Here is a 71,862-nt window from a genome sequence, read left to right as displayed (position 1 = left end):
AACTTACAGGTGGCCACCAGGATCTGGGGAAACGTTTGTTCACCAGAGTGCCCCAAGGGATGACAAGGTCAAATGGTAATAAACTACTGCGAGACCGTTTCAGGCTGGACGTAAAGAAGAATTTCTATACTGTCCGAGCCGCCAAAGTCTGGAACAGCCTGCCATCGGACGTGGTTCAAGCACCTACATTGAACATCTTCAGGAGCAAATTGGATGCTTATCTTGCTGGGATCCTATGAGCCCAGCTGACTTCCTGCCCTTTGGGTGGGGGGCTGGACTCGATCTTCTGAGGTCCCTTCCAGCCCTAATGTCTGTGAAGTCTATGAAATGCAGCCCAGTGTGCCATTAGTCTTTGCAACAAGAGTGCACTCATGATTCATAGATTGTAAGCCTGGAAGGGACCTTGGAAAATCATCAAGTTCAGCTCTCTGCACCATGCAGGAAAGATATTTGGGAGTCAGGTGACCTCAGCAAGGTGACTATCTCATCTCTTCTTGAAGAACTCCATGGTAGATGATTGCATCACCTCTGGAGGAAGCTTATTCCACAGTCTGGACACCCTGACTGTGAAGAAGTTTTTCCTAATGTTGAGTTTGAATCAGTCTTTCAGGAGTTTGTGGCCATTACTCCTGGTTTTCCCCTCAGGTGCCCTGGTGAACAATTGCTCATTGAGCTCTTGATGTACCCCCCTAGTGTAGCAGTAAGCTGCTCCTAGGTCCCCTCTCAGCCTTCTTTTCTTCAGGCTGAAGATTCTCAGATCCCTCAGCCTTTCCTCATATGGCTTGCCTTTTAAGACTGATCAGACGGGTGGATCTTCTTTCGACTCTCTCTCAGCTTGTCCACGTGCTTGTTAAAGTGTCATGCCCAGAACTGGATGCAGTACTCCAGCTGCAGTCTCACCAGTGGTTTTGCTGGAGATGCATTGATTGATGCATGCTAGGGTATTATTTGCCGTACTGGCTACAGCATCACACTGCCCACTCATATTCATACTGTGGCCTATTATTATCCCCAAGTCTCACTGTTGGGTCATGTTCAGTTTATTGACTGCTATAACCCCCTGCTCCTTTTCTGCATAGCTAATATTTAGCCAGAAAGTCTCCAGCCTGTACCAATGCATGGGAATGTTATTTCCTAAGTGCAGGACTTTTCACTTATCCTTCTAGTTTCATAGTTTCTAGGGTTGGAAGGGACCTAAGCAGATCGAGTCCGACCCCCTGACTGGGCAGGAAAGAGTACTGGGGTCAAACGACCCCAGCAAGGTGTACATCTAGCCTCCTCTTAAAGATCCCCAGGGTAGGAGTCAGCACCACTTCTCTTGGAATTTGTTTCCGGTTCTTAGACGCCCTAACTGTGAAGTAGCACCTCCTGATATCTAGTCTAAATCTACCCTCTGCCAGCTTGTGACTGTTATTCCTGGTCACTCCTGGTATTGCTCGGGGGAACGGACTCCCCCAATGCCTGCTGGTCCCCTCTGACTAGTTCGTAACAGTCCACTAGATCCCCCCCTCAGCCTTCTCTTGTGGAGGCTGAACAGGTTCAGGTCCCATAGCCTCTCCTCATAGGGCCTGCCCTGCTACCCACTGATCATGCAAGTGGCCCTTCTCTGGACCTTCTCCATGTTGTCCGCATCCCTCTTGAAGTGCAGCGCCCAGAACTGGATGCAGTACTCCAGCTGTGGCCTGACCAGTGCCACATACAGGGGAAGTATCACCTCCTTGGACCTGCCCGAGATTCATCTGTGGATGCATGACAAGGTGTGGTTGGCCTTCCTGACTGCATCCCCACACTGCGAGCTCATGTTTATCTTGGCATCAGTGTTGACTCCAAGATCCTTTTCTGCCTCTGCACTGATGAGAAGAGAGTTCCCCAGCCTGTAGGTATGGTGCTGATTGTTCCTCCCCAGGTGCATCACCTTGCACCTGTCAGTGTTGAATGCCATCCTATTCTCATCCACCCACCCCTGTAACCTGTCTAGGTCCGATTGCAGCCTATTCCTCCCGTCTAGCATTCCCACATCCCCCCACATCTTAGTGTCATCAGCAAATTTGAACAGGGTGCTTTTTAACCCCTCATCTAAGTCACTGATGAAGATGTTGAACAGTGCAGGCCTGAGGACCGAGCCCTGCGGAACCCCACTGCCCACGTCCCTCCAAGTCGAAAATGACCCGTCCACCACTCCCTGGGTGCAGCCCTCCAGCCAGTTGGCGACCCATTTGACTTTGTGGGTGTCGACACCACAGTCCCCCAATTTCTTAATGAGAATGGGGTTAGAGACAGTGTCAGAGGCCTTCCGAAAGTCCAGGAAGACTATGTCCACTGCTACCCCTGCATCTAAGGTGATCTGGTCGTAGAAGGCCACCAGGTTCGTCTGGCAGGACCTGCCACTGATGAACCCGTGTTGGTTGCCCCTAAGCATAATCTCCTCTGCTGGCCCCTCGTGGACATGTGCCAGAATAATTCTTTCAAAAAGCTTGCCCAGTATTGAGGTAAGACTAACAGGCCTATAGTTTCCTGGATCCTCCTTCCTCCCCTTTTTGAAGATGCGAACCACATTGGCCCTCTTCCAGTCTTCTGGCACCACTCCAGAGCACCACGAGAGCTCGTACAGCCATGCCAGGGGTCCTGCAATGACCTCAGCTAATTCCTTCAGTACTCTCGGGTGGAGATTGTCCGGACCAGCTGATTTAAATACATCCAGTCCCTCCAGAAATTCCCTAATTCCCAAGGATCCTCCTTGACCCTTGGCCTAGGTGCGCCTCCCTGGGGTATAAAGGGGACCCAGAGGGGGGGTGGTTGTTCCAGTCCCTGCTCAGGAAAATGGAAGCAAAGAAATCATTGTGATATGTTAGCTTCGTCGTCTGGTGTGATGACCAAATTTCCTAGCTTGTCCTGCAGGGGCCCCACATTACCCAGAACCTTCTTTTTACCCCCTATGTATTTAAAAAAGGACTACTTGTCCTTCCTTCTTGTTATCCTTATTGAACTTCACTAGATTTCTTTTGATCCAATCCTTCAATTTGTCTAGGTCTCTTTGAATCCTAGCTCTACCCCTCAATGTATCTGCTATTCTGCCCAGCTTGGTGTCATCTGCAAACTTGCTGAGGGTGCACTCCATCCCATCTTCCAGGTCTTGATGAAGATATTGAACAAAACCAGGCCCAGGACCAACCCCTGGGGCACGCTATTTGATACCAGCTGCCAAGTAGACGAGCCATTGATCGCTGCTCTCTGAGCCTGACAATCCAGCCAGTTTTCTTATCAACCTTACAGTCTATTCATCCAAACCATACTTCCTTAGCTTGCTTGCAAGAATGTTGGTGGAGATGGTACCAAAAGCTTTGTTAAAGTCAAGGTGTATCATCATGTCCTCACATTCATGTCTTCTATTCCAGGTTTGGAAGAGGAAGATGTCTTACTGGTCACAGACCATCTTGTTCTTTGTGTGCATGTACATGAGGCACCCTGACATTTTCAGTTTTTATCCCCCTCTTAATCTTTACCCCATCTTTTATCACTGTTCCCTCCCCAAGCCTTCTTATCAGAATCCTCATATTAGGTCACTCTTTGGACTCTGTCCCACTGTTTGCTACACCAGTCCCAGTTTTCATACACAAACCCCTTGGCTCCCTGTCTTCCCCAAGCTTGGATTTCTCAGTTCACCCCAATCTCCTCACCTCAATTTTCTGAATGTCGTTATTGTTTAATGAATGTGAATAGGTTTTCAAAACTTTCTCCATAACCTTTACCATCCGGTGTACTTGTATTGTTTTAAGTCTGTTTTAAAGCATCAATTATATTGATCTCTTTATGGAATGTTTTTTGTACAGGAAGTTTCTCTTGCTACTTCTACTTCTTCCGATGGTTGGGGGAAGAAAGTAAGTGGATTGAACTGAGTGGTCGCAGCTTCAGTGGTTTTATTTCCAATTCCTCCTGCACAAGGGATCACCCTCCAGAGCTGTGTGCAGCATCTACACTACAGCTCCTCTGTATGCTTATTACTACTTCTAGTAAGAAGCATACCTGCTAGTCCACTGCTACCATAGCCCAGTATTAGGAGCTGAAATTACACTACCTGTTCTAATTCTTTGTCTTCTGATACAAAGAGGTTATTTACAAGATGATGTCTTAGTTCAGGGGTTGTCAACCATGGGTACTTGGGAAGGCCTTAAGAGGTATGCATGGGTGGGTAGGCGGGGATGGAGTGCCACTGTCCTGCGCTGCTGCCTCCCAAGAGCAGAGCTGGGGGAGGGCAAGGACAACGGTGCACCTCTGTGTGCTGCACAGGCACCGCTTGGCCTGCTGGACAGACATGGGATAGAGGAGGAAAGCTTGCACATGGTGGTGCAAGTCTGCAGGTGCCACCACCATGTGCTGCCACTCTGCGTCCAGCCATGAGCCACCGCCCAGCTCTGCATTCAGCTGCACAGCACCTCCCCCACTCCACTCCACATCCAGCCACTGGGATTACACTTATTAAAAAAGGATGAAAACCCCTGTCTTAGTTTATAGTATACTTATGTTATGTATCTTATCTTTAATCTGCTCCCTAAGAAAACCTAGTTTGTTTGCCTTATGTACTCCTTAAAGACAAGGAAATGCATGCAGGGTGGGAACATAAACTGAGAATGGTGCCATCCAATCCCAGATTGATAAGCTTTGACATGATTAAATTTGTTGTTGTGTTGTGTCCTCCTGTGTCCTTTTCCCAAGCAATTCTGAGTAATAGCTGTGGAGAGGAGGAGGAAGAATTTCCTTTCAAACCAGTCATTTTTCTGTCTATAGGGTTATTTTGTATCTAGAAAGAGAACTGTAATAAAAGGAGGTGTAATCTGGACAAAGGATGATGTACCAAGGAGGAAAATAATCTGGAGAATTTGGCTATAATCACCTTAATTTCAAACAGCACAATTTCTCAAGTGACCTGTTTTTTTGTCCAGAATTTGATGCCTTTTGTTATACAACAAAAAGACAGATGAATTGGTGTGACATTCCAGAAGTCCAAAGTAATCCTGTGCAGGTAACTGTGGGTGAATCCAGGATTTTGTAAAGGGGATTGTGGGAGCAATGGCCAATGCTTCAGGGGAGGCTGCAACCCTATTCCCAGCCTCCTTCCCACCCCTCATCCTCAATGGGGGTGGACAGACTTCATTGCAGAAACAGCAACCAAAGCCTTTTTTTTTTTTTTTTTTTTTAAAGACCCTCCATCAGGTAAGAATTTTACCTCTCCCCACTCACCCTTCTGTGCTCAGCAGCACATCACCTCCTCAACCCTTTCACTCCCCTGCTCCACTGCCACTGTCCCTACTGATTCGATGGGGAAGGGGAAGGCTCCAGAGCTGCCCCAGCTGTACTCCAGATGGGCTTCGCATGAAGTCAGAGATGGCAGTAGGTGTGCTTCCCTTCCCCTACAGCTGCTCCCCTGCTGGCAGGGAATGTCCAGGGGACTGGAGAGAGGAAAAGAATGTATCCCTTCTGTTGCTGTCCCCAGCTGAGTGTAGGTCCCTGCAGAGCCTGGCTGGAGTAGGCAGAAATGAGATCTAGAGGAAGATGATCACTGTGCCAGCATTTCCAAATGGGGTTTTCCACATCAGGTCTTTATACAGTAGTAAAAGTCAAGGTAAGTGATTTTGGATTTCTATGAATTACCTGTGCCTTCTGAAATGAAGTGTTTTTCCATTTCTCTCTGGCTGATGTCAACAGTTTCCATTGTATATGAATTGTAAAAAGATATGTTGAGAAGTAAAATAGTTGAGTTTTCTGTTTATATGAGCTATGAATCTCATGCTGAACAAGATTTGTCTGACTGTTTCTAGTGCAACCTTAAAACTTATACCAATACTTTAGATAATGCAAGTGAAACGTAAGTCTTTCCTCTTCATACAAGATGTGTGTTTTCTTTGATTCATAATAAGTTAAAAAGAATTTAGTACTAAGTCCAATTTTTCAGACGTGTTAGTACAGTATAGGCTAATTGCATTGCCCAGAATTGGGCCTTTTCTTATTTATTACCGTTGTGGATGGTGTGTTCCTGAGGTAAGGTAGTTTCTTGGTTTTCTTTCTTTTTTTTTTAATAACTTGTGATAATACCACTGTGTTTCCCTTAAATTGCTGGGGGTGGAGGGTTGGCAGGGGGCAGATTTTGTCCCAACAAAGTAATACATTTCATGAGAGGAGCTTTACTGATTCAGAAAAAATTTACAACCTGTTACTTTATAGTAACAGGTTATGAATCACTGACATTTATTTTGCTTGAACTGACAGCCTGAACAATTAAGTCTTAATTAAGCATTGACTTTTTATGGAGGGGGTGCCATTGTTTCTGTTGCTAATATTGCATCACCTCAAGCAGTAGCTTGGTGCCAACTGAACTGTGGGACCACTGATAAGCAGTGGATGCTGCCCTAAACAGAGAATTCTTACAAATCTGACTTGATATCTGTGTCTAAGCAGGAACAAAACTGGGTTGCAAATATGGCCTCAAAGGCTACATCCTAACGAGCAGGGCCATGTGGTTGCCACAGGGGAGGGAAAGCAGCGGCACAAATTCATGCCACTCTTTTTTGCCCTGGCACATGTTCCTCCATGTAGGGTTAATGCAGGGAAAAATGCTCCAGCTGGGGTAGTGGAGGCTGGGTCAGCACTTGGGCTGGCCCCAGCAACCACACCTGGAGTCCTGAGAACCAGGCTCTGGTTTCAGGCAGCACACACTGCTGCCCTGTGCACCACCCCACTTTTTTCCACATGCTCTTTTTTATATGGGATTTCCCAGTGTCTAAATTTGGCTCCACACTGCACATATGCACCACAGAAAACCAAATCACATGTGCGGGGTGCAGTTTGCAGTACCTCAAAATGCACATGTGTACTTGTGTGGATGCAGCCAAATTGTGGGTTCTTTGTGCCTTTAAAGTCTAGCCATATATTGTTTGCTCCTTTGTGATGGCTTTGACTATCATAACAAAGTGACAAATATGTTTGTCACTGAGATTCCTGATCACATTTCTTCATTAATGATGGTATTTAAATTTTAACACATTAAGTGACTTATTTTAATTTAAAAGAAAACTCTTAACTTCGCTATTTTCAAGAAAGCATTTTTCTGGGATCCAAACCCCAGATACCTTCCTTTTGTTTTTTGTTTTTTACTCATTCACTTTGTTTTTACTCATACCGAGAGTCTTCTAAAAACACCAGCCTCAAGAAAATTTATTGACTAGAAACAAGTTATCTTTCATCAGCTCAGCAATTCAGTTCTTAGGCGTTTTCCTCATGTATATCCAGGCGCAGTGCTGGGGAGGACTTGGGGGTGGCTATAGCCACCCCAAAATTTGCCCAAGCCCTCCACTCTCCCACCCAGGCTGCCGCCACCCACCCCATGCAGCTGAGCCCATCCTGCTCCCACCCCCCAACCTGCAGAGGCACAGTGCTCCTGGCCCAGCTGAATAAGCATGTTTGGCCAGAAGAGATGCGGCAACTCCCCACCCCACCCCCCAGTTTTCTGTCTAGCACACCTCAGCCCCACTGGGAAGAGGCTGATGCCACCCCTGTGTATAGCCTGGTTCTGGAAAAGTTCAATAAAAGGCACTCTGACTGTCGCAAGTTTTTGGCTGTACAACAAAACTTCTTTCCATAGAAGTAGGCAGGTTGTGGTCTTGTGTTTTCAGGCTCTCTCTCATCCCTCCAGAATGGTCTTGTTTTCTGTGTCCTTTAAGAATAAAAGTAACTTCTCTGCATGGTCACTCTAAACAGGTATCTAATGAAACTGCTTTGTTCTTTATAGTACCTTGCATCCAAAGAACTCAAACCACTTTGCAAATACTAAGTCTCACTGCACTTCTCCCTGGAGTCATCTCTGGTAAGAAACTCCTGCATCATCACTACCTGAAAAGTAATGTGAGGAGTCAACAACTTGATTGCACAAGAGCTCCTTTACACAGTGTTCTAATGTAACTACTGTAATTAGTTTGCATGAATAGAGCTATGACTTAGAATCCCTCGCATTGATACTATTATGCTGATATGAAAATGTTTACTGAATAAGTTGTAATGATAATCTTAATGAAATGCTACAGTGCTGCATACTGATCTAGCTGCATTCACAAGAGAGCTTACTATATCTGATGCATTTAACTATATCAGTTTAGAAACAAAAATCATGTGGGGATTAGCCCTAAATTATCTATATGTCCACCATTGCCTTAGTACGGGAGTGCCTCACACACAGTGTTTAACATGAACATAGTTAAACTGGCAGTCCCCAGAAACTTGGGGCTAGAACCACAAAAGAACTTGGGCACTGAACCAACCTCAGTGTTGCGGGGCCAGACTTTCAGGTGTCCTGCTGCCTAACAGTTCAAAGCCCTGCATAAATCTTTGGACACACTGTATAGTTCCCATGCGTAGTTGGATGCTTCAATGTGATCCAGAAAAGCCAGCAATCTGAGCTGGAAGCTGCCTAAGCTAGCAAGTAGGAATGCTGGAAAGAGAAGTGAGTTTTATGTCCCACCCCTTTTAAGAGTTAGACACTTAATCCCAGGCTGGGGGAAGGTATTTCTCTCTTTTAGGATTATCATTTGTGAACCCTGTTCTGGAGTTGAGTATCACATTTTATTCTATTTTGGAGAGCATTCTTTCAAATTTAAGCAAATAATTATTTAGTCAGGGCTTAGAAAAGGGGTCTTGTTTTCTTCAACAGACTTTGAGAAGAGCTCTTCCACTCACTGTTACTTGTTCCTTTCAGTACCAAAAAGGGAAATATAACGTTTATAATCCCATTTGGCCAAGTGAAATATCCAGTAGGCACCCCAAGACTGGACAAATGCACAGTTCCTTTAAATCTTCAGTAATTTACCTCTAAGAGGATAATCAGAAGAGTGGCTTCATACAAAGCTATTAAATCTGTACCAGTGCAATTGTTGTAGCTGAGAACAAGTTTACCTTTTGTAATGGAAACCTTTAGCATTAGAAGGTTGGATTGTTTGGCACTTGAGATGTACACAGACTTTAGGAGCAAGAAGTGTTCAGTTACTATACAAAGATGTGTTATTGCAAGCCCTGACCCCTGATTTTTGTCTGAATGTAGCACCATGAAGATTAGCAGGGGACTATGCATGGTTGAGCAGTTCTTTTGTCTCTTAGTGATTCTAACATGTTCTTTTAAATGTTGATTTTGTCACTGGCAATCAATTTGAGGATATTTGTGTTCTCTGCTTGTGAACCATGTACAGCTCAGAAGTAACATGTTAAGTCTTGTTCATGGAAAACAAAACCTATACTGAGCACTAGAAACAGTCTCAAATGTAAGTTGGGGGAAGTCTATATGCTTTTGTACTGCAAACATAAGGTTTTTTGGACAATTTGTAGGATTTTACGATTTAGTCTGATTATTCTTATTTAGACTTATGTCAACTTGTGTTGAGTTGGGAACATATGTGGTAGCAATTGCTGTCTGTTACTGCTTGGTATTGTGCATCTGCAGCACTGAGCATTTACTAGATGTTCAGACATATAAATAGGAAATCCAAATTCATAGGCAGGAATCTGGGAAGAGACATTAGGGAAAAAGGAGAGGAAAAATGACTAATTTTTAATACTAGACATGCAGACTGTTCAAGTTTAAGTCCTACTGTAGATAAAGTCCTGCTTGCCTTTATCATGCTTCTAGCAACACAGTAGGATTACCTGGTTGAGCAAGATAAATACAGATTCATCCTATACACTTAAAATGACTTAGCTGTATACTTCTGGTATCACTAAGTACTTTAACAATCCTTTTGGGGGACAAGTATCAAATCTCAAAAAATATGTATATATTTACTTTATTTTTGGCATCATCCTCTACTTGTGTAAGGGTATTAAAACACTTGGTCACCAAAAAGACAGAGGTTAATAGATTGTCTGTTAGGCGTTTCATTTTTTTTAAATGTTAGATTGTTCAGTCAGCTCGGTGCTTTGAGGGATGATGTTTTGATGGCCCATTCTAAAAGCTTCACAAGAGAATATTTCAACTTAGTTTCTTCATTTAATTTCTTTCTATGGCAACTGTACTAGGAAAATACATTAAGTATATTCTTCTGAAATCAAGTGTGTTCTGTAATACATTCCACCAAGAGTAACTACTGTGTTCCCTTTTTTCCAGATTTTTTTTCTTTTGATGAAGAATCTAAAAGGTGAATCTAAAAGGTGTCACTCATTAGTGCTATTGCTGTGCTGTGAAGTTAGGAACTGGCCAAGCTTGAGCTAGTGATATGGGGTATTTAACAGGTAACCCAGCTTGGCTTTCTATTATTTCAGTCTGCATCATCCATCTGTTATGTTTCCATATGCTGTTTGAAGTTTCTCTTTATGTACTGTGGCAAACACTCACAGGCGGAGCAAGGATTTTAAAAAGAAGTATGACTGCCTGAGTCTTGAACTGGCCCCACATGCTGCATGCAACACATACCAGTACCAATCCCCCATACAGCAAGCAAATTGGTCTGGCATACATGCCAAGTGTAGTACATGGAGCTACTTTGGGCTGTGTGCCGTGTGTCTATGGGCCTAATTTGGTCCGTACCAGATTCGACCTGATGAGTTTGATACCCCTGGTTTAAGAGAAGGAATAATCACTACTTCATAAACAGCTGTTAGAAGGAAGGCTGAAAATAGCAGTTCAAAGTGAGACCAATCTAGAGGTGACCAAATGTTTACAGTCTACGTTTTCCTAATTACCCATGTGGAATTATTTGATGATCTTGGACCACTTTCTAGAAGGAAAATATCCACTCACAATTGGCACCCTTCTTTGTAGTCCTACCAGAAGACTTAACAGGCCTTGGAGAGGGAACAACTGCCTTTCCCTCAGAAGTTCCCTGAGGGCACTGGAAGGGGAGTTGGGAGCACAGCTTGAGTTATCACTGGCTGCTCTGTGGCAGTTTGGGGCGAGAGAACCTCACTTTCTGTTGTTAAAATGGCACTATTTGTTGGTTTTAATTTACAAAGGGGTACTTGAGAGGTCTATTTAAATAGATTTACTAGATTATTTTTAATTTGTATGTATATAAAATATGAATAGCTACGTTTTCTGTAACATTTGGTTTACATATAACATTCAGTGCTTTCCAAAAATACCCAATCCAAACCTTATGCTATTCTAAACAAGAGAACTATTTTAAACACCCCATGGGACTGTCTTAGATGTTGATTGTAATGGAGTTGGAGAAAGGATGAATGTGGTCTCATTTGTTTAGGTTAGAGTTTAACAGCCTCACTTATAACAAAAACTGAAAAAAAATGACATTCTGTGGGTCATAATTGTGGGTTTGGTGTTGTGGCTCAATATGTCATTAGCAAACACAAGTGACTGGTACATGGGGGACACCCCCCTCCCCCCCAAGGTTGGCCCCTGAAAGTGGGGGAGTTTTTTTGCCATGCAGGGTGGCAGCATGTTGGGGGGGGGGAACTGGACACTAAGCTGTGGCACAGAAGTATAGGAGTGGATATGGGACTTTTGGCCTGCCCCTGGGCCCACCCACAAATTGTACCCCCCCCAGACTCAGGAGGCACCAACCATCCCTGTTAATGAATATAGTTAAATGTGTATTAGAGAGACTCTGAATACCTCCAATAGATGTTAAGGAGAGAAGGTGATAACTGACTAACCCAACTTTTCTCCAACTGCTCATTCCCACAGGAAACCCCAAATGATCTCTACTTCTGCTCCTTGGGGGAAAAAGGGTCCCTTCCCCAAACAAATAAGTCACAGCTTGACTGCTGTTCAATGTTGTCCTCTTCCTCCACAACTTGTATTATGGGAGTACGGTCACAGTATTGTTTGTAGGTGCACTGGTCCAGGAAATGTAGAAAGGCAAGTCTGCTTTGTTATACCTTTTACTGGACCAACTATAGTTAGGAGAACTGCTAAACAAGCGTTCCTGCATTGGCTGCCCTTCCTTGGGTCTAAAAGAGAAGGAGACACAGGCTGAGCTAAATGTCAAAGAACAGGTTCTGTGCAAATGCAAACAGTGTTTGGAGGGACGGAGGAGGGCTGTAAACTAGGAATGAAGAGGCATAAACAGCAGCTGTCACAAAACAAAAGGAGAGAAGTTAAAATAGGTAATCAAGTTAGTAACTGAGTAAGGCCATTCGGAAAGAAGGTTGTTATTACTTGTCAAGTGCAGGGAAATGATTGGTAATGTTTGTAATATTGTAACAAGCCATAAAGTCACTGTCCATGTTACAGCCAGATTTTTTTACTGTCCACTAGAGTTAAGATTTCTGTTCCCAGGCCTGTCTTCTGAAGGTGTTTTATAAATTCCCTTTAAGCAGAAGGATTGCTTATTATTCTGTTATGGTAGCACGTAGGAACCTCAGCAACCTCATGGTGACTTGTACCCTAAGGTAACATCGAGTCAGGAAGTCCTTCAAAGGCAGCGGTTGGCAAAATATAGTCCACAGGTCACATCTGGCCCACCAGGCTATTTCAACTATCCCACGGGCACCTGACAATTAACCCACCCAGTCCCCATGCTTTGCCCCCACCCTCCAGTGCAGAAGGGCCTCAGCCCCAGGCAGTGCACACAGCTTCTGAGTGGGGCTGCTGCTGCCACAGCTGCAGGTGCCAGGGGACCTGCTCAGCTTCCCTGGCTTCCAGTGGCTCCTCATGGCCCTGCTGCAGCAATGGGAGTGTGGGCAGGGTGTGGGTGGGTATAAGGGAAAGTGGGAAGTGTGGGGACCCCTCCCTCACATGTCTGCCCCAAGTAGCTGCACCTATGTAAGCCATGAGTACCCCAAGAGCCTGCTGCTGCTGGCAGCAGCAGGGACTGTGCACCATGGGGAGGTGGGGGGAGTCCCACCCCACTCCACAAACCCTACACACACCCACACCCCCAATGTACCATATACCCCCTACAGATCCACACTCCCTCATTCACCCACATACACACCCTGCACCCCACCATATGATTTAATATATGGATTTTTTTCCCCAGCTTAAAGATGGCACCCTTCCCCCACCTCAGAAGGAGTACTTCTGGGTGAAAGGGAGGGACTTCTGGTGGGAGGGCAGGACTTCCAGTTCCAAGATGGCAACCAGGGGGCAGGTTACCTCCCAAGGGGCAGGACTACCCTTATGGCCCCTGACAGCTCACCAAAGCTCATTAAGTGGCCCTCCAGGCTAAATAACTGCCCACCCCTGTTCTAAGGGCATAGCTGGTTAATCAAAAATGGTAAAATAAGAGAAAGAAGCAACAGTGCAGTTACTGTTTCCTCTTTCTCTCATGCCACTATCTTCTACTGAGTGCACAACTACAAGTCTCTTGATGAGTGGCTGTGAGCAGGTGAAACTAGAATTATAAAGGGGGAAAACAGGTAAGTGTTGGATCAGAAGGAAATGTTGTGGACCTGATGCCAACCTTTCCATTTCTCCAGTTCATAGAGAGGCCTCCAGTATGCTCTGTACACTCTTTTCAAGGATCTTTGATAGTGCCAGATTCCACACGGCCTTTCTTAGCTCAGTTCCTCAGTATTCCTAAATCTTGCCTTAATCTCCTTCCCGCTAAGCAGGTTTTTAACAACAGAAGAGTGAATTTAGACAAAAGTGTTTGTTCCCAGATTTAAATACTGCCTTCAGTATACAAAACTGATTCACATCAAGACTGCTTGGCTGGTTACATTCATATCTATTCATTAAGATGGCCTGGTGCCCAGTGGCATGGTTGGAGGCTATTTTCTCTAAATTACAACTGCCAACAAAATGCAGATTTAGAGAAATAATCTGCATGGTACTGCAAACTCTAGCTCTTCCACAGGAAGTTGCTTTTCTGTGCCTTATTAATGCTTCACCTCTATTTAGCCCTGCTCACAGTCACTGTCTTGACAAGCCCTGCATGACAAGGCACCATCCTGAATTAATTTAGGAGGGACAAAAGTATATAAATGACAGAAAAACACACTGAGATTGAAGTTTCTGAGATTAAGCAATAGAAAAAAAATGGTGGTTAAAGGAACAGACATTGTTACCAAAACTGATTTGTCATGACTCCTTAAAGCAAAATTACTTTCAGATACTTTAGATGGAGCTACAACATGACCCCAGACCACAAGAGTTTTAAATACTGATTAAGAGAAACAACAGTTCCTCATAGTTTTCCACAGTGGAAAGCTAATTAAGGGGAAAAGTGCTTAGGTGGCCACAGAAAAGCAATCAAATCTTCATTTTGACTTTTTAAAAAAAGCTAAATTGCATAATTTAGCTAGATACAGACCTTACAGCAGAACTTCCAACTATCACCTGTAATACAGATATCCCCTGGGCTTGAGCAGAATAGGATTCACATCTATTTCAGATTTAACAAATCCACTCTCCTTGGCACATGTTCATTTAGTCTGACTGCAGATCAAGGAAATTAAGAAAACTGCACCATACAGTACAGATGCCACTCTAATTTATATCTTAAGCTAAAAACAAATGGAAAAAAACCAAAATGAAAACTCATCTCTGTACAGCCTACATAGAACCTTGTCTCTGCTAAGGAGAGCTACTAAGCAAGTCCTAACAATACAGCTGCTTTTCACTCTCCCATGACTAGTGCCAAAGACATTTTCAGCCATATTAACTTGACTGGCTGCTTGTCTTTTTCTCTAACTGTATGAGTCCCCAGTGGGCAGCAATACTGCTCTAGGGTAGTAACCCTTTCAGCTAGGATAAGAAGGCAGGGTCCAAAACAGAATGCCATTTGCCAGTAGCCTACTTCTTACTGGAGTACTGTTATTATGCAGTTAGTTACCTAAAAGTAAACTATTCCCCCCAAAATCTGTTCTAAACAACAAAAACTTGGGGGCATATATATATTTTAACACCAGCACCTTGTTTTATAAATGAACTACAGCTGCATCATGCAAATTATCGTATATGACAGAGAGAGGCTCTATTAAAATAATAACCATAAGCTAGGAAATACGTATTTAGCTACAAAGTTATATGTTTATTAACAGGCTTTTGTGGAAGTCTTATAATAAAGTATTTGCATGTGCAGTGTCCATATACATCCTTCTCTGTTCCTGGAGCATTTCAGTTGACTTGCATTATGCAATTTATTCATAGTTAGCGCTGTAGGTTTTTTCTTGGATACGTAAAACCATTCTGCGAGCATAAAAATCTCTATATTCTTCAGGTAGTTCCTCCAGTGTTTTCAAAGCTCTGTCTAAGATCTGTACTGCCCTGGTGGCTGCTGTAGGATCTTTATTTCCATAGGTGTCTGTTTTATCGTAGCACTGGGTAGGGAGGTGCTTCCAGAAGATATTCACTCCCACACCAAACTCCTCAGAAATGACATTATGGAACCACAAAGCTGCAGGAAGGAAGAGAGAGTCTAAAAAGAAACTGCCATCTAAAAATTTCATTTGCAACAAAAGGTTTGAATCACCTCAAACTTAGTGCAGCTGAGAAAAGAAAGAATTACAACATACACCTTATTTGTAGGTACTTATCAGCTCATATACTATCATACTAAATCATGAAAGCACCTGCTTGAAGTCTTTTATACACTGGTCTTCAGGAGTACTATGCCTATTTAAACAAGTGGTCTAGGGGTTTCAAGACTCAGGTCTAGAGACTGACATTTTTTTGTCCCTTCTTTGTTATCTGTCCCATTACCCTGAGTACAGCGTCTCCCATGCATATGTGATCAGGGACTTAACTTTCAGTTTAGAGGACCAATTCCAAACTGTGTCAACTGAATGCAGGTGTTTGTCATCCATAGTAAGTATTTTGATAGTCAAGAGGTTGTAGAGTTTGTCATTTGAACGAAACAAGCAAGAAAAATTTTTTTTTTTTACCTGATGTGGATCATAACTGTGACCTGCCTATGCATCTTAACATGAAAGAGAGAACTCTACTTTTGTTGTTCAGTTTGGGATTATTTTCATTACGTGTTTTATATGTAGTGCTACCCACAAAAAAGCAAAAGACACCTTGTTCATCTGGGGGTTTTTTGCTTTTTCTGCTACACCTTGTTTTTTGTGACATATAAATCAGCAGTAATTCCAATGTCAGCTCATTTTGGACCCATTTTGGAATTCAAAACCCTTTGAATTTCAAGCAATATGGTACACCACCTTTTAAAGTCTTGTTTTTCCTGTGGCACTTTACCTTGTATGTTTCCAATTTTCACCCTCATTTACATTGTCTGCCTAACTAATGCGGAGCCAAATATTTTTCAGTGCTCCATAATACAGTTGAAGGTCCTGATAAAAATGTATGTACAGTAAAAGTCCTGTTATTCAGCATTTGACTAACTGATATATCTATTAACTGGAATTTCTGGCTAGATGGCCGGACGTGGGGGAGAATTTGTGCGCAGTGGTGGCTGCCACTACCCTGCACTGGTGCCACTCCGCATGCGACCGCCGTCACCCCTCTAGCCCCCTGCTCCATGTGCAACGTCCATCTGGAAACATCTGTGCTCAGGTAACTAGCATTTTTATATTACCAGCACCCCACATTCCTCACTGATGCTGGAAAACTGGACTTTTTACTGATCAAGTTTCAGGATCAAAAAGTCTTTAACGTGCTGGTTCAAAGCTAAAGACAATGCTGACAAAATCAGATGGATGGGAACATCTATGTTCCTAAAACAGCAACAACAGCAACTTGTGCACAAACATTTGCAGAGTTTGTAACAGTATAGCCAGTGCAGGCAGTCTGTCTCTCCTCTTCTCTGCAAGGTATTCTACCATCTCACTTTAATTCTGTTAAAACGGAGATTAAAAAGTTATTCTAAAAAGTATTTTTCCATCACTGAGTGACATTCCTTTCCTTCTCATGGCCTTGTAACAAGGTATTTTAGCAGAATTCACAGATTTGCTGAAATCTGACAGGGTCATGACATGAGCACTTCTGTTGTGTCCTCAAATTTGCAATCTCTAGGCTGTCAACTATGTGCCTTAGTGACACTGAGTGGGGCTGGGGTGGTACAAGTGCTAAGTATGGAGTACGGGGTCATTTCCCAGGCGCACAGGGCCAGGAGAGGTCTCCTGGCCCCATACACATGGGGTGAGGTCTTGATACGCAAGGGGCTGAGAGACGGCTGCTGCTGCAGAGCTCTCCTGGCCCTGTGCACATGGTAACAAGCCCCATGCCCAGCAGGACTTCCCCACAGTCTAGGGGAGGCTGAGAGCTGTCCTGTTTCTGGGGCAGCAGACATCCCTGCCCAGCCCTGAGCTGGCTGGGAGTTGCCCAAGAAGGGAGACAGTTCCCAGCCAGCCCTAGGCCGCTCAGGGAAATCCCTGCCCAGCCCCGAGCTGGCTAGGACCTGTCTCAGAAGGGGGCAATTCCCACCTAGCCCCAGGCTGCTTGGGGAAATCCCCGCCAGCCCTGGCCTGCTCAGGGAAGCAGGGTGCTCCCAAGTTCTGGTGCTGTTCAGCTCTTGGAGCTGAGAGTTGAGCAGGGGGGCAGAGAGCTACCCCCTCTGGGCACTGTTCAGGTCCCTGCTTCTGGAGGGAGCCAGGAGCTGAGCAGTGCCAGAACCAGGGCAGTTCCCTGTCCCCTGTGGCCCCCAGTGTAGGGGCCACAGGGGACAAGCCTTCTCCTGGCCAGCATCTACACATATGCTATTGCCCAGTTAGTTTACTACCTGTATGTACAGGTAGTAGCAAACTGCACAGTAGACTAATTTACTGTGCAGTAAATGATGCACATGTGTTGATACTAATCTGCCGTGCAGTAAAGCAAAGTGCCTTGTATACGCACCAACTGAACAGTAAGAATCAAAGTGCTGAATTAGCAGATTATGTATACTCAATACACCAGTAAGAACTAAGGAGGCATATGAAATGCATTCCATTGACCAGCTAGCCCCTATAGAAAGACTTTTGTTTCAAACTGCCCAGCAATGAAAACACCAGTGGTCAAATGAATACTGAATGCCAAGTTTCTTTCATGGGGCGGGGGGGAAGTGTGGCATCAAGTCCCCTTGGACCACCATCGTTGTTTTCTTTAATACCACAGTCTTACTACTATACTTTGTTTTCCCATCAAGAATGCTAAAGTGAACGTGATTTAGCTATCTACATGATCTCAGATTTACGGCTTATAAAAATAAAGTAGATTTAATGTTTTCTTAATATTTTATCCTTTTTTGTAATTCAGTATTATGGGATTAATCACAAATGCCATTAATAGTAGCCTGTTTTATGAATATTAAGATTGTACAGACCAATTTCAGATATTCCTTCTATTCCTTATTTTACTGCAAATATCAGTATCAAAGCATCAGTCATCCTAAACAGTTTGTTACAACTAAAGATTCGGAAGCATTAACAAAATTATGAAAGGTACTTCCTTGTTATGGAGTCTTTGCTAACCATCTCAAAACTGCTTTCAGTAATACTTGAGGTATGCCAAGAACTATGATTGTTCCTTACCTGGAATGAATAACACATCTCCTGCTTCAAGATAGCATTCATAGCGCCTGGCTTTCAAAAAAAGGGGATATTTTTCCAGGTCTGGGTTGTCCACATCCAGCACTTCTGATTTAGTGCCTAATGGTGTTACAAGAAGTTAATAATTATTCTTTGTTTCTTACATTTCCCCATAAAATTAACATATTTTTCTAAGCTGTAACAATTATTGGGCCCAACTTCAGCCTCGGTTCATTGCCTTCAACTGAGCAAAATCATGAATAAATCTGCACTCTGGGTATACATGTCTATGTGGCACAGTGTCCACATTTTAAGTATAATTTCTACTGGTACCACACAGTGTGGTCAGCGAAAGTCCTAACTATTAGAACATATTAGAGTCTAGTTACAGCCCTACATGTGAGTACCGCTCTGTGCACTGACAGTGTTAGGCACCAGATCACTCAATCTATAGAGCAGGTTGAGCCTGGATAGCAAAAATGCAAGTTCACTGATGCTGCTTCCCCCTCACCCCCGAACATTATTCAACCCTGAGTTGGAGTAACCACCACTAGGAATTAGGGGATAATTTAGTTAATGTGGTCTGTCAGGAAAGTTATCATTATCAGTTATTTTGATGGCTTTTTGAGTAGAACTATATATCTACTGGGAACTGGACTAAAATAACTAAACCCTCAACTAAATAGGCATGTTACATGCATACCTGCTAAATACAAATACGGTGCATCTCGAGGACTGTACAACACAACTCGTTTCTTTCCCGTTACCTGGATTAAGAAGTTATCCATTACCTGAAAATTACAATGTACTATAAGCATGCATAGCTACACAGAATGCAGGAAGATATAAGCCCATAAAAATTCCCAACTCAAAAAAAACACAGGTTGGAAAGGACCCTGAGAGGTTATCTCTTCCACACTTCTGCTATGCACAGACCACTCCTGAAATAAATGTCCAGGCTGCTTACATAGCCTTCCAATGATGGAAATTTCACAGTGAACCTGAGTAATCAATTCCAGCATTTATCTTTACACTTGGAAAGTTTTTCCTAATATCTAACCTTGATCTCCTTTGCTGTTATTTAAGCCTATTATTTCTTGTCTTTTTGTCCTCCATGTCTTCTAGACACAGAATAATTTACTACCTTTGTCTGCAGTAGCCTCTTATTTACTTGAAGACTGTTACCAGGTCTCTCTCTCCTCAGTCTTTTCTAGACTAAACAAACCTAGTTCTCTCAAGCTTTCTTCAACAATACTGCTTCTAGACTTCTGATCCTTTTCGTTTATCTTTTCAGAATTCCCTTTTGTTGGTACACATCTTTCTTGAAGTGTGGTGCCCAAATCTGACCCAACTGAGCAGAGCAGAGCAGAGCAGAAAAGAAATGAATCAAAAGGACTCCTTCACATACAACACTCCTGCTTGTGTCACACCTGAGGGTTGCAGCAGTAGGATATTGTTTTAGGGGTGCACCGATAGAGATTTTGGAGGCTGATACTGATAGCCGATATTTAAGGAGGCATATTGGCTGATACCAGTCTGATTTCCGATACAGCTGTGTGCTGTAAGTCTATTGTGGTGGAAGGGGGGAGGGACGGGAGTGGAATGGGTACAGATCAATGCCTCCCACGGTGAGGGAGGGGGCAGGGACAGGCACTGTCCACCTGGGGTGGGGTGGGCACAGGACACAGCCACGGCTTATCGGGGAGGGGGCTCCCACCATTGAGCACACCCTGGGAAGGAATGGGGGTGGGGGTGGTGATGTGCCCTGGGATCAGTGCTGTGCGGGGCAGGCGGGCTGCAGCTGGGCTCGGGGCAGGCAGTGGTGGTACTTGGGAGGGGGCTACAGCTACCCCAAATTTTGTCATAACCCCCCCAGTAGCACCACCGCCCACCTGGCACCGCCCCAGTTTAACCCGCCACAGTTTAACCCATGTGCCAAGAAGAGCTGGAGCTGTGGCAGGCAGGTGGCAGCAGCACTGGAAGCAGGGCTACGGCAAAATCTGGGGTGGCTGCAGCCCCCTCCATGGCCCCTGAGCCCAGCCTCCACCAAAAAGAGTGGCGCAGGCAGCCCTGGCTCCAGCCTGCCCTCTTTGCCCCAAACAGATCTGGGGGCACCCCCCATGACCTCCCGGGGTGCACACAGTGGCAGGAGCCATCCCCCCCACCCCCCAGATAAGCCACAGCTCTGTCCCATGCCCACTCTACCCTGGCTGGGCAGTGCCTGTCCCTGCTTCCCCGCCCTCACCCCGCGGGGGGGGGGGACATTTGATCTGCCCCGCCAAGCCCCTTTCCTCCCCCTCCCCTTCTACCACAACAGGCTTACTAGCTGCACTCTGCTGGGCTCTGTTCCTCACTGCCTACATGCTGCGCTGCAGCTGCACACACGCACAAGGAATTATCAGCCAAATTACTGGCCACTTCAGGCCAATTTCCAATACCACCAATTTTCTTTATATCAGTATCAATCCAGTATTGGACTGACATATTGGTGCACCTCTATATTGTTTACTCGTATTCAATTTGTGATCCACTATAACCTTTCAGATGCCTTTTCTGGAGAACCAGCCAGTCATTCTCCATCCTGTAGTCATGTGGTTGACTATTCTTGTTTAAGTGTGATACTTCAAACTTGTTTTTAATGAACTGCATCCTACATATTTTATACCATTTCTCCAATTTGTACTTTGAATTTTAATTCTATCTTTTAAAGTACTTGCAAGCCCTCTCAGCTTGGCCGCTGCAAATTTAAGGATGAGAGAACAGAGAAAGCACAAGTCATTAATGGAAATGTTAAATAATGCTGGATCCCTGCAGAACTTTACTTGCTAAATCCTTCCCAATTCACAGTGAAACCACTAACAATTACTCATTGCATATCAGTTTTCCAACCAGTGGTGCACCCACTTTCCACGAGTTTCCAATCTTTCTACCTTCAGGCTCATGACCCCACATCTAATCTGAGCCTAAATGCTGTAACTACATTTCTGTAGGGCTCCTGGCCTCCCTGCCTTGTTAAGTGATATGGCCCTATTACGGAGTTGGTGATCTATATTTCCCCCAAGCTTGCTTATGAGAATATCATGTAAGATTCATCTCATCTCTACTACACCCCATCCCTTCTCTACAATGCCTGTACCCTTGCCACAAACAGAAATTAGATTAGTTTGATATCATTTGTTCTTAACATATCTATGTTGACCCTTGTTTTTACCCCGTGGTTATCTTCTAGGTTATGCTTGTCCTTTCCCAGGCTTCTGAAATCTCATCCGTCCTCCACAATTTCTCAGAGATAATCATTAATGGCTCTAACCACTGCTTCATCTATTCTCCTTAATACTTGTGAATTACATCAGGTCCAGCTGATTTAAAAATATGTAGCTTTTCAGTCTCTGTAACATGCAACATCTTGAATACAAAAGAGAATATTATCTCTGTGTTAAAATTTCAGAAAACCTATTAAGTGAAATTGCTGCCACTTATAAAATTATCTTGCAAATCTCAGTCATGCGACACTTATTTTTGTCCCTTATGTCTTTTGCACGTTACTAGTCATAGGGGGAAGAAAAAGCTTTATTTTCTTTTCAACAATACTTACTGTTTTTTCTTCCCTTATACTAGGATTTGAGCTTTACCATCAAAAATTCAAAGAATGTTATGCTTTCCTTCTAGGGAAATCAAGCAAAATGAAGAAACATGATAAAAGGAGTTCTAAATATATTCAGCATCATTACAATCTGACATACCACTGATTAAAAAAATTGTTTTTGCGCTGGCTCTACTATTCCTATATCTAAAATCTGCCCTGTTTATTTAGAATCCAGTGCAGCAGAAAGGTGTCAAAATCACCACAGAAAAAATGATTGCCTAGAGTAGCAAAATAAGGCAATTCTGCAGGTCCCGAGCACATTTATCCCAACTGAAGACAGTAATGTTGACAGATGTTAGTGTTTAAGTTCTTGACTGTTAAGCAAACCAATCAGTAAAACCTAAAAGTCCAATCATGCAACTCTTCACTCACATCAGGGGGTTCAGGATCAGGAAACAATTAATAATAATATTGAATTATGTTTAAAATGGCAGATGTATTAGACAGACTGTACCTGAAGTCATTTATGATTTACCTAGTACCCAAAAATATGTAAGGTTCTTCACTAACAGAAGCAGACCTCTACCCCTAAAGGTTGGCAACCTGATGCACCACTTCCCATCCAAGATCTGTACAACCTTATAATAACAAAGGCACAAGGACATACATTACCTACATCATAGTGTGTCCACAGCTGCAGTCCTGCTGAGCTGATGCGGAAGACACTGGAGAAGAACTGTTCCTTTGCAAAATATTCTGGGATCTGAATATCTTCTGCCAATAAAGGAAACTGCTTTCTAATATCTGCAATATCCTGAATCAAAAAGGGGCATAGTTCAATACTTCATATATCAGACATAAATTCAAGTGAAAGCATGGGATTATTACCATGTTAAACAGGCATATAGGATTAGATCCTCAGCTGTGACCACAGAGCACGGGGCATTGTTTGGTAGCTGTGAACAATGGTGTCTTTGACTGCAGTCTTTGGCATTTGGACATTGATTCAGTCTCCAGTATAAATAACAACAGACCAAAAGATGCACTGATTTAAGCCAGGAACATCAAACATATGGCCTGAAGTCAGGTCCAGCCTGCAGAGCTTGCCATCTGGCCCTTAGTGCTACCTCTGGGTCTGATCAGACTGACATAGGGCATGGTGCCAGTTCACAAGCCAAACTGGGCCTGTGGATCTCTTCCTCTTTCCCCTCTCCTTCCCCCAGTACAATTGATCTGGTGGATGCTCTAGCCCAGGGACTGGCAATTATTTTGGGCAGAGAGCTGCTTACCCAGTTTTAGCAGGCTGTCAAGGGCTGCATGGGTAGCCCTGCCCCTTGACAGGTGCCCCGCCTCCTGGTCACCATCTTGGGACCAATGTCCCAGGGTCAGCAGCAGTGGGGCCCAAAGCAGGGCACAGGCTGACAGGGATCTGTGGAGCAAGGCTGGTCTGCACCAGCAGGGAGAAGCAGGAGCTGACCTGGTTCCAGAGCCCCTGCCGGCTGGGACCCTACACTCCTGCCACCCTGCTCTGCTGGCACTGGCCCCAGGACACTGGTGTGGGCCCTGTGCTCCTGCTGGCTCCCGTACCTGCTCACTCCCAGTGTCCCCCAGCCCCACAGTACGGGAAGGGGGCAGCACATAGCCCCAACACCCTGATCCCTGGCAGGGAAGGAGCTGATGCTGAGTGCAGGGAAAAGCGGCCCCTCACCCGCTGCTCCCTGCTGCAAGTGCTCACAGCCTATGCCAGGCTATCTGGAGCAGGCACAGGTAGCCCCACGTGGGCTGCGAGCAGCTGCGGCACAGGGCACCAGCCACAGGGCAAGCAAGGGGCTGATTTTCCGCATGCTAAGCACCAGATTGTAACATGCAGTGGCAGCCCTAGCCAGTGTGGGACACAAAACCCACTCTGGGACATGTGCCACAGGGCAACTACACTCCAACCAATCTGCTGCATACAGCCCAGGTCCCAGACTGCCTGGAGTGGCTGCTGGATAAGGTATACTCAGAGGGAGGGGCAAGAGAAAGGGGTCTATGGGCCTGACCTGAATCCAGATGAGCTTGACACCCCTGATTTACATTGTCTGCAGCATGTCAGAAGGACACTACAATGGCCAGGGAATATCAGGATCGTGCTGTTTTTCCAGATCAATTTCTCTTTATCAACACCTGAAAACAGAATCTCAGTGCCCGACTCTCATTTTGGTGCTGGTCTTAGGCATCTAGATTTAAAAAATTGGGCCTAAATCAATTGATTGGGCAAATGATCATAAGTTGTGTGGTTATAGAAGTCAAAAGATCAGAGCAGGGCTCTGACAGAAATTAAACTTAATCTAAAATATACAAAAAGCAATCTCAAATTACCCACCTTTCTTGGATCTTCACCCAGTGATCGCAAATAATATTTTTCATCCTTAAAACACCAACACAAAAGAAATGTGTCAATAGAACTAAAGAACAAAAATTATATATCAAACAAAGGGCTTCAACTAATGAGGCCTCATTAAAATGTGATGCAACTAAATGACACCTATAAATTCATCTACTATGTTCACCTGCCTTTTCTTCTATTGCTTTCTTGTGACTATCCAAGGAAATGGAAACAAAAGAAGATTTACTAATTAAATGAAACAGGTAAACCCAAAGGTGTACGGGTGCAATTCAATAATTAAAGAAAAGAAAGATAAAACACCTTGCATCACATGGAAGTCACATTTTCAACTGCTTCAACAGTGTTTTGACTCTGTAGTACATGAAAAAATTGTTCATAACACTGATACAGCAAATCACAACAGTGTATTTCAGAACATGCTATAGCTTACAAATAAATGGTAGAAGGCACATTTGAGAAATGATTTGGAATTATCCATCCACCACTGTCCAGTAGACGTTCAGGGACTACATTTTCTGGGGAGGGGCAAATTCCTATACATCCATCCAAAAAAATCAGTATTGTCTGGACATAGTTGCATAACCAATCATTTGTTGCTCATTAAGTATGCTATAATATTTACGTAGTTTATACTCATATGTTTGACTGGAGCTACAGCTGTACTAGGAGTATTTTTCACTAGCTTGTACAGCAAAATATGTAAATTAAAGTTGCTATTATAATTAAAATATAATTTTAAGTCTATTTCCTCAACTTAATTCTGGAATCCTGTTCATGCAAATCATCTTTGGCCACACAAGCAAGCCTACTTGCTTAACTAAAGTAGTTAGCTAAATTGTGGACATGAGGAAGGAGTAATTTTTTAGTAAAGGTTCATTTTCTGGGACCCCAAAACAGCCTAAGTTATAGATAACTTTCAGTTAAAGTGCTTTGTTAGACTGAGGCCAAAAACTGCAGCCTTTTTTCTCCTCAAAACATTGGCAAAAAATGTAACATCTAAGGAAATTACCTCAGATATAAAATACTCTGTGTGTGTGACTTCAGCTGCTCTCCGCACAAACGTATCAAAAGGCAATGTTCTGCAATATAAATACCAAAATCCATAACATTAATCAGTGTAACAATCCAACCTAACAAACTATCTGATTATTAGTTTTAAAACACTTAATATATCAAACATATTTCTCCTACCCATAATGGCTAAGTACAGACATTCGTGAGGTTATATATATCAGGTTCAAAATGGCTGCTGGATTTAAATTTAGCTCACTTTGGTGCCCACCTCACACTTACAGACCCAGTCTCAGTGACTGGCAATCAGTGTAAACCTGTAACTGAACAGAAGTTCCATACCCACAAACTGGTCTAAAAATTGCAAAACGTGGTTTAAGATAACCCTGGATCCATGCAGTATCAGACGCATCTGACTTAGATCAAATTGGTGCACGGAACTTCTGTCCACTCCCCGTGTAGCGCCACAGCTGAGAAAACCCAGCCACTGGCTCCAGCCCTGGAATTACTCTTTTCATTCTCCCCTTGCCTTGCTTTGATTCTTTTGTCCCCAGGCCCCTTGCTCCCCCCCTCTCAGCCATTTTCAACTCCCATGCCACAAGCCAGGTGCAGCTGCTTTCATCAGCATTTGCCACTGCTGTAGCCATGCAAGTAAGTCCCACTGGCAGAAGGAATGGGGGTATAGGATCACTGTGGGGGTACCCCATCTCACCCCACCTACAGGTCACACCTCCCCCCACCTTGGGTCATGCCTGCCCCCATCCATTGCAGGTTGCTCCCGCCACCTCTCCCACCCACAGGTCATGCCTGCCCTCACCACCCCTCATGGGCCATGCCTGCTTCCTCCCCCCACCTGTGGGTCATACCTGCCAGTCCAACCCACCTATGGGTCATGCCTGCACCTCCCTACCCCACCACATGTTGTGCCTGTCCCACCCTACCCCTTGTGGCTCGCACCTGTTCCTCCACCTCACTTGTAGCTCACGCCTACCTCCCCACTCCACCCACAGGTTGCGCCTTCCCCCCAACCTCTGGTGGACCCCCAATCCCTCCAGCCTGCTGGACCCCCCAATTCCTCAGCTAGCTCCCCCATCCTGATATACCTGATATTGGGCAGACATTTTGAATCAATTTAACTCCCCCTAACGCCCCCAAATGTCATACTTACGTAAGGACATATGATTTAGCAAACTACTTAAAAAATCATCATAATAACTACCAACTGTTCAGTAGGAAGATAAAAGAACTATGTCAATATGAAAGTCCTATATTTAAAAATCCTTCACTTCAGCCAGCTCAGCTCATCTCATCCTAGATCCAAATGCTCCAGATTTAAGTCATCTTGTAAAAGAATAATTATCCGGCAACCTGGCAAAACTGCTCAGTAACAGAAGCTCTTGTTCTGCTGAACAGGATTTGCCAGATACTAAGTACTTTAGCAAACCTGGCCATTGCATTAAGGTGTCTAAATGAGAGCTGAGCTTTTCTAGTAAATTCAATTCCAATTGTAGATGGAAAGCAGTCCTGCAAATCTGGCTCTTAGTTTGTTTTGACTCTTCTCGATCCGGGGGCACACAAAGCTAAATTTTAGCTTGTCTATATATGCTACCTTAGTTGAAACCACTGTTTAAAAATAATTCCAACCTTCCTGTACTTTAAGCTATTTTCCTAACATTGCTTCTTTTTGTGATTCTAGGGAAAAGAAAAAGGACTTGTTTCTATGAGGACAGCTGCAAATGATTTCTTTTTAAAGTCAATCGCTAGGGGCCCCACAGATGTCAATCTGAGTTCTACTGCTGACTGGTGGAACAGGATCAAGTCCTGGCTGACTGAGTCACACTTTATGGGAGCTGGGGTGTCTTTCTAAAAATATCATTTGCTCACAAACTGGGTACATACTGCAGGACATACTTTTTTTCTACAGATACTCCTTTGGTAATAGTTTGCTCCAGAGACAGCCAATACAAATCTAATACAATACAGACTTCTTAGATCTTTACTTCAGTAAGGATTTTACCCAAACAGGGACTACAAAATGTAATTTTCCTTGATGCAGCAACAAAGCAATGGCTTGTAATACCTAATGTATTACTGTATTAATGCTTACAGAAGTTTTCATAATCTGCCAGTATCAGCTAGTTTGTGGCCCCAAATAGGTTTTTTTGAATTTTGGAAAATAAATGTTAAGTATAAAAAGCAGCAATAAAAACAGATGTATAGACACAAATCCTTTAACTAGCTCTTCACAGGGAAAATATTTTCTATAGGATTCAGAGCAGACTACAAAAAACAGGATAAGTATTCATATATTTCTCACAGAATCAATTAATAAGGATATTATTAAATATCCATATATTTAATAACTATTCATACATTTCTCATAGAACAGATACAATAATAAGGATATTATTAAATATCCTTACCCTCTCAGTTACCAGGAAAGATTTTTTCCAAGATGGCAAGTTCACTCAAGTTACCACTAAGAAAGCACAGCAGCAGATGGAGCAGCAGAAGGTGGATTGCAGTGACACCTGGGGACAGTATGGGGCTAATCTGTGACACTGGCTGCCACAGGCAGTCCTCAGCTTACGACTAAGTTGCGACGAATGTCACTTGCAACGTTTATAAATTGACATTTATAAATTGACATTCTGTTCCAACGTGGGTTTTGTCTTTCCAACAGTTGATACAGCTGTGTACAGCTAATAAGCATGTTGTAGTGGAAGGGGAGGTGGAATGGAAGGGGCATGGGGGCGCAGATCAATGCCCCCCACAGTAAGGGAGGAACTAGGGCTGGGGCAAGCGCTGCCCAGCTGAGGCTGGGCGGGCACGGGGAGGAGGGGCAGCAGCTCCCACCACTGCACGCAGCTTGTCTGGTGAGCCACTTAACCAGTAGTTCTCACCACTAGTCCGAGACAGCACGGTGGGAGGGTGCCCCCAGATCTGCGCAGGGCAAGGTGGGCAGGCCCAGGGCTGCACTGGGCTGCGCTCCATGCAGGCAGGGGAGGGAGGGAGGGTGTCAAGGGGAATTTTTGGGTGGCTGCAGCCCCTGCATAGCCCCCACTCCACCACCTACCCTGCCTCAATCCAGGGGCGCACAACCCCCATGCCCTCCTACCGCTCACCCAGCAGGGACAAGGTGGGCACGGAACAAAGCTGCGGCTCTTCCGGGGGGCACGCCACTTGTCTGAAGGCAGTGCAGCAGCTCCATCCCATACCTGCCCTGCCCCGGCGGTGGGAGGGCATAATCACCGCTCCCAGTGTCACTGCTGCCTGCCTGGAGCACCGTCCAGTGCCGTCTCAGCTCTGCCCCAAGCAGATCTGGGGGCACACCGCCCCCCATGCCATCTAGAACCAGTAGCAGGAACCACTGGTTGAACCACCAGATGAGCAGTGCACAGCGGCAGGAGCCGCTGCCAGCCCCTCCTTGAGCCTGCCTGGGAGTGCTCATCCCAGCCCCCGTCCCAGCTCCAGTCCCTCCCTCACCGCGGGGGACATTGATCTGCCCCCCCACACCTCTTCCCTTCCTCCTCCCCTTCTACCACAACACACTTACCAGCTGCACACAACTGTATCAATTGTCATAAAGGAACCAAGCCCTGATTTGTAACACTGTTCCTATGGGGAAATTCGTTCCGAGTTATAACGTTTCAACTTAAGACGCAGTTTTCAGGAACCAATTGTGCTGTAAGTCTAAGGACTGCCTCTATATGCAAACCAAGATCTAGCAACTGCTTAAAGTCAGTGAATAGAATCCCACAGGCTTCAATGGAACTAGATCAGACCTTTAGATTCTAAGCAACTACATCTTCCACTTAAAGACAAAGAAATAGTTCTACTCAGCACCTGTCTTGATTAGGAGATCAGGTTCTTAGCTCATAATTATCATCCCTAAGTCTTCAAAATAAAGATCTTTCTTGTAGTTTTATTTATTTTTCCTTCAGATGTGAATATATGCCCTGAGTTGACCAGGCCAAATCTGTATTCATGTGGGTGAACCACAAATACTTAGCACCATATCTTGCAGAATCTGACTCCACCTCCATACTGTTTGTTCTGCACTGCTCAATAAAAGCAGTGATCCTGCCAATACTAATTCACCCACGCAACTTTCTGCACGTGAATACCACCGTTAAATGGAATGGGACAACCTATGTACACAGTATTACTCTGTTGCAGAACCGTTTGTAGAACTAGGGCCTTAAAAGGAAAACAGCTTAGAAAAAGAATCACAATTCCACCAATTTTATATACCTACTTGTGCTTTTATCTCCCAAAAACAGCAAGACAAAAAAAAGTATGAAGCAGATGATTTGTAGACCAAGATGAAGGTTCAAAACTAATCAGCTGTGAAGAGTATACCAGCAACAGCTAGTTTGTGCTTTTTCACAGGTGCTTTTTCTTCCTACTGACAAGAGACTTCATTCATTACAGGCTGCAGTATGTTTAGGATTTCATAACATATGTCTGCTTTCTTAAAAATAATAACCGCTTGAACTGCCTTGTTCACAATTAAGGAAAGCAAATGGCAATTAAAATAAAGACGTTTACTGTTCCTGATCAACAGCAAACTGAGCAAGATGAGATGGAATGTTTTGGCAAACTACTTGACATGGAAAAAAAATCTAATGAGAGGAGCTTGAAATGAGACTAGACATTCAGTATGACCCATCTCCAAGCTAGAGGGCTGGTAAAATGTGTGGTATTCAGTAGTTTGTGGTAGTGGGAACTGCACAGGCTCTGAACTTTCAAACTGTTTGTTTTTTAATTACTGACCTCCTTTCAGTGTAAACACACTGGAATAGCATACCTACAGCATGACAGCATTCAGAAAAGTTCAGGCACTGGCTAGTTCCAGCTGCTGACAAATATAATCATTAAATACTGAAAAGGCATCACATAATCAGAACCACATGCACTGCATCCTGTAGTTTCAAATTTCTTATTAATAAATAGAAGCATGCTTCAAATCTCAATATCTGTTCAGAATTTCTCTCAACTCCTTTTCACGTTCAGCCGCAACTTCTCTATATTCACTGAATTTACTTCAAACCCTTTTCTCTCTGCTTTCCAGGCACCTGACATCTCTCTATGATCTATCATCTTCTATGCGGTCCATTCCCTTGCTCCTTTTTTAAATAACACCAGTCTTGATTGCCCATTTTAAATTTTTTTTCCAAAACCATCTTCACTCTTTTTCATATATTAACCTGTATGCATGGGAGTAGCTCCCCATTAAAATGCACAAAGCTGCCTCATTGTCACCTCCCCATTCCTCCTTCAAACTTCTATTACAATGGTTCTCAAACTTTTTAGACTCAAGACCCCCCTTGGAAAATGCCAGCTCTTAGTTTTCACTTGATTTTTGACTAGAGAACAAAAATTGTAAAGGTGCACAGATACATTGGTCCCATATCATATCAGCATCAATAAAAGGAAAGCTGACATTAGTGGCAATTGGCTTTTTTGGCTGATGTGGCCAATAATGTTACCAATAAATTCCGCGTGCATGTATGCAGCTGCAGCGCAGTCTGACAGCATGGACAGCAGCGTGTGGCTGGTAAGTCTGTTGTAGGGGAAAGGAGTGGGGGGGGGCAGGCCAAGGCCCCCATGGTGAGGGAGGCAGTGGGGCTGGCGCTGGGGCAGGCACTGCAGAGCTGGGATGGGGTGGGGCAGGGTGGGACGGAGCCATGAGCATCTTGTCCAAGGGGTTGCAGGGGGAGGGCGGCTCCTGCTGCTGCACGCACCCCAGACAGGCATGGGGTCAGGTATCCCCCTGGATCTGTGCACGGTGTGAAAGTGGGCTGACCCCGTGGGCTGTGGCCAGGGGGTGATGCCAAGCTCTTCCTGGTAGGGGATACTGGGCCAGGGTTAAGCTCAGGATGGAAGGCAGTAGCACCGTGAAGAGGGCAACAGCCACCACAAAGTTCACCATATCCCCCCTCCCAGCACCACCACCACACTACCTGAGTGCAGCCCAGCACTGCCCCCTTGCTGGGAACAGCCCAGCACCGCCTCCAACCCCAACCTGCAGCAGCAGCCTATCCTCACCCCACACACGTTACTGGAGGGCACATGCCCCCACACCATCCCAGGGTATGTGCAGCAGCAGGAGCAACCCCACACCTCCCGGACAAACCATGGCTCCATCCTGAGCCCCACCCCACCCTGACTGTGCAGTGCCTGCCCCTACCCCAGTCCTAGTCCCAGCACCAGCCCCACTCCCTCCCTCACCGCAGGGGTCTTGATCTGCTCCCTCCATGCCCCTTCCCTTCCCCCACAACAGACTTACCGGCTAGACGCTGCTCTTCATGCTGCCAGGCCACATATTGGCAATTGGATCAGTATCAGCCAAAATGGCTCACTAAAAATCAGCCCTTGGTATCAGTGCAAAAAATCTCTACACCTCTAAAAACAGAGCAATTCTTCTGTTGCAAAAAACTCAGAAAGACTGTAATGGGTCAAAATGGTTGTGATGCTATGGATTCCTGTTTGAAACCTCTGGGTTTATCTTGTGAAACATGTCTGTATACTTAACAGTGCTAGCATTGCATGGCACCCCATGGCATCCTTGAAAGCAGCCTTGGCACCCTGGTTGAGAATCACTGCTCTACTGTGATGTCCATTTAAAAACAAATAACAGACAACTCTGCAGGCAACTGGTTTATTCTGATCACTATTTCTCCTCCTGACCATTATGTTCACATTGTTTTTTTGGGCTATCCCTCTGATTTACTCCCTCTCACCCCATTACCTAGACTTACATGTAGACTGTAAAGTCTATTCAGCAGAGAGATGGTCTCTTTGGTATACAAGTGTAAAGTGGCTAATATAACAGGCCTTTGGTCTCTCTGTACTACCAAAATACCAGTGGCTGCTGAAACTGCAAGACATATGGTTCTGCTATGAATTAGAGAGCTTGAGCTTCCAGGGCCTGTCATTCTAGCATCTTTTATGAACACCAGAATTATTTTTAAAATCATGACCTGGGACTGAAATTACAGAAAAAGTTACAACCAACACCTATGAATTGCAAGCTATAGCTGAAGGACAAAACAGAGATGAAATATTTCTTCTAACACTAAGATATATTTATCTATTCAGAAATGTAAGTAAATCCTTTCAGACAATGGCACCTAGATTCAAAGCCATCCCTCAGAAACAAAGCTCTAATAGGACTATCCATTGCAAGGAATAGTTATGTATGCAATAAATACTATTAACAATTTTACATGCAGCAAGACACTACTGCTTAGCTGAATGGCAATTCCATAAAACCCAAACAACACACACACAAGCTTTAAAAAGGTGTACAATGTTTCTAAAAGTTACCACTATCCCCCCTGAAACAGAGGAAGTTTTGGAGCCAGGTACCTATATACAAAGTTCTTACTGAGGAAGTCCATCTGCGACACTGTGGAAACGTGAATCTTTACTTCTTTAGCTCCTGCTATTTGGCTCAGATAATCCACTGTCCATTTGGCTGTGCAAGCACCCAAGTCTATTCCTTTCAGCACTACTGGCTTTCTCTGAGAAGTGAACAAAAACAAATTTATAACATATTATCACTGAAAGGGTCATGAAATCCAGCAATTTCCAGATCTAATTCTTGAAGCTGAGTCCAAGAACACGTCAGTTTAAATTTCACTGAGTCTTTCCAGTTTGGCTGCACCAGGCCAAGTGATGTGCTGCTTCTAAGCACACTGCTACATCGAGATATTTGTGCCTCACCAATACTTATCTCATCTCATCACCATGAAAACATTTCATGCAAAGATATGCAAAAATTAAGCACAAACAGATCTCAGATACATAGAACAGATATACAGGATCACTCAGGTTGAACAGAGTTTTGATATGCTTTTGAAGAATTACTAAAATTCTTCTATGTGGGTCCAATGCACACCGCTTTTATATTTGGGGTGTCAAACTCACCTGGAACCCTGGGCAGATCGGGGTGGATCCAACATGGAGCTTAAGGACTGCCACAGTGGTCACCATGATGATTGTGGGGTCTGGCAGCAATGTAGGCACCTGGTTCAGTGGAAGCGGTGCAGTGCAAGGTCTGGAAGGAGGTAGAGGTGGTGCTTGGTGGCAGGAGCACAGAATCCATCAGCAGCAAGCCAGGAAGGCTGCCGATGGCCACGCCCAATGGGACAACAAGGCCTAACTTCCATTACCCTCCAGTAGCTTGATGGACCAGATGAAGACGCTCCACAGGCCAAATCTAGTATAGCTCCTAAGACCCCAGAACACCAGGGCATCACTTGGCCTGGTACAGCAAAACTGGGGGCCTCAGGGAAACTGAAACTGACTTTTTGACATTCCTAGTCTAGATCATGCAAGCGCAGTATGCTTACTCTGCAATGTTCCAGGATAGCTCCTCCTTCCCCGCCCTGCTATTCTCATCACATCACTGTGCCTCAATGTAGAAAACAGGCAAGCTTTTCTTTTGTCCAACCAACAGCAACAGGCCAATGGTTCCATACCCAAAAGGAGGGCTCACCCAAGCAATGATGCTCAATGCAGCATAACATGCTCCTCATACAAGGTCAAAACAAGCACGTTTTTGAAGTGGCTCCCAGAAGCACCTGCACACTCAGCCGCATAAATGCCTGGGGGGCTTGTGCTGGGTTTGCAAGTTCTTTTATCTTTTTGGAGCCCAGCTGCTCCCCGCATCAGGAACCCCCAGGGGCAGCAGGTATCCAGGCTGGGGCTCTTCCAGGAGCAAATGCCTTGTGTCAAACAATGGTTCCTGAGTGGAAGAGGGGCTCATGGAGACAGGCGAGCCAGAGAGCTGCCACGAAAGGCACAAGGAGAGGGGCACAACAGAGACCCCCTGCTCTCTGGCTGCTCTTGGCTTCCCATGGCCCAGTGCCTTCCCCCTGGCATCGGTGCCACACTATGTCTCTCTGCCCCTTGCTGCCTGCCATATTTAGATGAACGGCAATGCTGCCTGCCATATTTAGATGAACAGCAATACTGTACGAATCACCTGAGTTGCCAGGTCTTTAATATGAAATTGTAGTATTGGAAGCTCAAAATTATCTTATTTGCTAAAAAACTATTGTATGCTAAAAAAAACAGGCAAATGAGTATGCAAATAAATAGTCCTCTTATGTACTTTATATTGTTTACTGTAAGTCAGCAGTAAATGAGAACTGGGTCAAAGTCAAGCCATTTCTTTATTCTGAGACAAGCTGTCACAAGAAAGTGCTGAAACAAGCCCCAAAGTCTCAGCCTCCTGTGGGCTAAGACCCGGTATAATCACTACACTAGTCTGTTGCCCATACTGAAAGGCATTATGTAGTGGAGGGTGCACCCCTGTCCAGTGCACTGTGGACAGGACACCCCATGAGTCCTGTATTTAGCTTCCCAGTGGCCAGCGTGGAAATGTGGGACTCTTCCCTAGCTTGTTCCTGGATCTGTTGGTGTTTGGGCTTAGGCCTGCATGTAGGATGCCTGCCAATGGATTTGGGAGTATTGGAAGCTCCAGACTGAGAAGTCAGGGTGGAGGATACTTGCCCGTTGTAATGTCACATATGGTGTTTGAACAATTGATTTTTTTTGCTCAATCAAGAGGATTCAGAACCAATTTGGCTGATTTAACCAGGACATTAAAGAAAAAAGCCCAGAAGTCAGTTAAGATGAAATTTCCCAGAAAAAGAAAAACATTTTTTTTTCAAATAAATGTCCAAAAATTTAAGTAAATAAATATATAAATAAATCAGCAAGCCCCCAAGTCAGTTAAGATTGACTTACTTTTGGGCTTTTTTATTTGGATTTTTTTTTCATATGCCAGGGCAAGTCAGCCAAATGTGTTCTGAATCCTCTCGATTAAACAAAACTTAATGGTTCAAAACCTCATGTCATCTTCCCTCACAGCGACTCGGGCTTTGCCTCTGCTGCAACAATGAGCTGCCTCGATTGGGGTGTGCAGTGTGGAGCATTGCTATCGCTCCTGCTGGCAGCACCTCCATCGCGCACGGCTGGGAAGGAGCTCACAAACAGGGCGTCTCTCGTACACCTGGCCACGCTGCAGGCCCCGCACGCTGCGAGCGAGCCAGGCTATCAAAGCCCTGCTTGGTAGTGAGTGATGCCCACGCGGTGCGTGTCCGAGCTGCACTGTCCACTCGACAGAATACAACCCAGTCCCACGACACGTGCGGGTAAGATTCAAACTGCAAAAGCTGTTACTGGGGTGGGCGTCTTCTCTCACCTGCGGGTAGAGGTCCGCGAGGAAGCGATCCCGCGTGACACCCGTGTGGCAGGACACGGCTTGTGCCGGCTGCGCCATGACTGTGTCCGAGCGCGGGCCCGGAAGCGGCGGGGCAGGGCGGGGCGGAGGGAGGTCCCCGGACCGCCGGCGGAACTGGAAAGCGTAGCCCGTGCGCCTAGCTCTGCCTCTCCGGGCTTCTTTGGCCGCGACACCGCCTGGACGCGGCTGAGGGCGCCGTAAGATGGCGCTACCTCGGGCGCTGTGGTGAGGCCTTTGGCCGCTCCAGGCCTTACTCCGCCCCGCGCCGGCCTGTGGCCCCACGCGCGCTCCTGCAGCAGCATTAGCAGAAGAGAGCAGGTCATGATGAAGACGTTGGCGGCTCTCTTGCGCCCGGTGCACAGGATGCGCTTTCACATGTTCAGCCCTTTCATCCGCGCCACCTTCGACCCCGAGAACTTCGTGCGCCGCTCCAAGCACGTGAGTGCGCACGCGCACGCACCGAAGAGCGCTGCGGTGGCGCTGCCCCGGGCTGCGTGAGGGGCGAGCGGCTGCTGGCGACATTGGCAGGGGGCTGTGCTCAGGCAGCCCTTTAGCTGGGCAGCTGGAGGTGCATTAGGTGGCCAGGGGGAGCCCTGCCTGACTACAGAGGAGAATCTGTGAGCTCCAAAGGACAGAACCTGTGCACGCCTCCTGGATGTGTTGGTTGTCTCATCTCATAGGCAGGTGAGGTTCTTTGGGGGAAGGGTGTTTGTACACGAAAGCTTGCAAAGAACAATTTTCCCAACTGTTTAGTTGGTGTAATAAAAGGTATCACATATCCCCAAAGGACCTTGTCTCCCTGGGGGAAGGAGAGCACCTACGCCTCAAGAAAAGGCAGGGCCATGTGTTTCCTTGACCCAGATTTCTTCTACTGCAATCTGAGAAAAGAGTAGATGTCTCCCAGCCTGATGATGTAACAAGCAAACCAAACTAGAAAATGCCCATGCAGCTTTGATCTTCCCTTTCAGGCCATGCCCAAAGCACTGCTAGATAAATGTCCCTCTGCTGTCGGAGCACTTGTCTGTGCAGTTCTGCAGAACTTGGCTCTTTCCTCGTTCTGTTTTAACATCTTTAGAAAGCTGCTGTATGATATTGTGAGGCTCTGTGGACTCAGATCCAGCAAGCCCTCAGATGACCTCCATGTTTCCGTGGTCATTGACCAATCTGTCCATGGGGCCTCGTTGAGATCAAAAAGCAGCTGGCAGAAGCTGAACGCAAGCAAGATGGAGGTAGCCTCTTAAAGATGGAACTGTCGCTGCAGCATAACTCATTTGAGCGTATAATTTATTTGAGAGAAGACTCATCTGAGTTCTCTCTCAGTATTTAAATTAATTCATAGCTTCTGTGTCCTCTGGGAATCATTGCTGCTGCTCAGTTCTTTAATGGCATCTAAAATGCCTTTTTCCATCCATATGCCATCCTGCTGGGGAATGTCCTAGGCACAGTAATCTGTGATCTTGAGAACTGATTAATGTCATTCACCCTACTTGAAGGACACATGCCCAGAATATAGGATATAGGTAGGATTTTCCCTGTTGTCTGAATGCTGCCTTGCTTTTGTATAGGCCATCAACCAAAAGCAAAAAAATACATTTTATAAAGAAGTAAAAAAACAGATGGCTAAAAGGCCCTATATAACTGCACAATTCACTTTTGTTCCCTTTGTTTGGTACAAGCCTCATCTTCCATTTTTTGTATATTTCTCTTGCTATGCACCTTTTTTCAGATGTGGGGTAGTCAGTCTCTCCTCCTGGGATGCTAATCTGCTTTGTTAGCCTTCAGATTCCTCTAAGAATAACATATTTTGGATTCTTCCATTACCTCCTACTGAGAATGCAAGATGTGTGCAAGATCTATTGTTATTTTCTTTCTGTTGTGAAGCTCCAGCTGTATTGTTGATGCTTCATAAATAAGTCACGTGAATACAGTATCACTATAAAAAGCCATATTGACAAAATATTGGGGTAGCAAAAACTATTTGGTACAATAACTGATTTTATAGACCAAGTTCTGTCTGTATTATGGGTTTGGGAATGTTGTTGGGAAGAAAGTGGGGAGAGTGTGTGTGTTCAGTTTTTTCCTGCTTTCTTCCCAACAACATTCCCACACCCTTAATACAGACAGAACTTGGTCTATAAAATCAGTTATTTGATTGGGGGGAGGCAGACATGTATATCACTTTCTTGACCTAGCAGGAAAGTGAAAAGGAGTCTTTATTAATAGATGATTTAAATTTTCACAATTTGAAGGATAATTCTTATTCTTAGATAAGAACATTCAAGTTAAGTCTCACCTCTGGTTTCTTTATAAGGGCTTTATAAAGTTAAAGAATCAAAATGAACACTTCCGTTGTTTCCTTTCCATGAGTTTGTAGTCTACAGGCATAAAAATGCCATAAGGAATTGAGCATACAAAAAAATTAGAAGCTATTTGCAGAACCCCCATTGTTACCAGTTTAGCATGTTAATGGTTTATTTGGGAGACCATAAAATAATGTGTAGAAAAAGTCTTAGTAACAGAACACTTAATGTGCACTTGTTTTATAAGCATTGCTCATTACTGAAAAACAAGTTGACTTGGAGTTAATGGAGTATTTGCTCACATAGTCCTTTGTTTTGTAGACTTTTGTTCTTTTTTCAAACCAGCTGTCTCAAACTTGATCTCTTGGCAGAACTTGCATCAGATGAGGTAAATATGTCTGACCCCTTAATCTGCCGGCAAATTCCCAGTTAATAAAAACAGATGGTTCTAACTTGATCTAAAATGAGACAAATGCTCATCTGGAGAATGATGCATGATTTGTAGACGTAAATTGAAGGAGAACATGTTGAATTGTAAGTTACTGTGTAAGGCAATCTGTTAAATTATTCTTAGCCCTAGGGAAATGAAAGAAATGCCAGAAAAAGGCCACTGAAGTACCAAAAAGGGACTATAAGGATGTAATCATTACAGGTGAAGGTTTATAACATAGGAAAGACTTGCAAGCATCTGCTTACCTGGGCAAATTGTTTGAAGTTCCTTCAGTGTGACTTAGAGTTCCACCAGTACTAGACACTGGCACCAAACTATAGAAAAAAATGCTGTCATGGGAGTGCTGTTCTGTGAATTCACCTGTCTAATTGGTATCTGTCTCCTTGGACATGTTCCTAATATTCTAAACTGAAGACTTCGGTTTGCTACCTTGAAGTAGCAAAACCAGCTAATAAATCCTTTACTAGCGCAAGTCCTACATTCCAGTGAGTTCTTAACTTCCTGGAATGTGGTCTGGATCACCTCTGGAAAGCTGAAGAGTCTTCTGGAACACAGGTAGCTTCCCATCCTTTTTCCAACCCAACTCCAGGAGTTTAGCAAGCATTTATAAAGTCCAGCCAGAACTGAAGAGCAACAACCAGCTATCAGAAAAGGAGAATATGTGAGAAGCCCTCAAAGGACAAGAGAAAAGGAAGTGGTTATCAGAAGCCTATCTGTACTCTGAGCTGATGGAGGCTGAAACTTTGATACCATGATTAGAGCTAGGGTAGGGTAGTACAGCTACTTTGATTCTGGTCTTGCTGGCTGGCTTAATGTTGCAGATTGGACCTTTTGTAGATTGGATTGTACACTGGATGGAGCATGGGTTCCCTGAACCTGCCTGATTTTTAGTAAACCCTGATTTGCTGCTATCATAATGTAAACAAATCTGCACATCAGTATGTATCAAGAAGTAAAGGTCCAGTCAGTGAAGAATAAATTAAAAAAGCATTTAACACCTGCTTCATTGGCTGCTATTGTCTAACCCAGTGGTCTCCAAACTTTTTTGATTGCACCCCCCTATCAGTAAAAAATTTTTGAGCATGCACCCCCAATATATGTGTATTTACTGGGGGCACCACTGAGGGCACCACTGTCAAGCCCTCCGCGTTGTGGAACTCCCACTCTTCCCTCAGGGTACCTCATGTACCATACGTGACATGACCATCTGACATACGGACTGAGTGAGGGCGCCAGCATCAATCCATATATTAAATACTAGTAATGCTTAATTTCTTTCTTATTTTTTTAGATAAAAAATAAATATAAGTTCTAATATTTTCTTCCCACACCCAATGGATTGTCTTGTGCACCCCACTTTGGAGACCGCTGGTCTAACCTGTGCATTAAATGAGGCAAGGAATCGCTACAGTTAGGGGAAGAAGCAACAGCAGCTCAGGCACAGCTTACAGCTCCCTGGTCCCAGGGTACCTCCTTGCTACTCAGCCTTGGTACAGGCACAGACAAAGCCCCATGGTTCCACAGGCTGGATCCAGTGGTTCTGTGGGCCAGATGTTGGTGACCCCTAATATAAGTTGTGTTTCTTTTTGGAGGAAGAGTCTTCATTTTAATAGTATTCCTTGTTTACATATCACTATTAGGGCTATAAAAGATTTAAAAATGTGATCGCGATTAGTTGTGCTATTTAAAAAAAAAACCCAAAACTATAAACACTCAAAATTATACACAGAAAAGCTCAGTTATACAAAATTATACAGGTACTTTTTATGGTTGGGGTGGGGGGAAGGCACGTGGGGGAGGGGGCAATCGAGGTCCCCATGGTGAGGGAAGGAGTAGGGCACAGGGGCACAGGTGAATGAGACCTAGGCTCTGTCCCCGGACCGGCCCCAGGGCCCTATTCACCCTGCCTCTGCCCCATTCCCTCACCATGGGAGCCTCAATCTGCCCTCCACACCTCTTTCCTCCTCCACTCCCCTTCCTCTTCACAGACTTGCCTGTTGGGCACTGCTGCTGGGCTGTGTTCCTGGCTGCCTGCAGGCTGCATCTGCATGTCTGTGTGCTTCCTCACTGCCCTGCCCCCCCCCCCGGCTGCATCCTCCCGAAGCCTGTGCCTGGGTTGCCCTATGGTCCTTTCTGCCGCCACTGTTGCCCCTGCAGGGCAGCCTGGAGGCAGCAGTGATGGTGACAGTGTGTAGCTTGGGTGCAGACTCCAGAACCATTTGCGTGATTAATGCATAAAAAAATAATTACACAAACAATGATTAACACATTAAGCGTGTGTGTTAACTGCAATTAATTAACAGCCCTAATCCCTATTTTTTTGTAATGCTGAACTGATATGCAGTGTTGGCTTCAAGTTTGGAATGAAGTGTAGGGTTAAGAAAAGTACCATTCTTCTCAATTTTAGATATCTGAAGTGTGGAAGGAGAGCCTTGCTTTACTGTCTGATGACGACAAGAATGCCTTGGCTGTTGATATGGATAAAATAATGTTTGCAGGAGCAGAACATACTGGCTTTTACCTTGACAGTGGTAGGTATAGAATTCTAAAATATTTCTTGTTATAGAAACGTTCCCGGATTCTGTTTCTCTTCTTCAAGTTTCATTTTGATGTATTCACTTGGTTTAATTGTAACCTAGATTTTAGTAAACTAATAAGCCATTCACTGGCTGGACCTTTACTTCTGCTGAATTTTGCACCTCTTTTTAAATGACATGTTTTTATCTTTTTACTGTTGCTAAACTTTATGAAGATGATTTTAGATACCCTTGTCTCTTCCTTATCATTCTTTTAGCCATTTTTCTGGCTCTTAGTTAAATGTATGGTAGAGTGTAAGTAAAAGATTTGGAATAAGATTTTTGTTTTCTTTCTAGCAGGAAGACTTTGCTGTAATCTGGATCGGCTTTTGGTATAATTGCAGTACTGTGATCTCTGAAGTTGATATTTTCGGGTTTCGACTTGAAAAACGTAAAAATATTTTAACAGCACAGTGTGAGTAAGTTCCAGTCTTTCCTAAGGCATGTCTACATCACAATTTGTAGTTTAATTTAGAAATACCTGAACCAGCCAAAGTACTAAAAACAGTGTAGCTGGGGTAGCACAGAGCCTAGCTCAGGCTGATTTATCTTGCTGCTCGTCTAGACCAGGGATGGCCAGCCTGCGGCTCCGGTGTCTGAACTTGTGAGTCCAAACTAAGTAATATGTTTGCTGCAAGCAGTCACATCACGTGACGTAATGGCTATGGAAGCCAGTCGCTGTGCGAAGCTTCAAGAAGATGCATATTAACTTCTGAAGAGGCGCATGTGGCTCCAGATCTGTGGGTTGGCCACCCCTGGTCTAGACTTTTTCTAGTACCTAAACTAGATGATTGAAAATGGACTTGAGTTCCAAACTCTGATACAGTCTGCTGTGTGGATAGACACTTTGTGACTGTATTGTATCTCACCCTTGTGCATTAAAGTTCCCTTAGTATTTGACCCAGCTTCTCTTCTGGAGTTCAGCTGGGTTATTTTTCTTTCTTTCCTCAAATATCCCCTTAAGATTATTGTATTTCAACCTTATAGCTTTGCATTATTCTGAAACAAGCTCTCTAAATCTGTTAGAAAACAGATTCATGTAACAAACTATTTCTAATCCCTTCCTGTACCTCAGCTGCACCCCTTAGGAAAGGGGCCTGTAGTGCAATAAGAAACAGTCCTCAGTCTGTTTCTTCCTCATCGCTCTTCTCAAATATAGCCTTCCTGCAAAAGCATGCAGTTGGCTCAAGAAGACAGCCTCTGAGAGAAGAAAGATTGAACTGAGTGTTTTCTGAAGGAAAGTCAAACAAAGCAAACGTCATCTGGTGTTTGAATAGTTCACATCACTGTTCACACACTGGTTGAGAAGATGTATTTTCATAGGAATTAATATACAATATCTGTTATAAAATATGCCAGTGTCAGAGCTATGCAAACTATTTGCATTGTTGACATGGTAATAAAATAATATTCTCCTAAGTTATAAAGAGTAAGAGGCATGTGGCATTTTAGTGCCAAGCTTACGATATGGTGGCTGTCCCTCTAAAAAATTATATTCCAAGAGATGCTATGTAGGGTCCAAACCTTGAGGAAATATCCCCCTTTGCTTTCTGTCTAAGCCCACCTCTCCTGTATTTGAAACCTATCTCAAGGTTTTTTTAAGACTCTTCCTCTTGAGGGACGTAGTGAGTCGTGTCAGTTCCTGGTTCATGAGTGCATCTAAATTGTGCGTTCTGCCACTTTCAGTGGAAAACAAGGGTCAAATGGATAGCGAAACTCAACTTTTGAAAAGTGTCCATCACTACAGTGTTAAGTGGTCCTGCTTACGGAAGAATTGGCACCGACTGGGCAGCATAGTTATACTGCTACTGCTCATGGTCACCCTGGCCAAAGAACATAATTCCCATTTTTGCCAAGACAGTCTCATTTTAAACATCTATCCAGTGAATCCTGTTGGATATGCTTTTATCCTGCTTTCAGCAGGATTCCTGGGACAGGTGTCCTAGTGAAAACAAGCAAGTTCATCCTCCTGCTCTCCAGTGCTCTGTGCCCCACTGCCCTGATTTGAGACTCAGAAAATATGGTTTCCCTGTCCATGGGTGACTCGGGGAACACTGGTTTCTAATGCAATTAAACTTAAGGTCACTAAAAGAGTAAATTTTAAAAAATCCTTGAAAACTCAGAAAACAGAAGCTGAAAAATTCCACCAGTAAGGCACAAGCTAAAGTCCACAATGCTTATCTATTAACATTTTATCAAACAATAAAAATGTATAGAAGGATTCGGTGTTACTGTTAACTCCATTTTTACTAATCTAGCGTACTATCTAAAGGATTAACTTAATTTTACTCAGTTTTTTTCATGCCCCTCCCCCCAAATCATTCAGTATAGATTATCTAGTTAGTAGTTCCGAATTAAAAAATATCTGTCTGCTCACATGAAATTGAAAAACTATTTAGAAACTAGTTTTGCTGTAGACCACCTTCTGGGAATTCTAAAGGTGATGTTTTAAAAATCGGGTAGACAATTAATGCCAGGGTTTCCTTTGTTCTTATTGAGGTCTAAGCCAAAACTAACCAAAAAGACTCCTGTTGACTTAAGTAAGCTTTAGGTCAGCCTAGATGGATTTTAAATTTTAATTTAATCAATTTCAATGAACTCTTCCATTTTATTTCAGTAGTTTTTCTTACTGGTTTATTTAATCATTAAAATATTTACATTTTAAACTTAGGTAGAGTCTTCACACTAGGTAGGGCTGTTACATTTTTGCTGCCTAAGATGGCACACTAGCTCTGTACACTTATCTAAGTAATTATATAGCTTTTTAGAAAATGGTGAATTATGTATTGCTTATTTACTAGAAAATTTTGCTTATTTGTATCAAGCAGCTTCATTAGAATGGCAACTAGAATGTAATTAAACACACATTTAAAAACACCATCTAATTTTTTAGAAGTAAATATGCTTAAGTGTTTTGGATACATAAATTTCTATGTTGATTTGGAAACTGAGTCAGATGCAGCATGGGTAGGGAGAATCTATAAACTAGGAGTATGAAATCACCCACTTTGACTTCAGTGGATGATTCTGTTGAGATGAGTGGTGGTATCTTTTTGGGTCAGGATAGTCCTCAGTGTCTGTGGTTTTGGGGGTTTTTTGTTTGTTTGTTTTTTTGCCAGTCTGTTTTGCCCAGTAGTATGATTTCTAGGCTCTCCACAGAATAAACCATTTAATACAGTATGTGACCTGTTGCGCCATATATATAATATTTGACCTCAAAAGTAAAATGTCCTGCCACTGTTTTCTTTGTGTACACAGAAAAAGCACACAGCCTCTGACTCAGAGTTCTTGATAGAAGGTCATGCATTCAGCATATTTATTGTTTATTTAAATATTTTAAGAGGCTACCATAACTTAAAGGTTTGACATAATTTGCATTAAATGCATACTTCATTTTAAATAAGCTCTTATTTTAAAAATTATTTAAATAAGGGAAAACCCTAAATTAATTTTTTTACTATTAGTTGAAAAAAAATAGATTTGCCTGCTTGTCTGCTATAGAAATACAGTAGTTTGTTTTAGTCCTAAATGCTGGGGAGGGAGTACGAAGCAGGGAGGGAAACAAGTAGCTCCCAGTGAGTTGTTCAAACATCTAGACTTTTAAAGGAACAAAGACTAAGAGAAGTGATTTGAGTAGCTTCTGTATTTTTTTCCAACATGTTAACAGCATTAGCAGCTCTCTAAAAGTTTAATTTAATTTTAATAACTCTTAACTTATTGTGCTGATTTCCCTAGGTTCCAAAGGGAAGCTACACGAGCTGTAAAGCCAGAGTGGACTGTTACACAGATTGAATATCCACAGCTAATATTATAAATTTCTTTGACAATGGCTTTTATGGATCCTTAGTGTACTGGCAAACCAGAAAGATGCCAGGATGTTTTTGTGTCCATGTTTCGCAGATTCATTTTTGTTTTTAATTTCCAGAATTAGTTTTTTCAATTTACAGTACCAGATCAGTTACTCTGAAAGCATAACAATAAAGCCTTTTTCCACAATTCTCTGCATCATCACAGTACAAATTTAATTTGCAATAGGTCTCTTCAGCAGCATTTGTGAGAGCATCTGTTCAGTTTGCATTAACTGAGTTATAAATGTACCTGTAACACTGGTCTGTATGTTGTATACTAAAAAGATATTCTTGTATTACTAGAATATAACTTGTGTAACACATGAGCTTCCATCATGGCAAGCAACTCTTCCAGGATAATACAACATAATAGACAACCAATGAAATTATTAAAACGGAGGGCAAAACTTAGAAAGTAGACATTAATGAAGTAATAGCAGATGACAAATCAAACAAGCTTGGAATGTCATCTGAAAGGTCCTTCCTGATGTGGATTGCATATTTGAGGGTGTCTGACCACAAAATGGAGTAATAGAAATCCATCCATCCATGGGGCCTGGTGTACTTGCCTATTCTTACCTTACTTATTCCAAGGTGAGTTCTGATCTGGCCCCTTCATATACTGGCATATCCAGTTTGGAGAGGAAGCAGTGGGATTTCTGAAGCAAGTTAAAAATAACAAAATTAACTGCTGGAATGTTGAAAAAAGTAATTTGAGATAAAACTAGAAGAATTCAGGATATATACATTAGCTAAACAAGAATTGGTAAAAACTGATTTTGTATAGAGAGGTCAAAGGCTATTTTAAGTAGAATGCAATCAAAAAAGGGAGCTTGTGTCTGAATAAAACTAAAACTTGTTCCAGGATTGTGGTTACGCTGCAACAGTATTTCAGATTAATTGAAGCCTCACTTCTTGAAATACTTCTTTGGAACTAGCAATAAAGAGTATATTAAATAAGCTTATCCTTCATTCTCCAAATAGGTCACATCAGGATAATTTCAGCAAGATTTTAGCCCATTCATGTTGTGTAGTGCTAGAGGGAAATCTCTACCTGTAGAAGCCCTAGGAAGATGGTATATATTAAGGTGATTTTTTTTTCAACATAGCTGATCCTATGTGTTGGGAATTCAGACCTCTGACCATTGACTCCACTGAAGCATTATGAAAAAGGAACTTCAGACAGGTATGGCAGACTTCAGGAATAGTTTCTAAACTTTTGCTTCAGTCTGACATTGGTCAGAAAGGATGTTATCTAGAGTGGTATAACAAAGTACCAAACTTTTGTAGAGAGTTACTCTAGTTTTAAGACTTTTCATGCCAATAAGAAATGTTCAAAGAATCATCAAAAAAGAGGCAAACCTTTCAGCAGAAATAGAGTTAGAAATCAGGTTTTTTTAGTTAAGTGTTTTGTTCATTAAAAAGTTGATTTAGTGTCACTGGATTCTAATTTGGTAATAATGCTGTACTTTTAGGAAAGTACAAGGACCTTCCTAATGGAAGTGGATAACACCAAGTGGGGCTTAGTGCTTTATGTACAGCCTCCTGCTTTCAGTATTAGGGCTTAGCAAGATCTAATTTTGTTGCTCTTCCCTAATCATTATAAAATGTACTGCAAATTGCTTTCTAGTTTGGCATTGAGGCAATGACCAAATAAATCTGAAAGTGCATTTAATTTACTGAGCTAGAATTAAAACTGTTTAACAAATGAGGAGCATCTGTGCAATTAAGTTGGAAAGAGGGGTTTATGTTCTAGAATCAGCTGAGGAAACAAGCACCGCTGAAGGAAAGTCAAGTCATTTGAAAATATAGTGTTTGTCTGTTTGTCTCCCTCCACACTTCCCTCCCCTTCCATGAGTCTGTTTTTATAGAGTTAGTAACATATCCATGCTGATTTGTGAAATGTCTATGCCAAGGAAAGACCAAAAAAGCTTGAAGAATTTGGACAAGTGTTCTTTTTATCTCTTTTAAAGGGAGAGAGGGAATCACTGATTGGGAGCACATATCAGCTGTTGTGATCTAACTGTTACATCTACGTGATTCTGGAGCTAAAATTGCCTTAATTTTGACCCTGAATTAAACAGGGTTAAAGTCAAAGCAGTTTTGCTCCTTTTGGGTAGGGACAGAAGTTACACGTAAGTGACTGGAAACTGGTTCAAATCTTTAACACAAAAGGGCTAAATACAGATATTCAAAAATCCTGAGACTGAATCAATTCAATCATCACAAGTTAGTCTAAACTGTGAAGATTGAACCAATAAGCAACTGAACAGACATTCTCTCTTGATTCTGGAAATGCAGCCACATATCTGTAGTGGCTCAGGCCAGAAGCTGGGGGGTGCCCCATGCCTTCCTGGTTGGCTGGAGCATACCGCTTGGGCCAAGACTACTCTGCCCACCCTGCAAGGTGGGAGTTGGGAGGGGGCGTGGTCTGTGGGGAGGTGCAAAGCATCCTGGGATGTTAGGGAACTGTGAGTTAACTTCAGTCTGGAGGGGATCTGGGACAGAATTCAATAAGCCAATTTAACCTAAACAGTTGGGTCTGATACTAGATCCATCCAGGTTTCTCTTAAACCGGTTTTGGCCATTTTGAAAGCAGTTTATGTGCGCTGAATTTCTGTTGTGTTACAGATTTGAACAGGTTTCCAATTGCTCATACCGGTTTATGTGTAACTTCTGTCTCTAGCCAAGAAGTTCAGTGCACATAAGCTGGTTTTGGCCGTTTTGGAAGTGGCTTACGATAAACAACCTCTCACTACTCCTGCAGAGAAAATAAATCGAGGGAGGTTAGGTATTCCCTTTTCCCTTCCCCTACCTTCTCCCCCCTTCCGTTCTTTTTCCTCCACTCCTTACTGTTAAACCTGCTCTCCCTGAGCACGTGGAAGTGAGGCAAATTTAAAAAAACTTGATATTAAAATAAATGCAGTTTACCATATAGGCAAATTATTACATGTACCCATGGACTTAGTGAATCCAGAATTGATGCATTTTACTTTTTTTTTAAACTGTTGCAAGTTTTAGCACAGGTAATTCATGAACACACTTTTAAGAACTTTTGTACTGACTTTTATATAGTACAGTCTACACCTGATATTAGTCCAAAAGGCTCATGATTCACCACACAGTTCCTCAGGCTAGGTCCCAGCAGAATCAACAGCATTTCAAGCTGTAGTGATCCCACAGCTCAGCATTTTGTGTGTGTGTGTGTGCTGCAGAGGACACCCACCCACCTGCATGCATACACGCACGCACACATGCACACACACGCCATGTGCTAATTAGCCCCTCTCTTATGACTGGAACTGGGTGCTCTTGTCTTGAGTCCTGGGATCCTCTGAAAAATTATGTGCAGATGAGGTGCAGGGCAACCTAATCATGCAACAGGCTGAGGGGGTGACAGAAGGATTTTGGGTGAACTGTTTGTGGCCCCATTCTATGTTTGCCAGACATTTAAGGCTGGTGAAGAAACAGGAATCATTGGAAACGGGAAAGAAAGATGCAACTCAGCTGTGGGAATGAATATGAATTTGAAATGTATTCAGTGAAATGCTTCACTATGATTTGAAGAAGAGTTGGTGCTGAGGGGACTGTATGCAATGGGCAGTAACATGCATCTTATTCAGACTGCAAATGTAGCAATTTTGGCACCAAGGGGAGGGTATCGGGGCTGGCTCTGGCTCTCCTAGTGCTGGCCTGGCATTGCAGTACCTCCAGGCCCAGTGCCAGTTCCCTGCGGAGGGAACACTCACCCATTTGAGGTTTTTTTAAGGGCAAAAAATACAACCCCCTAAAAGGTTCCCATCAGTACGTTTGCCCCATATGGTCCATGTGTTTTATAGTCATGCTCTGAATGGCTGCACTTAATCAACTTCAGCGTTGGTTTCCATTACTGAGCACGTGCTGCTTTTGGCAGAAGTTTAATGATAGACAATGTAATGAAGTTTCCTTGTATGTGATTATAAGACAAGGGTCAAGCTTGACACAGCTCTGCTGCCTAGCTGGGCAGGACTTGGCTTTGGGGTCCCAGCAGGAAGCAAGACAGGGCTGTGGGTGGCTTGTCTGGGGGAGGGCTGCTGCACTCTGAGCAGGCAAGGAGACGCCTGTGTGGATCTCTGATCCCTGTCACGCCAGGTTGCAGGGCAGGGAAGCAGTGCAGAGCGGTGAGCAAGCCTGCTGGTCCCTGCCGCGCGACTCGGTTCCACAGGGAGCAGAGATCTTTGCCGAGATCTCCTTGCCACCACCTGCCCTGGATTTCTGCTCCCGGTGGAGCCAGGTCATGCAGCAGGGACAAGTGCTGCCCTGCTGCGCAGCCTGGCTCCACAGGGAGCAGAGATCCGCACCGGAGGTCTCCTTGCCGCCTTGGCCCACCTCGTGCAGCCCCACATCGCTGGGGCAGTGCAGGGCAGGCAATGGCGGCAAGGAGACCCCCAGCGCAGATCTCTGCTCCCTGAGGAGCCAAGTTGCGTGGCAGGGCAGCAGCGTACAGCTGGGCATTCCAAGCCCAGCTCTGAAACTGGAATTTTCCAAAATATTTATAAAACATTTTGGATGCCTTGTTTCATTTCAGAGGTGTTTCAGAGCCTTCCGCTTCGATTCAGATTCAGTGTTTCGGGCACCAAAATGGCCTGAAATGCCTCCAAAATGAAACAGCTGCTGAAATTTTGCACAGCTCTAGTAGGGATACATGGGCAGCTGCAATAAAAAAAAACTGGTGGTTTCAGCCTAACTCAACGTTGGACAAAATGGTAGATCTGGCTAACAGCCAGACTCCATTAACCAGCAGCCCCTGCCTGTGTCGCTGCAGCCAGTTTCCATTAAGGCCACAGGAGGGATGGGGCTGTGGCAGCATGGGGTTGGGATTTCCCTGGAGACCCAAGCAGCACTGGCAGGAAGCTGCTCCAGGGCTGGGGCCAGGATTTTGTGATTGTGACAGTGTGGGCTAGAGCCAGGGGAGAGCTACGATTTGCTGCCCACACACCCTGGACAAGGGCATGCAGGCAGCAAATTGAAGCTTTGCCCTGTTGGGGCATGGGGGCAGCAGATTGTGGTTATGCTGGGTGGGGCAGGGACATAATGATGGGGCAGTCCTGTCAGAAAAGTTAAAGCTCCCTGGTAGAGGTGGTGGAGGGAATGTTGTTCTGCCACTCCATGTCCTGTGGATAAATTGAACTTAATTTTCATGCCTTACGTAAGCAGTGAGGTGCTTTAAAAAATCAAATCATGTTTTCCTGTGTGTAGGCTTAATGTCAGAGACTAAAATATCTAAGAGCAGAGCTTTACTAGAAACTCTCCCATGTCTTAGAGCCTCCATTTTTTTGCCCTAAAAGCCACACACATTATGTATAGCTTTATGCTGTGTTTCCCACCAGGTAAAAAGATCATAAGAACTGTGATCCTGGGTTAGATGTTAAGAGTTTTAAAAACTCATAAGCCCTGTGTATAACTAAAACTTTTTAACAAGTAGATTCATGGCTCATGAAACATGTAGGAGTAGCATGACCAAAATGATAGAGTTCCTAGCAGCTACAGAATAAACGCTGCCTGGTTAGCATCACTGTAAGTCCTGTATCCCTCCTGCCAATTTGCTTCAAACTGTATAAAGAAGAATCATTATGTAGAGTCTCAGGGGTGTTGATTGTTGGTCTAAGGACATAGGCAGACAAGGTTATTTTGGTATATGTGATATCTTTTGTTAGACCAACTGAATAGCTGGAAAAAATGTTTTTTACAAGCTTTCAGGCACAAGCACCGTTCTTCAAGCATAGGATCTAGTGTTTGCATACCCTCTGGGTTTGAATAAAAGCTTAAGCCTCTCACCAGAAGCAAGCTTCCTATGGCCCAAAGCACACAGACCATGTTGGGACAAGAAATTTAAAACCTACTAACACATCTCCACCACTCTCATAATAACTACACCCCACAACAGTCATCACCTTCCTGAATCTTATATCTGCACTTCCAGAAATATAATACATTGCCCCCAGTGCACTGAATGTCCAGATAGAAACTGTATAGGAGAAACCAAACAACAATTGCGTATCAGAATGAATGCACTCTGAAATCTATCAAAGGCAAAAATACCCAATTACCTGTGGGTGCACATTTCTCACAAAATAACTACTCTCTTTCCAGTCTCTCAGCTGTAAACCTCAAAGGGAATTTACAAAACGCCTTTCATAGACAAGTCTATGAACTTCATAAATCTGCTGGATACAAAAAATTAGGGACTAAATATAGACATTGGATTAGTGGCACACTTGTTATTCATCGTTAGCAGTCCCTCAAAGTTGAGGATGACATCCATCAGGCTTGATTGGGTCCTCAGGGGACTGAGGAGTCCAATTCTGGATACACATACTCTTTGGCAATTGGGGCATGTTGTTGTGCAGGGCAGTGGGATTCGCAGCTCCAGTTGGTCTCCTTCCTCTGCTGCCACTGTTCTGCCTCAGTATTGAGTTGTTGGGCCTTGAAGTGGTGTACACCTTGGTGGACCAGGTGGTGCCACACCAAATGGTCAGCAGCTTGCTTCTCCCAGCTGTTGGTGTCAATGCTTGAGGGTGATCTTGAGTGTGTCTTTGTACCATTTTCTTTGGCCATCCTTTGAGCGTTGGCCAATGGAAAGCTGGTAAAAGAAATCTGGCGAGGGAGGCAGTTCTCAGACATCCGATGCAGTGCCCCATCCATCAGAGCTAATTTCTCAAGAGCAAGGTTTCAGTGCTGGTGGATGCAGCTTCATGGAGGATGCTTGTGCTGGTATGGCAGTCCTCCCTTTTGATCCCCAGGATTTGACGCAAGCACCGCTGGTGAAAGTTCTCAAGGGTCTTAATGTGGCGTTGGTACGTGGTCCAGGTTTCACTGCAGTAGAGGAGGGTGCTCAGTATGACAGCCTTGTAAATCAGGACCTTAGTTGACTTCCAAAGGTCTCTATTTTCGAAGACACGTCGCAGCTTGAAGAAGGTGATGCTGGCACAGTTGACCCGGTACTGGACTTCTTTATTGATGGTAGACCATTGAGAGAGGTGGCTGCCAAGATATGGAAAGTGCTCTGCATACTCCAGGCCTCCTTGTTTATGTAGATAGTGCAAGGGATGTTCAGCTGGCCTGGGGAGGGTTGGTGAAGAGCCTTTGTCTTCGATGTTCGAGGACAGGGCAAATCTCTTACACAAAGTGTTGAGCTCTAACATCGTTTGTACATCTTGTGCAGAGAGCCATCATGCAGCAATCGTCCGCAAACTGAAGGTGTTGGATGTCTTTGGTGGCGAGTTTCATTTTTACCCGGAAGCGCTCAAGATTGAAAAGCTTCCAGTCCAGTTGATACTGGATACTGATGCTGGATGGTAGGTCATATCGGATAGGTGGATGAAGATGATGGTCAGGTAGATGGTGAACAGGGTGGGGGCGATCAGGCAACCTTGTTTGACACTGGTCCAAATGCAGAAGGCATCAGTTTCAGATCTTCCACTCAGGACAGTGGTGGTCATATCATCATGCAGGAGCCTCAGCATGCTGATAAACTTCAGCGGGCAGCCAACGCATTGGAAGACGGTCCACAGAGCTTCATAATTTTAGGAATCGAAAGCCTTGGTCAGGTTAGTGAAGGCAAGGAACAGTTCTTGATTTTGTTCCTGATATTTTTTTTGAATCTGCCTGGCAACAAAAACCAGTGCCCCAGGATGGTTGTAAGCCACACTGGGTTTCCTCAACAACAGGATGAAGGCAGTTTGGGAGGATGCAGGCCAGGATCTTACCTGCAATGGACAGGAAGGAAATCCCCCTGTAGTTCCCACAGTCAGACTTGTCCCCCTTCTTGTAGATGGTCACCATAGTTGCATTTGGAGATTCCTGGGGATGTCCTCTTCGTCCCAAAGGCAGAGGATAAGCTGGTGGAGTCAGGATGTGAGCCAAAAGCCACCAGCATGGTAGACCTCTGCAAATATACTATCTGGCCTGCAGGCTTTGTTGGTTTTCGTCTGGTGGATGGTCCACTTCAGCTCTCCGATGGTTGGTGGATTGCCAAGGGAATCCACCACAGGGCATTGTGGGACAGCTCGGAGGGTCTCCTTTGATACAGTGGACTCCCAGTTAAGGAGGAGTTCAAAATGCTTCTTCCAACGCAGACAGATGGCATCATCTTCACAGTAGTCAGGAACCATCCTGTGATCAGAGGGGGTTTTGTCCAATGGAACAAGGTCCATAGGTTTTCGGTGTAGCCCTGGATCACGTGCACCTTCTTCACCCGCTAGTTATTCTTCATGTCGCAGATGCATCGCTGGACTTCAGCCTTCAGCTGGTGGTACACTGACGTCTTACGCCAAGTTCATGGATGGCTTTGCTAGGCAATGAAGGCTGCATGCTTCCGCTCAAGGACATCGTGAATCTGAGCGTCATTGGCATCGAACAAAATTAAGCTTTAAAACCTGCCTAACATTTGATAACACCTGGTAACCTCTCTACATTTTACCAAATACACTTTATCACCTGTCAACATTCCCCTCTTTTGTCCCTGCCCCCTCCCCCTGCCCCACCTATCTCTCACCCATTAACTCCTATCCCCTGTGATCTTCCCTGCCACACATTTGCATTTTCACAGACCTGCATTTTGCATATTGGCTTAAGCTTTTATTCGACCCTCGAGAGTACACAACTACCAGCAGACTTCCTCTATGCCTGAAGAAGTGTGCTTGTGTCCAAAAGCTTGTAAAGAACAATTTTTCCAACTATTCAGTTGGTCTAACAAAAGATAGGCAGACAAGGTTATTTGCATAAATGCATTATGTCAGGTGTCAGTTCCTTTCCCTTGGTCCTTCCACTCTGCTTTCATGCCTACTGTACTTTTTTGTCTCTCTCGTACATTTGTAATATCATTAAGACTAAGACATGGTTACAGTTGCCCCTACAGCACCAGACACATGAATGGCGCTGTAAAAATAAAGCCTACTGTAGCTTGTGAACATGTATATCCCCAGTTTCCATTCTCTCTTACAACCAGGGATCCAGATTTTCCATTTGCTGTGGAAAAACATGGATTTTCTCCTTTTAAAGGAAAGGAGAAAATAATAGATTTTCTATTTTTAAAAGAGGATAACCCAGGAAACTGAGTTTCCTCTCACAGGCTGGCAGAGTTCCAGCCTGCAAGGGGCTGCTTAGGGCTGGAGGGAGCAGGGGGCACCACGTGGATGTGTGGGCATGCATACATATATGTGGCAACCAGGCAGTGGTAAGTTTCCAGGTAAACCTATTTTTAGGTGTGGCGGTGGGAGGGTGGTAAGGACAGGCAACATGGCAGGGGTGGCACAGGACACAGGATGGAGGGGAGGGCACAGGTGATATGTGGGGGGGACGGGCACACATGCCGCCCCAGATTTCTGCCCCACAGCAGGGTGCAGGGCTTCAGCTGGGCCAGACCAGCTCTGGGCTGAAGCCATCTCTGAGGTCCCAGCAAGCAGGACCTAGCATGGAAGGGAACGCTGTGCCATGGCAGCCAAGGTGAGATGCCCCCTGCCCACCCAACAGCAGTGGGGGCACAACTTTGTGCTGCCATGGTGCCTCATCTTGGTAGCTGTGGTGGAGTGCTCCCTCCCGTGCTGGGTCCCACCTACCGGGCCATGGAGGTGGCTCCTGCCCAGAGGTGGTCCAGGTGCAGGTCAGGAATGAGGGCTACCGGCAGGGCTTGGGAAGCTGTGGCTTGGGTGTGAGGGGCAACAGCATAGGCAGGAGTAGGTCACTGGCATATCAGGGCTGCTCAGCACCACAAAGCAGGGGGGTAGGGAGGTGGTACAGCTGCAGCTGGACCCACATTCTGGTGAGCACAGGGGGAACTCTGATTTTCCATGATTAAAAAACAAAATCGACTGCCAAAATCTATAGGTACATGGAATTAGTTTTATTATAATGAATGAGACATTGGGAGGATTCCAATTCCTTGAAATTTGTAAATATATCAATAAAACCTTGTGTTCAACTGACGCCTATATATGTAGTGGTGTTTCATTTTAGTCGTGGAAAAACGTGGGTTTTGGGGATTTTAATCAGCATTTGCAATTTTTAAATGGAGAAATCCAGGATCCCTGTTTATAACTGAAAACAAGGTGACTGATTTTGGTTGTGGTTTCTAGGGCATGGCTCATACCCCCTAGCACAAGCCTTATGCCATCAATTCATTTTATATAGACAAAGAGCAGTCAAATGATACACACTTGGGCTAAATTTGAACTGGTGACATAAAGGTGAAAGATTCCGTGTTCCTTTGCTGATCCCCTGTGCAATATCATATTTCTTTGACACTTGGAACAGGTCCCCCTGGGTTTGTATTTTTTTTCATCTCAAACTGAAGCTGTGCTTCTGATCACTCTTGAGCCCTTGTCTGTAAACAGCTGCTTGGCACAGTTTCCATGTGTGAGTCAGTAAATCATTACAAATGCTCATTAAAACTGGCCAAATACAAATACAGAACTTTTATCTCCCATTCACCAGTAGATGTCATCACACACAAAGCTATCATGTGAGTGCATGTAATGCTAATGTGAAGCCAAATGGAAGATTTACTCAAACTAAAGAGGCTTTCAATAAATTGCATTTAAACAGTCTCTGAAAATTGTAGATTTGGCTCATCTGGTAAACTTCAGTTTTGGTTCTGGGTTCAACTATGATGTCCTCTAGCTTTGTCATGCAGTCTACCATCCTCTTAAATTGATAAGCCAAATCCCTACTAGTAAAGCTTAATTTGGTAAGTGCATTCACCCAGATATCTTAATTGCTGTCAGTAATAGCGGATCCAGTTCTGTTGCCATTTCAAAGAGTGTTTTCCCTCCTCCTTTTCATTGTCCTGATAATTTGAGAGACATGTTTAATTTTTTCGTTCCATCTCCAATGTTTGTTCCAGCTTCTTCCAGCCTTCTCTTGTGGTTATATCTAGTTAATTATTTTCAGGTGTCAGTATCTGCCTTTTCAGCTGTTGGCACTAAAAGCCATACCTCCTCCTTTTCATAAGAAGGATGATAGTTTTCTTCCTAGGTAGGCTTTTCTCTCACATTTGAGGAGCTTGTTTAAACTTATTGCTTGCTCCATGACCACTGTCACTTTGTATCAGTGCCATGTATAATTTTTTAGGGGTGCACCAGTAGAGATTTTTGGGCCAATACCGTTGGCCCATTTTTAACAAGCCATATTGAACAATACTGATCCGATTGTCAATGTGTAACCAGGCAGCTTGGATAGCAGTGTCTGGCTGGTAAGTCTGTTTTAGGGGAAGGGGGGAAAGGGAAGGGAATGGGCAGCAGGGGCAAATTGAAGCCCCCATGGTGAAGGAGGAAGTGGGGCTGGGGCAGGTGCAAGGGCTGCACAACTGGGGTGCCCCAGGGTGCAGGACAGAGCCATGACTGGGAGAGCGGGGGCGGGGGGCTGAGCCAGCAGGTGGTGGCAGTGCTGAGAGGAGGGCTACAGGGGTGGGGGCTGCAGCCACCCCTGCATCCACTGTAGTCCCCCACAACGCCGCCTCCCAGCACCACTGCCACATGTCCTGAGAGCAGCCCTGGCCCACTCCCTCTGGGAGGAAGAGCCCACCTCTGGCCTCAGCCTGCAGCAGCAGCCTGCCCTCACCCCACATAGATCTGGGGTCATATGCCTGCGCATACCCTCCTAGGGGGCATGCAATGGCAAGAGCCACCATCCCCTCCCCACGCCCCCCAGATTAGCCACTCATGGCTCTGTCCCATGCCCCACTGCACCCTGGCTGTGGAGCACCTGCCCCACTCCCTCCCTCACCACAGGGGCCTTGATCTGTTCCCCCTCCCCTCCTTCCCACAACAGACTTACCAGCCAGACCTGGCTGCTCTCCTCACTGCCGGGCTGCACTCCTGGCCACTTGCATGCTGCGGCTGTGTGCGTGCATGTGGCGTTTATCAGCACCATTATGGCGACATCAGCCAAAAAAGCCAATTGCCAATACTGTCAGTTTTCCTTATATTAGTGCCCATCTGGTATGGGACTGATATTGGTGCATCTCTAGCATTTTTACCTCTTCCTCTTCATTCTTCTTTCCACAAATCTCTCTGGTGTACTTGTATTTCAAACAGGAGCTCCTGGGCATGGGCACATAACTCACCATTTATGTTTATAGCTCTGTAATAATGACTGCACTGGCTTTATTTTAAAGTAAATCTCATCTCATCCTAATGGGAAGTTTTTCCTAATCAAGGGTCCTGCTCCTGTATAAGACTGTATCTATACTTTCTCTATCAACATTCCATTAAAAATAAAAAAGCAAGGTATAAAGTTAGGCTTTTTATTTTGTTTCTCTCTCCCTGCCTTCCCCTCCACTGGGGGTTGCTCTTGAAAATAGGCTTGGTGTAGTAATACACAAAAACAGAGCAAGGTAGGCACATGGTTAGGGTCCGATGACATTTGTGTCAAACTATCAAGAGAGAACCGTTCAGGAGCATAAATCTAGACAAGTGACACCCCTAAGAAGCCTACTGTCCTTGATTTGCCTACTGCCGTTGCTAGGTCACCTAGCTGAGAGTCTGACATTTCAGGAGTGATGCAGTTCTTTGCCATGAAGAGCTGAGAGGTTTAACAATCGGGGAGACAGGTGCTGTGTTCTTAATGGAGTTTTTCAGCCAGATTACATTTTGCCTTGTCAGCCTTGACAGTATCCTTTTTAATGACAAATTCTATTTTAGGTTTCTGACTTTTAAAGTGGGGAAGGGCCTGAGCTGCAAAGATCAGTGGCAATACGTTTTTCCCAAGGCTTTCAAGAGCTGTAATACTACTGGATATGATGCGTCAGCATTCTGGGCTCATTTTTTAGAATATCACATGCAAAATATTAATGTTACCCATTTCTGGAGGCCAGAGAGTCTATATAACATCACTGGGAATACAGGCCCTGCTTTCCTAACATTTACCAACTAAATTTAACAGGGAAAAGAACTAGGTGCTCTACTCTGGTCTCTGCTGCAGGAGCCCTTTGGCCTATGGGAGAATTCCCCTAATACGCAGGTAACATAGGCCTGGTGATGTTTTCTGTGCTGCCATTTGCAGTCAGTGGTGTTGGCATGGCAAGCATGAGGTCGTGGAATGGCAGAGCTGGAACTAGGGTGACCATATGTCCTGGGCTGGCCAGGACACTTCCCAGTTCCATCAGCCAGTCCTGGTCAGTTGATCAAGTCCTGAGCCAGAGTTCGGAGGGGAAGGCGTAGCTGCATGGCATGCTGGGCAGACAGCTGCCAGGTAGTTATGACAATCTTCAGCTATAGCAGAGTTGGAGTACTGTTGTAGTTGCAATGGTCCAGGAAATGTATGAGCCAGGTGAGGCGGAGGAAGGTTTGTGATGGCTTTTATTGGACCTATTTCTCCCTCAACAACACAGTTTGTCCAATAGGTATCACAAAAAAATCCTGGCCTGAATTATTTCCATAATTTCTGGTAGAAAAGCATGCTTTCATCTTCTCTGGTGTGGTTACCATTCAGGGAAACTCAACATACATTACAAATGGGTTAAGCAAGTATTCATGAGGTAACTTTTGCATCAGGATTTTTGTTTTGAATTCCTTACTCTGGGAGCACATAGCAATCTTTGGTGATAGACAGTGGAAGCAAAGTTAACAATGCCCTATTTCATTTGGCTTTGGGGTGAGGATGAAACTGCTGCATGAAAAAACATGGAGCTTAGCAAAGGCTTCAAAACCTATTTGAGTATCTAAGTAAACACAGTGGGTGTGTCTAGACAAGCGCACACATGCATTTCCCCAGGGACAAACAGCAGTGGCGCATAATTGTGCCACTGCTGTTTGTCCCTGGGGAAATGCCTGTGCACATGCACTCTGGCGTGCAGCAAGTGGCCATGGGTGGGGTAAGGAAGCCTAGGGCCAACACCTGGGCTGGCCCCAGCAGCCTTACCTGGGATCCTGGGGGCTTCCTGCAGCTCCAGCTACAGCATTCTGGTATGTGGAGCCTGGCCAGCAGCCAGAGCAAAGTTGGTAAAGTTGCTGTATGTTGCACCAGCCTCAGGCCTGCTCTGCCTTACATTAGGTATAAGAAGAAGCATAAAGCCCCTTTGCCATCTCCTGAGGGGCACCTCTTGGATCATATCAAGGAAAAAGCGGAGTTCAAATCCTGTACTTGATAAAGTACAGAATTTTGTCTGAGTTAAGGGATAAAGTTAGGTGCCAGACTGATTTAATAGATTTCACAGACATTAGGGCTGGAAGGGACCTCGGGAGATTGAGTCCAGCCCCCTGCCCGAAATGCAGGAAGTCAGCTGGGGTCAGAGGATCCCAGCAAGATAAGCATCCAAATGCTTCTTAAAGGAGTCCAGAGGAGGTACTTGCACCATCTCTGGAGGGAGCCTATTCCAGGCCCTGGGGGTTTAGACAGTAAAGAAGTTTTTCCTTGTGTCCAGCCTAAAGCAGTCTCAGAGGAGTTTGTGATCATTGGACCTTGTTATCCCTTGGGGCGCTCTAGTGTTCCTCCAGATCCTGATATATACCCCGATAGGCTGCCACAAACTCACGCCTGAGCCTGCACTTTTCCAGGCTGAAGAGTCCCATGGCTCTCAACCTCCCATCATAGGGCCTATTCTCCAGTCCTCTGATCATGTGCGTGATTCTCCTCTGGACTCTCTCAAGCTTCTTCACATCCTCCTTGAATTGTGGAGTGCAGAATTGGATGCAGTACTCTAGCTGCGGCCTCACCAAGACTGAGTACAGTGGGGGGATGATATCCTGAGATTTACTTGAGAAGCATCTATGGATGCAAGCCAGTGTTTGGTTTGCCATACCAGCTGTGACATCACATTGGTGGCTCATATTCATCTTGTGGTCAATCATGACCCCCAAGTCTCTTTCAGTCTAGCACAGCCAAGCCTATAAGCATGCTGTGGGTTTTTTACCCCAGGGTGGAGTACCTTACAAACCTGATGACATTCAATATCGATAAATGTATCTGCCCACTTTTTCAGCCTATCCAAGTCAGCCTGGATCACCATCCTATCCTCAACATGATAGGGTTGGAGACTGAAGCCTCTCTTCATGGTGGTGTAAGTTTTCCATTTCACTCTCATGCTTCAATCCAGTTTGGAGCCACTACATCAAGGGATAAATGGAAATTCATTTCAGTGGATAGTGAGGCCCCAATTCAGCACAGCACTTAACCCCCTGCCTACCTTTAGGTATACTAATAGCCTCATTAAAATCAATAGAACTGTCTTGAATGCTTACTTTAGAGCAGGGGTGGGCAATTATTTCAGGCAGAGGGCCGCTTACCCAGTTTTGGCAGGCTGTCAGGCCGCATGGGTAGACCCACCCCTTGACAGGTGCCCCACCTCCTGGGCACCATCTTGGGACCAATGTCCCAGGGCCAGCACCGGTGGGGCCCAAAGCACAGCATAGGACAGGTTACAGGGGTGAGTGGATGAGAATAGGATGGGACTCAACACTGACGAGTACAAGGTGATGCACCTGGGAGGAAGAACCAGCAGCATACCTAAAGGCTGAGGAACTCCCTTGTCGTCAGTGCAGAGGCAGAAAAGGATCTTGGAGTCATCACTGACTCCAAGATGAACATGTGCCGGCAGTGCAGGGATGCAGTCAGGAAGGCCAACCGTACCTTGTCATGCATCCACAGATGCATCTCAAGCAGGTCCAGGGAGGTGATCCTCCCCCTCTATGCGGCACTGGTCAGGCCACACTGGAGTACTGCGTCCAGTTCTGGCACCACACTTCAAGAGAGATGTGGACAACATGGAGAGGGTCCAGAGGAGGGCCACTCGCGTGATCAGGGGGCAGCAGGGCAGGCCCTACAAGGAGAGGCTATGGGACCTGAAACTGTTCATCCTCCACAAGAGAAGGCTGAGGGGGGATCTAGTGGCCTGTTACAAACCAGCAGGCACTGGGGGAGTCCCTGTTTCCCTGAGCACTACCAGGACTGACTAGAAATAATGGTCACAAGCTGGCAGAGGGTAAATTCAGATTAGACATCAGGAGGTGCTACTTCACGGTCAGGGCGGCTGGGGTCTGGAACCAACTGCCAGGCAAAGTGGTGCTTGCTCATCAGATCATCAGATTCAGCCCCCCCACCATAGGTGGGAAGTCAGCTGGGATCAAGTGAGCTCAGCAAGAAATATATCTACCCGTTTTTTGAAAGAGTCCAGAGTAGGTGCTTACACCACCTCTGGGGGGAGTTTGATCCAGACCCTGGACACGCCCACCATAAAGAACATTTTTCTTGTCTAGTCTAAATCAGCCTTCCTGGAGTTTATGGCCTTTACACCTTGTTATCCCTTGGGGAGCTCTGGTAAACAGCTGTTCTCCCAGGTCCTGATGTACCCCTCTTAGGTAATTGTAGGCTGCCACCAAGTTGCCCCCTGAGCCTTCTATTCTCCAGACTGAGAAGTCCCAAGTCAGGCAGCCTCTCCTTGTATGGCCTTCCCTCCAGGCCTTGGATCATACAAGTGGCTCTCCTCTGGACTCTCAAGCTTCTCCACATCCTTCCTGAAGTGTGGAGGCCCAATACTGGATGCAGTACTCCAGCTGCGGTCTCACCAGGGCTGAGTAAAGTGGGAGGATGACTTCCCTGGTTTTGCTTGAGATGCATCAGTGGATGCACGCCAGAGTTTGATTAGCTTTGCCAGCCACAGCATCACATTGGTGGCTCATATTCATCTTGTGGTCAATCAAGACCCCTAAGTTCCTTTTGGTCGTGGTGCTAGCAAGCGTAACACTGCCGAGCCTGTAAGTATATTGGGTGTTCTTCCTACTGAGGAGCAGCACCTTACGCTTCTTGCATTGAAGGCCATCAGTTTTTGGTTGGCCTGCCTTGAGTGTGTGTCCAAGTTGGCCAGTATCCCAAGCCTGTCCTGTGGTGTGACCACCCTCCCCCATAATTTGGTATCATCCGAGAACTTGGCGAGTTCACATCTGACTCCTGAATCCAGATCATTGATGAAGATGTAAGAGTACTGAGCCCTGAGGGACTCCACTGGTCACCCTGCACCACGTTGATTTGCTCCCGTCAGCTAGTACTCTTTGGGTCTGACCCCGTAGCCAGTTGCCTAGCCATCAGCTTGTATGATGATCAAGGCCACAGTTCCCCAGCTTAACCATGAGGACATCATGGGGAACTAAGTCAAAGGCCTTCTTGAAGTCCAGGTATATGACATCCATGTTCAGGGCATATGATACTTGGTCATACAAGGAGATGAGGTTGGTCAGGCAAGACCTGCCAGTCACAAAGCTATGTTAGCTGGCATTCAGAAGCTTGCCTTGGTGTTGGTGGATCCCTTGACAATTTTTTCCAGGATTTTTCCGGGGATGGACATCAGACTTATTGGTCTATACTTCCCTGGGTCATCCCTCCTCCCTTCCTTGTATTTAGGAACCACATTGGCTCTTTTCCAAACATACGGAACCTCGCCCAAGCACCACAGTTTTTCAAATAGCTCTGTCGAGGGGGGTGCAATGATGTCTTCCAGCTCCTTCAAGACTCTCAGGTGCATTCTGCCTGGGCCTGTGGGCTTGTGAATGTTCAGTTTGTCAAGGTGTTCGTTAACCTGATCCACAGGCCCATCACCCGCTCCTGGATTGGTTTGTGCCATTCCTGGCAGTGTGATCCTTCTGGGAGGGTGAAAAACCAATGCAAAAAAGTCATTTAAGAGATTGGCCCTTTCTTGGGCATCGGATGTCAGTTGTCCCGTTGGATCTCGCAGAGGCCCAATGCTATCTTTATTCATTTTCTGACTTCCCATGTATCTAAAGGAGGACTTTTTGTTGTCTTTGATTCCCATAGCTAGCCTGAGTTTGGTTTGTGCCTTGACTTTTCTCGACTGCTCTTTACAGGTGCAGGCAAGTGCAGAGTAATCCTCTTTCATAATGCTTCCTGTTTTCCAGCTAGTATAGGTTACTCTTTTGAGCTTAATGAGGTCCAACAGTTCCTTATTCAGCCATGGGGTGTTCCTTGCCCATTGACTGCATTTCTTGTGAAATGGTACAGCTTTGCCCTGTGTTTCAAGGATTATGTTTTTGAGAGATGACCATTCCTCGTGTACTTCCTTTGCTGGGGGGGGTATGGCCTCTAATTGCCTGACTGACCAATTCTCTCAGTTTGCAAAAGTCAGCCTTCCCAAAGTTAAAGACTTCTGTTTTACTGAGGGGCTTGTCTGCTCTTTGGTGAACTAAGAAGGTGACCAATTCATGGTCGCTGTCACCAAGCTTCCCCTTGATCTGCAGATCACCCACCAGGTCCTCCCCCTTGTCCAGGACCAGATCAAGCAATGCCTCTCCCTTAGTTGGCCCATAGACCTCTTGGGTTAGGTAGAGGTCACTGATGCATGTGAGAGAGCTTTGTGACCTGTCAGATTTGGCCATCCGCTCATCCCAAGAGATGGGAAGTTGAAGTCCCCCATGACGATCGTGCATCGTGAGTGTATGGCTTCGACCAGTTTCCTATTGAATTCCCGATCTAGTTCTTCCTCTTGGTGGGGAGTTCTATAGTAGACTTGTACAAGTAAGGCACCCTTCCCATGTTCCCCTCATTTTCCCCCAGAGGGTCTCAAGACACCCTTCCTGGTTTGGAAACTCCATCTGCAGGGAGGTGAACTGGTCCTTGACATGCTTGAGTTATCATACTGACTTGGGATCTGTGCATGCTCAAAAAGCCCTGCTGAAGCGCCCAATCTATACAGACGCTGGGAAGCCAGCTTAGACTAGTGTACTTCCTCTTCCACTAAAGTGTTGTTTTGTTTTTCCATGTCTGTCAGCAGCCTAAGGGTGTTAGTTTGAGTCATTTTTTGTCATGAAGGCACCTGTCTTCCTGGAACAGCAGAGGCATGGAGGCCAGGTGAAATCAACTAGTTTCAGTAAGTCATTGACCATTTATCAGATGAATTTTGGATCCTTAGAAATTTAAAACAGTTTGTTCCAATGCAGTGATTTTCAACCAGGGTGCTGGCTGCTCTCAGAAGTCAGGCATTTCCTATTGTTTAATTACCAACTGGGTGATTTAGTTGCAGTAGCAGGGCAGTCATTAGCTGCTGGGATATTTCCTCTTCAATAGTTGTCATTGCTAGAATGTGTCAGTCTCTGCTGAGGTGGCAATTGATATATAACAAGTATCTGCTGGGAGAAACAATATCTACATACTTATTCTTTCATTCCCTGCAGTTGCTTCAATTCAAAGCCCAAAGGATCAACATCTCTGTACATGAGCAAACAGTGAAGACGATTCTGTATGTTTATGAAGCATAGGGAATCTTTAATCCTTTGCAAATTGTGTACACAACTCAATTATTACTTAGCAATAATATTTACATTGTATATAATTTTTGTGGAACTTCACAGAACACTTTTTAAAAGATACAGGTTTTACTTCTATAACCCAGTCCTTTGTTTTTTGTCCATAGCTTTGTTGCTGTGTTATTTCTCTATATTTTGCTTCTCAGGTTCCTGGTCTCTGGCATCTTCTGAACTATTTCCATCACTTTTTTGCAGAATATAAATAAATTTAATGGACATGCCTTTTTCCTCAGTTATGTCCCAAAACTACATTAAAGAATGTTGCAAAGTCTAGGATTCAAATCTAGGAAATGCAGTGAAGTAATTAAGATTGCTTATGTAACCTTGAAGTGGCCCCCCTATGCATTTACCTTATGAGAGGAACTTTACACATTAATAGAGTATTTTTTATCATAGGACCCCTGCCTCAATCAGTGTCTAGGATGATGACAGGCTGAGAGCCATGGGGCTCTTTAGCCTGGAAAGTGCAGGCTCAGGGGTGATCTGATGGCCACGTACAAGTTTATCAGGGTTGACCACCAGGATCTGGGGGAACGTTTGTTCACCAGAGTGCCCCAAGGGATGATAAGGTTGAATGGTTATTAACTACCGCAAGACCGTTTCAGGCTGGACATAAGGAAGAATTTCTTTACTGTTCAAGACCCCAAGGTCTGGAACACCCTGCCATTGGAGGTGGTTCAAACACCTACATTGAACACCTTCAAGAGTAAATTGGATCCTATGACCCCAGCTGACTTCCTGCCCTTCGGGTGGTGGGCTGGACTTGATGATGTTCTGAGGTCCCTTTCAGCTTTAATGTCTATGAAATCTATGAAAGAGGCCTACTCAGTTCCTACAGCCCTTGGCTGAAATATGCTACCTGGCTTTGTAGGGCTAGTACATACTCATGCTAGCACATACTCATGTTTAAGGGTTTAGCACATACTCATAGGGCTAGCACATACTCATGCTTAAGAGTAAGAGGACTGAGCATGCCCAGCATTGACAGAAACTTCAGAAAACCTAACTGTCAAATTCTAACAAATGTCTGCTGGATGCATGCATATGGAAATTTTCAGAAGCGTTATAGCCTGGCCAGATCTTCAGAGGTTTGGCAAGAAACACATCCTTAGCAATGAATCAAATCCTTGCCAGCTTTCAAGTCTTTGTTCACAGAGCAGTGGGGTGCTAGGGTTTCTCACTGAAAAGGTAAGAATTTTGTGACCAGGACAAATAATGGATTTCACTAAACCACGGGTGGCAAACATGGCCTGCAGTCTTGATGGGAGGACCTTCCTCCAGCTGCCCACACTTGGCTGCAATACCTACAAAGCTGAAGCCCCAGCAGCACCACAGCTTGTTCCCAAAGCAGCAGCCAAGCACCTGGGCAAGAGCTGCAGTGCTGGAGTCCCAGCAGCATTGCAGAAAGAAGCCTAGCATGGTGGCTTGTTCCTGCAATGGCAGTCAAGCATCTGGGATGCCGGACCTCTTCCCATCAGATCCCAGACCAACTAGAGTAGGTACCATCTGCACTGGATCTGGCATGGGGGAGAGAGAGGGAAGGGGGTCTGAGGGCTCAATCTAGCCCAGGGAGTGGCTCTGTGCCAATCATCCAGCCCATGGCCTGGTCTGTACCACTCGTCTGTTTCTGTGGATCAAGATAAGTTTGACACCCATGCCTTAAACTCATTCTTGGAGAATGCAGGGCTGTTTTGCTGAAACTTTCAAATAGTGTTTCAGGGAGGGTCAAACACCTGATAGAGAAAATTTCAGCCTATCATTAAGATTTTGAGAGAGTTTTATAAGCAATGAAAACAAAGTTGCAATAAGTCCCATTTGTATAAATATGATAATTTTTATTCAGTCCAATCTCACCCTCAGTAACTGCTGACCTGTAGTGAGGCTTTTGTGCAGTACTGCATCAAAAGGCTGCACAGATAACATGCACAAATTCGATTCCCATGTGCACCCTGGGACTTGTGCAACAAAATAGTTACATCGCTGTATGCTAGGATGTGCGCTGCCATGACTTGCCTGGATAAATTTGCAAGGTATGTTGCCTCGAGCTAAGCTTCATGCAGCTCATCTCTATAAGGCCGGGGTGTTGAACTCATCCCAGACCCTGGGCTGGATCCAGACAGCAGAACTCCTTGCAGGCCAAGCGCAGGCAGAGGCTGTGACAGGATGGCAAGTGGCAGATGTGGCAGGGCTGGTGGTGACAGCAGAGGCAGCATAAGTGGCAATGACAGTAGGAGAGGCAGCCATAGGCCAAGCTGTCTCAGGATAAATCGTGGTGGCTTCAGCAGTAGTAAGCCAAGATGCCACGGGGCAAAACTAAGACTGTGTTGGCACAGCTCTTGCTCACCTCCTTGCTGCCAATGGCTGTGTCCAACAGGGCCCCATGGCCCCAGATTCTGCTGCAGACCCCACCCTTTGCTAGCCCCAACTCTATATTCCCTGGCCCACCAGGAACTGGGATCCAGCCCACAGGCCATATGTTTGACACTACTGCTAAAAGGGATTTGTACCAGTGCAGTTACGTTAACATAGTTATACCAGTTTGTATCTCCCTAGATTGGATGCACCCTTTCTTATATATTCTAGTGGGATGTTTGCTAGTTATGCTATTCCTTTATTAGTGATAGGGCTTCTTTTCAAGGGAATTGCAGTGACATTTATATTTAAATTTCCTGTGGTCACTCTAGCCCTAACTCAAATTCAACAACTTGCTTAGACAATTTCCATTGACTTCAGTTTTGGTTTGCTGGGCCAGAGCCTTGCTACATAATGTTTCTGTCTTAGCCTTCCCACACTAAATAGTCCTACAAGCAAAATTCTAGTACTTACAGATTCTTTCTGTACCCCTTCCAAATAAAGACAGTAGTTTCCCTACAACTGGATTGTAGCCTGTGCTATTTCCAAAGAGTTTAACTGGATCTTCAGTGCTTCTTGCTTCCTCCTACACTGATCTGTTAGGTTTTGTAGTTTGTGAGAGCTTTTGTAAAGGAGTTCAGAATCTCCTCTATCTCATTTAAAGCTCTTATTTGCACTCACAATAGGCTGTCTGTTTTAACAGATTTCTGTATTTCTCCCTTGTGCACTATGTTTCCTGTTTTCTTTGTGAGCAGCACTGTATGTAATTGTTTTTCCATTCTTAGTCCCTTCCTGAATGATTTGCACAGCTATTTTGGAACATTTGCTCTGATATGCTTGCATCTCTTGAGTACATTTGCTCTTTGTGTTCACCACTTACATTTTTAAACATGGCCAGATTCACCTTCTGTCATTTTCATTCCATTTGCCCATGTTCATGTCACATCTCTTCAAGGTTTTAAAGTCACTTGAAGCCCAGCGGTGCTAACACAACATGCTTTGATTTGATTCCAAGATAGAATACAGCACGTTCTGAACTGAGTGAAGTGGCTTGATACTATCACTTCAGCTGTTCTTAAATTGCTTACCTTATCTTGGCTATTGATTAACGCCACATGCTGATTCTTACTTTTCCAAGCACTGTATCCAATACATTGTTTCATAAAGCAAACACTGACTAAATCCATATTTTCTGACATAAGGACTTCATGGGCCTTAGGTTTTTCCAGGTTCCTATTGACAAGGCAGAAGTCGCACATAATTAAAATCCTGTCATTTTAGCATGAATTATTTTATTGAGTCATATTTTATTCACATGCCTTTCCTCATTTGTTGGCTTCAAACATACAGCCATTAGCTCTATCTATTGCACGAGATCAGCCTAGATTAATTACTTATGGTTTCCACTTTATGAAAAATCTACACTTCATTATTTTCATGGTTTACCCTCTTGTCTTTCCTTCTTTTCTCTAGAAGCCAGCATTTTGAATTGATTTAATTTTTAAGAATAAGCCATGTTACATCTGACTAGATTGTCAGAATTCTGATGAAAGCATTCTTTTTATGTAACAACATTTGAATCAGGTGCTGTAACTTGTAGTGTAGCTAGGGCAGTTCAGCCCATCGTGCCTCACAGCCTGCCTGGACCTAAATGTAGGGTAAAACCAAAAAAATCAAGTAAGGGATTTAAAATCTCTGGTGTAATTGTCTCTCTATTAACATCTACTTCTGTAACCTTAGTAATATGATCCATCATGCATGCCCAATATAAATATTTTCCAGTGACTAGGGTGGATGGAAAAGATGCCAGATCTGTGTGGAATGGAGGTACTAGCACACATCAGAATATAAAATGCACCATGCTTTTGAAAGGCAGAATTCATTTTAAAAGATCTTCCCTTGAAGTAAGTGGCTGAGTAAACAGCAGCTGGGGAGCAGAGCCTGCTCCTTTTTCTGCTCCTTGTGAGTCTCCTGCAAATTTTATTTTCACTTTTTCCGATGACTGACAGACATTTTTTTTATCGTATTTATTTCATATAATGTTCACTACAATTCCCAGCAGCTAGTTTTGGGGGGGAAGAGTGCATGTTGCATGCTACAAAATATGGTAACTTTGGGACTAAATCAAGTGACATTTCTTGGAAAGGGAACATTTAAGAGGTATGTAACTTTTAGCATCTTATCCTTACTTCTCTTGCACTTAGTGGATCTCAGTACAGGAAGGAATCTGGACTTTGATTTATAAGTACAGACAAAATGTATAACTTCCTATGTGTTAATGTGATCTATGGATAATTGTCAAAAACATTCCTGAAACTACCTTTTGGATCTATAAAATAACATCCAAGTATGGTAATTTTAATAGCAGACTACAAGAAATCATCCCTAATTTGAACAGCATAAGATATGAAGCCTAAAGCCATCAATGCATCTATAACTTGTATTACATGATAATAGCACTTAAAATGTGTTTTACTTCAGTCATCTTTTAGGTATTATATTACTAAAACACTAGCTTCAGAAACATACCTGAAGAACAAATATACTTCACTCAACTTGTTATACTACTTCAGAATTACCAAGCAGTTCAGTAACTCTAAACCTGACCTACCTAAACACTTCAATAATAGGATAAAAGGATCTATATAAAGCTTGGGCTAAACTTGTGTCTAAATTGTTACAGTGCATAAGCAGAAACATGTATGCATGTATGATTTTTTATATATATATTATACATAATTACACATGCACAACATTTTAATCTGACACTCTTGCTAAATAATTGTGAGAAATGAACGTTTCATTGTGTTAAAGCAAGGCTGCCCCACTGGTGACCTGGGGGCTGCATGCAGCCCCTGAATGGTTAAACTACAGCCCTTGGACTTCTGGTTCAAGCACTGCTCCTCTCTGCTCTCGTCCTGCCAAAGCTTGACTAGCCAGGTCTTAAAAACCTCCAAAGGTGGAGATTCCACCATCTCTCTGGGTAACCTGTTCCGGTGTTTTTCTACCCTCCTCCTAGCTGTGTTTCATTGTGTTGGGGTGGGAGTACTGTGTGTCTTGCAGGATTGAGCTTCAAGTAGGGAAACAGTTTAGAAATGCACCCAAACCAGATCTCTTGAGTCAAACAACTCGAAACAATTCCATCCAGAATCTAGGAATTTGAATTACAAGTTTTACATACAGTCCTGTCCAACCTAAGCCTGAATTTCACAGATGCTTTTGGCACAGGAGACAGAGAAAACTAATGCAAATGTTGGTCTTTTCCATCTGGGTGTTGGTAGTGTTCAAATACTCTGGTGCTGAATGTGCAACAGAAGCTTACACAGAGCAAGTGAGTTCAGATCCAAGCTTTTTGACTGTTTTACATCTGGATCTGCAATCTGTATGCTGAACCCAGCTCTCAAACTAGCAATTTATTTTCAACTTTCTATCAAGATACTGGAAGCAATAACAAAAAAAGCCATGCAATGCAATGAATAACATGGTAAAAATAGCACTTGACAGTTTTTGCAGTGGGTGGGTTTAGTTCTCTACCAAAATCTGCTGAGCACCTTTTTAAAGCTGGAGCAGGAAACGCCTGAATTTAAGGCACTACTCTCACAGGATGAGAATAAAATAAGATGGTTTGGGGCCTGAGTAGCTTTCCACTAGATAGTCCAAATCCAACCATTAAATCTTTAATTCACATGATTCGTTCCATTCCTTCCCTGCTATCGTGCTCTCTGTGTGTGTGTGTGTGTGTGTGTGTGTGTGTGTGTGTGTGTGTGTGTGTGTCAAAATAAAAGGTAAGAAGAGAGGGAAGCCCCTTGGGATACAAAATTAGGAATCTGAAATTAGGCTTTAAAATATTCTTTTGGGGTAAAATTTTCAGAATGGCCCAAGTCCCATTATCAAAAATGATTTAGGCATTTGAAAGCCTAAATAAGATTGATATTTTTACCTTTAGGCCCCTAAAGTCATTTGATTTTTAACTGGTTGAATGTTCATCATTTTCCGTTGACTCAGAATATGCTGTTGGGTGCACATACATTTTAAGTCAGCTCCTTTGGGTCAGGGGTGACCAACCTGTGACAACCCGTAGGTACCTACCCTCATTTGGTTCTGCAGGTTGATCAGAGAGCTCAGCCTTCTTTCATCTCTGTGACCTATAGGCCACCTCTGTACATTACAGGCATTGCACAATTAATTGCCCAATTTCCTTAAAACCAGCTACACCTGCAAAGTAACTGTAACAGAATAAAAAGCTCCAACTGGCTATAAAGTTAGATCTAAAAAAAATGTACACCAACTTTATAGCTGGTTTCTATCAAGCTTTAATTTGCATGTGTAGCAGGACTATCCCTGCAGCTGGGGGCCCTGTCAGCTGCAGGGGCCCCAGCTGCAGGGGTTCACCTTGCCTACTGTGAAACCCCAGAGCCCTGGGGCTTGCGGCTGCTGTGATCTCCAAGGCTTGAGGGTGCCTGAAACCCACATGGGGCTCCCAGTCCTGTCTCTGCATCCTGCATCTAACAGGTTTCTCAGCCCCAGCTGGCCTCGCTCACAACAGGGGCTGACCCCTGCAACTGATGGGATTCCTGGTCCTAGCTGTGCCTCACTCGCAGCAGGGGTCAAGAGCCCCACAACTGACAGGGCTCCTGTTACACCTCACACATAGCTGGGACTGAGAGACCTTGCAACTGATGGGGTTCTTGACTTCGGCTGCACTTTACACAACATGTCACGGTGTCAGTTATGGGGTCTCTCCATCAGTTGCAGGGCTCTCAGGCCCAGCTGCGCAAGGCATAGCCAGGACCAGGAGCCTCATCAGTTGTGGGTCTTTCAGCCCTGTTGCATGTGACCCACAGAGCTGGGAGCCCCTCAGAAAAGGATTGGGCTCTCCCTGTACTGGCAGTTAGGTGCGATTGGATCTAATGTACCATCCCACTAACATACCATCAGCAATGCTCCTTTATTAACCCAAGGTAATGTCCACAAAGGAGTCTTGTGTTCTTTTCAGTCTCCAACTCATTTTTTACATTCCATAGTCAAGTTTTGTGTTTCTCTATATATGTTACCCGCTTAATGTTTTTTATTTTCTTTTACTTGATACAGAATTGCTAACCCAACCTCTGGAAGTCCTTTCTAGCCCTACTTTTCTATGACTATGAATTCAAGCATTCAAAGACTGTGATTCAAGTCCCCTCTTTCCCAATCGTAAAACTGGCGTAATATAAATAAATGTATGGAAAAGTGTATGTTTTTTAATGGTGTTCTATTTTCTGATCATAATGATGCTTAAAGCGGTTCGTTTCTCTGGAGGCCACCAAAATCACAGACACACACTCATTAGATGGCACAAAAGGTGTATTTGCAAATAGGGTCAGAGCAGAGTCAAAAACTCAGATTACTCTGAACCCA

The 71,862-nt window shown here is 44.5% G+C and overlaps 1 protein-coding gene and 1 long non-coding RNA gene across 4 annotated transcripts; one reads left to right on the top strand and one right to left on the bottom strand.

Moving 5' to 3' along the window:
* Positions 1-14,945: 14,945 nt before the first annotated feature.
* On the bottom strand, positions 14,946-36,270 carry TYW5 (tRNA-yW synthesizing protein 5). 2 transcript variants are annotated; one of them, XM_019554369.1, is made up of 8 exons: positions 35,611-36,262; positions 32,766-32,920; positions 25,390-25,459; positions 24,357-24,401; positions 22,668-22,805; positions 19,109-19,196; positions 18,409-18,525; positions 14,946-15,335 (listed from the first exon to the last, which is right to left on the bottom strand). In XM_019554369.1, exons 1-8 carry the CDS (start codon positions 36,169-36,171, stop codon positions 15,079-15,081), a joined length of 1,431 nt encoding a protein of 476 aa, XP_019409914.1. In that variant the 5' UTR covers positions 36,172-36,262; the 3' UTR covers positions 14,946-15,078. The 2 variants fall into 2 exon arrangements, with proteins under 2 accessions (XP_019409914.1, XP_019409915.1); XM_019554370.1 differs by lacking the exon at positions 19,109-19,196 and having other exon boundaries at positions 22,664-22,805; positions 35,611-36,270.
* Positions 36,271-38,148: 1,878 nt separating this feature from the next.
* Positions 38,149-58,422, top strand: LOC109323146. Of its 2 annotated transcripts, XR_002104557.1 has the most exons (4): positions 38,149-38,337; positions 40,808-40,931; positions 41,274-41,391; positions 44,712-44,975. It is a non-coding gene; the product is annotated as an uncharacterized LOC109323146 (long non-coding RNA). The 2 variants fall into 2 exon arrangements; XR_002104556.1 differs by lacking the exons at positions 41,274-41,391; positions 44,712-44,975 and adding an exon at positions 58,411-58,422 and having other exon boundaries at positions 38,177-38,337.
* The last annotated feature ends 13,440 nt before the right edge of the window (positions 58,423-71,862 follow it).

This window comes from Crocodylus porosus, unplaced genomic scaffold (genome assembly GCF_001723895.1).
Source record: "Crocodylus porosus isolate Cpor-Errol unplaced genomic scaffold, CroPor_comp1, whole genome shotgun sequence".
NCBI classification, from domain to species: Eukaryota; Metazoa; Chordata; order Crocodylia; family Crocodylidae; genus Crocodylus; species Crocodylus porosus.
Note: the sequence above shows the minus strand (reverse complement) of the source record. Positions and strands in the feature narration are given on the sequence as shown.

What these genes read in the sequence shown, in the direction of transcription:
- TYW5 (XM_019554369.1), bottom strand. Translation starts at nt 36,171, where the DNA reads ATGTCGCCAGCAGCCGCTCGCCCCTCACGCAGCCCGGGGCAGCGCCAC. An exon ending in AGCTGTGGACACACTATGAT is followed by an intron (nt 19,197 to 22,667) that starts GTAGGTAATGTA and finishes TGTAATTTTCAG; the next exon opens with GTAATGGATAACTTCTTAAT. An exon ending in ACCGTATTTGTATTTAGCAG is followed by an intron (nt 18,526 to 19,108) that starts GTATGCATGTAA and finishes TAACACCATTAG; the next exon opens with GCACTAAATCAGAAGTGCTG.